At 32.6% G+C, this 72,089-nt stretch overlaps 1 protein-coding gene across 1 annotated transcript; it reads right to left on the reverse strand.

Moving 5' to 3' along the window:
• Positions 1–6,213: 6,213 nt before the first annotated feature.
• LOC132732790 (uncharacterized) lies at positions 6,214–58,630 on the reverse strand. The gene is made up of 10 exons (XM_060719301.1): positions 58,528–58,630; positions 29,371–29,916; positions 26,393–26,611; positions 25,726–26,016; positions 22,576–23,091; positions 17,267–17,476; positions 10,363–10,566; positions 9,249–9,476; positions 6,851–7,063; positions 6,214–6,506 (listed from the first exon to the last, which is right to left on the reverse strand). Exons 2-10 carry the CDS (start codon positions 29,885–29,887, stop codon positions 6,214–6,216), a joined length of 2,691 nt encoding a protein of 896 aa, XP_060575284.1. The 5' UTR covers positions 29,888–29,916; positions 58,528–58,630.
• Positions 58,631–72,089: the final 13,459 nt, after the last annotated feature.

Consider the following 72,089-nt stretch of genomic DNA (forward strand, 5'->3'; position numbering starts at 1 on the left):
GGTCATTTTCGCAATGTGGTGTAACAGTTTATCATCGACAACTAAAAGAAATTCGTTTTCCTTGTACTGATTGTATAGATCGACTCTTCCAACTTCCTTACAAACGATTGATATGAATTCACCTACAACAAACAACGTATTTTCCTTGACTTAAAATCACATTATTTCAAATTCTTAAACAAATATGAAAGTCAAAGTATCAATCTAAAAATTTCTTCACATACTTAATCATTTACAGTCACTGTGTTTAAAATGGGTAACTCAGTGGCTTTAGATGCATTTGAGTAGATCCTATATGTAATGTTTAGAGTTTTGCACTTTTTAATTGAATTGGTCAAAGGAGTAGTTATTTAATTTTTTTGTACACAGTAAACATGATTATATTGTGTTTGTTGAATATTCAGATTGCGCAGATCTAAGTATGGTTCAACTAGATATTTATTTGGATAAAATATATTCCGGTACCAATCTCGCTCTTTTAGTGTAGTTACTGTTTCACTTTCATTTTTAAGTGGAATCTAAGAAAAAACAAAACAAGAGTAATACAGCTTTTTATAACCACTGATCCCCTATCAAATTCAATTTTATTCAGTTTCACCCATTGTTTTCCCGTTTAGGGCGATGATCGCCGCCGTATGGATAAATATTTATAAATTAAAACGTCACCATTACCCGCCTAAATATTAAATTCTGCTTAAGCTGATACTACAGGGCATGGACGGCAGCTTTCAATTACCACTACTGTCCATGAACAGACTTAATCAAACCGAGCCTGCAACATTTTCAATGTTGTTATTTTGGGCGTTCTTAAGATATTCTGTTTTACTCTATGTTTTAAAAGTCATCATATTTGATAATGTATTTATGTTGTTATATCTATATATCAACCTATAACAATGTGTTGATTAATGTGTGTTCAATAAGTTATATTTCACGTTGATGATAGATTGGTATTACAAGTATTCAATTAGGTACATATAACAATGATGATGGCAGAAGCACGATGTAAAAGTGAGAACATGAACTTTTTCTGTATATCATCATGCTGACCTTATAAATTTATAAGGCTAAAAATCTCATTAACCCCAGTAATAAGTTAATTTGATGGCCTTTACATAAAAATGTGCAGTAACTTTGCAAATCAATCAACGATCTACATTCGATATTTCATGTTGAGCATTCGATATTCGTTATTTCGAATATAATTTCAAAATGAATATTGAGCTAGAAAATCAGTAAATCGATAAATTCACAAATCCCGAGCTAGATAATTGACATTCAGCAGTTAACATCCGACATTTGCCAATGTAATTATTTTAACCGTAGTAACCGTCTCTAAGGAAATGCTCGTATCCTCGCTTAAGAAAGATATGGTTATTTCCGTCATTATTCGGCTGCCAAGCAGCCGAGTCTTATATGACTTTGAATAAGACGCATGATTTACTGCGGAATGACACGATTTATTTTGCAAGTGGTTAAGAAATATGCAAGTACATAAAATATTTACATAAATCAGATTTACACTTCATGACCAATTTTAAATTTCTGTCTTTGTTGCAAACATTTTTCTTTACATTTTCTTCAAATAGAAAAACAATGTTTTATTATCTCTGTATATAATGGATTGTGCAATTGTCTGTAGTTTACTAAGATTTGATTTCGTGGAACCAGGCTAAAATAAAATATGCGTAACGATGAGTTGTCTCCAACTTTAGGTGTAATGGTTTATCATAATGCCTTGATCATTGATTAATTTTATCCCGGTAAAACAAACTTTGTCGCGTTTGGAAAAACACATCGATTTAAGAGCTGCTGCATTGCACCGTCTGAATTTTTCAATCTATCTACTTGTTGACTTTTAGAAACCAGGAAACAAGATCGTTTTTGAAGAAATTCAATTTTTATTTCTTTACTTCAATTTTAAGATGATTTGAATAGTGCAGTGCGGACATAGTTCTGATTTCAAAAACTTAAATAACAGCCTTTTATATAGTAAAGCAAAGTCACACATGTGCTGTTTTATTTTGGTTAGATATGGTCTGATGCCTTTAATGTCTTATATACTACGTTAATACTCAAATCTGATGTCATTCCGTCACTCGTCATCATCAGTTTCCGTTAATTATCTAGGCAACACGTTCAACTCAAATTTGACATATAGACATATCATAGGAAAATGCAGGTGAAGTTCGCATTTAGTCATGGTCCGATGATTTTTGACAGAGTGTTGCCCCTTGATACGTCAAAGGAAAGCGCGGATCAAATTTAAATTTTGTCATGGTTCAATTATTTTTGGAAGAGTTGTACCCCTTTTACTTTGAAAATAAATTTCAAAAACAAATTCAGTTTCCGTTCATTATATCCCCAACAATTAAATACATTCAAATCAAATTTAACATATAGATTACGACAAAAGAATGCAAAGGTTAAGTTCGAATTTGGTCATGGTTCGATGATTTTTGACAGAGTTATGCCTCCTTATTTTTTGGAAAAAAAAGAACAAATTTTTAGTTTCAGTTTAATATTGAGTATCTCCCCAACTCATATTTTCATAAAGATATGTCATAGAAATGCGCAGGTCAAGTTCGAATTTGGTCATAGTCTGATGAGTTTTGACATAGTTATGTCCCTTTAACTTTTGAAAAAGAAGAGTTTTCAGTTTCCGTTCATTACCTCCCCAGTTGTACACATTCAACACAAATTTAAGATAACGATATGTCATGGGAATGCACATGTCAAGTTTGAATTTGGTCATGTTTCGATAACTTTAGTTATCCCTTTGAACGATGGAAAAAAATGAAATTATCAGTTTCGTCACTCTTACTTTCGTGGAAATGTTTGTATAAGGTTGAAAGTGCATGTACAGGTATTTAACCAGATTGGTTCAATGATTTTTGACAAGAGTTGTCTTTCTTGAACTTAGGTATCATGCGGAGGGCATTGCTTTACGGCATATTTTTAGCTTGAAACCCCTAACCAGTGTTTCAACAGAGATTGTGCAAAAAGATAGTCTGGAGATTGGCGAATACTTGATAATTTTTAATAGATCCAAATCAAAAATATTTACAAATTTATAAACGATGAGTATGTCATAATAACAGCGGATTTTAGGAACATAAAACATGGCTAAGTATGCATCACTATGATGGCCGGTTGCGGGTTGCGTAGTTTTACTTATTTCTCTTGCATCCTTTAGCAAATAAAAGAATTCAGTGGAGCAGTAAAAATTCGGTTATGGGTATTAAGTGCAACAAATTCCATTCATTGACAAATATGATAAACATGTTCCGACTCCGTGGACACACACTATTGTTTTCAATATACTTTGTTTTTATGAAGTTTTATAGTTGTAAATAGAGGAGTGGATGTCGTGTATGTGCAGGAATGCATATGGAAAACTATTGCACGTGGAGTGTGAGATAAGCTTATAAGAGATTAGACTTTCCAGTACCTCTATATTTTAGCTGCATTTATAAAAATTGCCTTACTCCTCAAATGTTAACATTGCAATATACTAACGTAATATAAATAATCATATATTTTACTTCATTTCTATCAATTTATCTACTTATTTTTCTAAAAAGGTAATAACACCGTAGGGAACGTGTTACAGTATCGCGTTTTTCGGTTACAGTATAGAATTTTCAAGATGGAGGATTATTTATGGGAATAGAGGTAGGTGATTTTTATTCAGGTCCATACTACTAGTAGTTTAGTTTCTAAAAGTTGTTTTTGTGCTTTGTTTGTAAGGAATTTAATCCGGTATCTAGTCATATATTTCTTCAGACCCTGCACCGCAGATTTATCTCTATTATTGTCTCATAAATGTGCAGATTTGACAGTTTAAAAATTTGAATCGAGAGACCAACGCATTTTTCTCCCATTCCGACATTATTTAAGCATGCCTAGATAAAGTAACTCTACAAAACGTTAGTACTTTGTATTTAGAAACGTTTATAAAAGTAAATGACCAGTTGAACCTATTTTCCTGTTGGTAAAATGCGTTTGAAAAAATAAACAATGTTACAGTATAGAGCGAGGTTAATTTTGAAGGGTTACAGCATAGACCTAGCGACTTTGATCCAATTTTGTTACAGTTTATACCCAGATATCGGTAACAGTTTAGATACTTGCCAAATTTTAAAAAAAGTTCGTCATTTTTATGAAATAACTCATACCTTTCTATTTAATACATTCTTGAAAGGTTGTTTTACTTTTTTCCTTCAGCAGAAAAGTTATAGTTTGCTATTTTCCTTACTTTAAGTTTCAGATTGAGACTTTTTGCAGAATAAGTAATGTCCTAAGTAAGTACTGTTTTCACGACAACAAACTTTTATCGAATTGTATTGAGAGAAGAAAGGTTATTGCTTGATTTCATTACACATTATAATAATGCCTATTAGTAATAAAGTAGAGAAAAAAGAATCCTTAACAGAAGTCCAACACGGAAAACATGCAAATGTTGCAGGCTCAGTTTGATTAAACCTGTTCATGGACGATAGTGGTAACTGCAAGCTACCGTCCACGCCTCCTAGCACCGGCTTTAGCAGAATTCACATTAAACGTGAACTGGTACACTTTAGATTTTTTAACATCTGTGGATGTGTTCATATGGCGGTTATCATGGAACCTTCAATGTGACACGTTATTGCCATTCTATGAAAAGCGGCATATTACCCCCAGGTTAAAATTTGCGTGTTCCCTAAACGAGAATACAATGAGTAAAACTAAATAAAATGCAATTTTGAGAGGGGATCGGAGGTTATGAAGCCTGCATACCATAGATAAGCTGTCAAAAGACACAATTAACAAGCAGGTAATACCCTAGGGATGATTAAACAGTATTTAAGTGAACAATACTGCAATCTTAAATTTTATTTTAAGTTGGAATTTCCATCTACCATAATGTATTTTGTAAGTATTTAAAAGGGTTTATTACGTTTGGCTTTCTTGGATTTTAAGTTTCAACGACACTGAGGTCATGTGAAAACATTCCTGCTTTAGTGTAAAGAAAGACCCCAGATACCCTTTGTGAAACATTTCAGACACGAGCGGGCACCTGACTAGAACCACCGACCTTCCGTAAATTAGCTTGATAGATTCCTTACATACAAAGAATCCAGTCATGATTTGATTTCAACTACAGCAGTAAATGAAAGATGATTTGAAGTCGGCGGCCTTATCCCGATTCTGCCACTATTATGTCCCTCCATTAGGCTCACTAAAGAAGATATTGTAATTGTCTGACCTTAATTTATACTCTATAACTTTCAATATTATTTTCTTTTTCAGAAACATGAAAACTGCTATACAGGGTGTCTAAAATAAAAAAAAACGACTTTTAATTTAATAATGACAAAATAATCGTAACTTCAACAAAGAAGCATTCGAAATGACGCCATGATCATGGTTTGATTTGAATGCTTTTGGTTCGAGATAAGAAGGATCTTTCAACATTGCCTTTTTCAAAATCTATGTTTTTGGTTTTCGTATCCCCGGTTGCAACCGAAACCATTTGAACAACTTAATTGGTAGAAAGTTATGTAAATTTCATCACATTTAGTCGAGTAGTTACTAAGCGGATGAGATTGCACACACATGTGTAGGACAGACGGACGAATAGCCATCGAGCCAATAAGCTCACAGAGATTTAAAAGTATACATTTTACTAAGTATATATAGAAAATATCGAAGTCTAAACTGTAACCGAAATCTGGGTATAAACTGTAACAAAATCGGATCAAAGTCGCAAGGTCTATGCTGTAACCCTGCACAAATCAACTCGCTCTATACTGTAACATTGTTGTTTTTTTTTCAAACGCATTTAACGAACAGGAAAATAGGTTCAACTGGTCATTTACTTTTATAAACGTTTCCTAACATAAGGAACTAAAGTTTTGCAGATTTACTTTTTCTAGGCATGCATAAATAATGTCGAAATTGGAGAAAAATGCGTTGGTCTCTCGATTCAAATTTTCAAACTGTCAAATCTGCATTTTTATGAGTGAATTTATCGATGAATCTGCGGTGCAGAGTCTGAAGAAATATATGACTATATACCGGATTCTGTTCCTCACAAGCAAAGCACAAAAACATCTTTTAGAAACTAAACTACTTGTAGTATGGACCGGAATAAAAATCACCTACCTGTCCTCCCAACAAATAATCCTCCATCTTTAAAATTCTATACTGTAACCGGAAAACGCGATACTGTTACACGTTCCCTACGGTGAATAAATAGTTGTGCTTATTGTACACTCTAAAAAAATGCCTTAATAACACGATACCTATATTCGGTACTCCTTGTATATTTTCTATCTCTTTTTGCCAAAGACCTTGTATGAGGAGACTCCTGTTTGCTCGAATACATTCTCTTATCACATCAGTATCACCCCATTGCCGTTTTTCAACAAGACGACTGGATTCGTCCTCGGTAAACTGTGAACTTATGTCACGCAACAATTTTGTCAATTTGGGAAAGACTGGCCCATAGTCAACACTTTCAACTGTATACAATTTAACAAACATATCAATTGAAATGATGTTGCATACAATATCATTCATATATGGAATAATGATAGTTCAAGCGTATTATATAATGATCTCGAAAAAGTAATTTGTATATTGCAGTGCAATCAAATGCTATTTATAGAATGATATCTTCGAGAAACTACCAACATGAGGCTTCGACAATATGTAATTTAAGGAAACAAATATGAGAAAACAAAACGACTAGTATTGTGTTGGCCTTCATTGTTTATCTTAATAAAAAACAAAATTCAGATTCTAGATCATTAATACTTTAAGCATCTTAATAAAATTTGAAATGTTGACTCGAAAGTCTTCTTACCTAGTTTGAATGTAAAATAAGTCATTTTTTGTAGAAGAATATCCTCAGCTTTATTTGACTTGAGGTCTTGAAGCAACATGGTCTCTTTTAACCTTTTCTCTTCATAATTCTTAATCTGTTTAAGCTGTTCGTCTTCGTCTTCCTTCAATTCTGTCCATAACCGCAACAGATCTTTTCTTTTGAGTCGTTCTTGTATTTCAATCAAGAACTTTTCTGAGAAAATGTGAAGAGAAAAAACCCTAAAGATACTATATTTCGCTGAAAATTTGAATACCGAATTAAATGCAGTGCCATTATCTTAGCTAAGTTTAGCGTATTTGTAATTGTAACTATCGAAGTTTAAAACTTAAAAACGATATAAATTGAATAAGAAATAACAAATATCGGTATTGGTATTCTCATAATATATTGCTTGAACAAAAATGTTCATAAAATTCTTAGTGATTTAAACTGGACATATTATTGTTTTTATTCTAGAACGATTTATCATTTTTTATCTTCTATATAAATATATATTTTATACTAACCAATAACTTAAAATTATCCTTGTTTGTGTTCTTGTCACGTATAAAACTAAATGAATAAATCTACATAATTATTTCTTTTATAAAAGACCTTTCATTATGGACTAATTCAATTCAAATGTTAAGATAAATGTTTTACAATAAACAAGGAATAAACGTCACCGAAATATAGGCGTTAAATATACTGATTGTAATGTAAACTTTAATCCAGTAATGTCTTCGAATTCGTACGAAGCGCCCAAATGTATGAACTAAGAGGCGTTAAATTATTCAATTTTCAGATTACAAAACGGCCGTCATCACTGAATGGGTTGTACAGATAAAAAAATTTGAAAACAGAAATATCGAATCTGCTCCCTTGATTTAAGACCATTTTTTGTTTACCTAAAGACGATTGATTTCGGGGATAAACTTGTAGTTTAGTTATACAGTAAAGAAATGTTACGCACGAATATAAAATAGAATATATAGTCAAAGAAAAGAAAGGGATGCAATTGAGAAGCGATGATAACGTTTGCACTGTTTGGGCCACAAAGCAGTCGTTGGTTCCCAGCTTTATTTAATTTAGCTCAATGCTTGTTATGCTTAATGCTATACTGATAATCTTAAAGTTCTATTTTTAGAATTGCAATTAGTACTGCTTCATATCAGAAATGGTGCGGTACTGCTATAGTAATAAATTTCCTTCAAATAGTATAGAAAATATAATGGCTTTTAACCTTTTCTAACATGAAACAACAATGATATTATGATTGCAAGGGATAGGTTTGTAGTAGCATGAAAACAACTGGTTATACCAAACAGCATTTATGAACAGGACATGCAAAACAAAGTTGTAGGAAAGTCGGTAGGACAGCACGCTCGACTTTTCTTAGTGCTTGATAGCAAAAAGAGCATTGATGATGTAAGATTTTCTAAGTCAACAAAAGGCTAGAATTTTTCTTAAAATTAATGTTCAGTTGTAGCCCTTGGACAGAGTCCTATTATGGTCTCAAAGAAGTGTACACAATTTTAACTTGATTTGAAGCCAGATGTCAGTGGAATATAAAAATATCTGAGGTGATATCGAACTTTAACGTAAATTCTAAGTCGTAAAAGGGGCAATATTCTGTATAGATGCTTTATAGAGTTACCTCCTCTTGTCTTCAGATTGGGGATATGACGGTTAACAAGTGTGCAAAGTTTCAATGTCATATGTTAATGACTTTGTAAATATTTGAGGTGTTACAAAAAACTTTAACATAAATTCGAAGTACAAAAGGGACATATTTCTGTCAAAATGCTTGATAGAGTTACCACCCGCTGTGTAGTCATTAGGGGCATGATGGTAAACATTTGTGATCATTTTCAGTGCCACATGTAAATGGACTTTGAAAATATTTTAGGTGGTAGGCAACTTTAATGTAAATTTTAAGTCGAAAAGGGGCATAATTCTGTTAAAATGCTTGAAAGAGTTATCTCCTTATGTTTACAGGTTGATGGCATAATGGTGAACAATTGTGCAAAGTTCCAAAGCCATATGTCAGTGGACTTTGAAAATATTTGAGGTACATTTTTTGTATTACAAAACAATTAACAAAAGTGGTTTCGCCGGCGCCGACACTCGGATGACTAGCATAGCTCTACTTATTCTTATCGAATTGTCGAGCTAAAATTAAACATAGCACATTTAACAGAGAGAAGAATACAATTGTTTTCATCAGTTATCTTCCATAACGCTAACACGCAATCGGCATCTCAAGTGACATAAATTGATACAATTAATTGACAAAATAAATGTTGAAAATGGGTAAAATATGCAGGAATATCATACGTAATATATAACACAATTTCATAGTTAAAATTATACAATACATTAAGTATTAAGTTTTTACCTGGATTTATAAACTTTTCCAAACGTTCCATTTTTTGGAACATCAATCCAGAAATCAGAAGAGACTTGTCTAACTCAATACATTTACTTATTGCATCGACATCCTCTGCGACAAGCATACTTGAAAGCTCCTCACGCTCACTCTCTGTCAGTAACATATACAACCCTTTGAATTTGTGTACAATATTAACTATTGAACTGTGATCCATATTGATCTGCAGAAATGTACCTGTAATAATAAAATGATTATAATTTACAAATTATCATTGTTCTCTTGTAATTGTACATCAGTAAGAAAATTAATGTGAATTTCGCAGATAAAGATATGCTCTGAAATCCCATATTCACATAGGCGAAAGTAAGTCTTTTTACAAGGTAAGTTTTCGATTTTTTCAAAATTTTATGAAATACAAAACTTTATGTTTGTTTGATTTTTAAGAGTTTTTATTTGTTTTGAGGTCATCGGCGACACAGACACAATACTGGTCATATCGCGCCGAACATTCTAATAAGTAAGCCACAAGTGAATAAATTGAATCCTGAATACAAGTTGACTTCCTTTAGTAAACTAAGAATTAATTTATTTATTTGTGCCGACGCTTTTTATGCATACTTATAATACTGTCATACCCATATTAAAAATAAACAAAGGCCGATTAAAATTCCATATGAGGTGAAAGGGTACATAGGTCTATGATGTATAAGTTATCAACATACATGTGATAATGTATCACTCTCGTACAACATCCGATATTTAAGTCTCTTTATTTGAATCATTCTTTAATTCAAATAGATTAGTCGGAAAAAAATTATTAAAAATTTGCCATTCAAACTCTTTTGGCAATTCTATGCAATGATGAACTTTTATACAACATTATAAAATTTAATGTACAAACTACATGATACGATTGCTTAAAAGATTAAGTATAAATTTAAGTCAATTGTGAGAAAAAATCATAACAATTTATTAAACTTTAAAATGCAATGAAAAAACAACTTTTCAGCTTAATTACGCCTTATATATCACTATGTGATATTTTGTCTTTCGTGCTTGTACACAAACTAAACAGTTTGAATGGCTATATGACTTAAATTAGAAACAAAACTCATGCAACCTTCTTTGAATGTAAGCACTTCTGCGAAAATGATGGCTATCTCTTGAGGTGTCTTCAATTTATGCTCAAGATGCCGAATAAGCTGCTTGTGAAAGTCTTTTTTTTCCTGTTGTTTCTTTTCTGCTGCCATCTCTTGTACAATTGTTTTGACCGAACTTAGAAGATCTAAGCCAATCGTTTGTCCACATTGAGCAAGCATGTCATCTAAAACATGTTTAAACTAGACTTAAAATTACACTAAAAGTATCGGAATTAAGATTATAGCTGCTTTCGTACGGTATTATTTCCCGTACAAGATGTGCAATTGCATTTAAAATTTCTGAATGCGAATTAAAATTAATCCTCTTAAAATAGCTATATATATGTTTGCTGATAAATTGCTCTCTTAACACAGATTCATCCAAGAAAAAAGTATAACTCTCATATTGCTTTATTTTTATGGGATTTCCATTTCTTTTGTATCATATTTCAATAAAAAGGGCCAATTTAAAAAAAAAAATTTGCAATTTCAAATTATGTTTATTTTAAAAATGGTTAAAAACAGGGTGGGGGAAACGAGACTGCGGGCGTTTTCTTACAAAAAAATAAACAAATTTCCCCATCCTTTTGAAAGAAAGGGGTATTTGTTTTTTTTTATTAACCCTTTTTTGGGAAAAGACTTTAAAAAACAAATTGGGTTTTTAAAAAGGCTCACCTATTTTTTTTTCGTTCGGTACAAAATTTATCTATCTTGTCAAACCCAAAATTTTTAGCGAAACTTGGGAACCAAGCGGGCCAGAAATTTTTCGGATTTTTTGGGGTTTCGATAATTATTTTTGCCTTTTTTTCCAAATTTTTTTTTATTTTTTTTCTAAAAACCCTTTTTACTTTGTTTCAGAAAATAACCATGAAACCCTTCAAAAAATAATTTTACATCATTTACTTAAATTTCAAATTAAAAGAAAGTTTATTTTTACAGAAAATAATGATTTATACGAAATGATACGACGCAGTTGAAAATTAAATAAGATACGACGCAGTTTTTTACAGGTAAATATCCACCACATGTAAAACATATGTAACACACATGTTTTACATATGGTAGAAACATATGGTTACTCCAAGAAAAGTACCCCGTATGTTTTACACATGGTACAGACACTTGTTTTTCATAATTATGAATATACATGTTTTTTATATGGTAGGAAACAGTGTTTCGTTTATGTTTTTCATTACAATTGTTAAATAAAATGTGTGCCAGAGTTTGGTATGCTTGCGCTTAAGGATTAAGTGTTCAATGGTGATCTCATTTTTTAATGCGTTTATTTAAGGTCGCCACCGAAAAGCCCATATCGGCGACCGTACAGTCAAATCGAACCATCCTAGAGCGTCCCGCCGAGATTTTTCGTCGAGTTTTCCAGCTTTTATTGGTGGAGGAAGAGCCCAGGTGCCCCTCCGGGCATTATTTCAGGCACGAGCGTACACTCAAGTCGGGCCATCTTAGAGCGTCCCGCCGAGGGTTTTCGTCGATTTTTTTTCCAGCTTTTATTGGTGGAGGGAGACCCCAGGTGCCCCTCCGGGTATTATTTCAGGCACGAGCGGGCGCCTGGGTAGAACCAACGACCTTCTGCAAGCCAGCTGGATGGCTTCCTCACATGAAAGATTTCGACCCGAGTGAGGATCGAACCTACAGCGGTGAGGGACATGTGATCTCAAGTCAGCGACCTTAAACACTCGGCCACGGAGGCCCCCTTGTAATCCAGTTACCTCTTTGGCGCGGGTTCGATCCCCGGGAGATGCTTTGGTAGTTTAGCGTGGAGGAATGTAGTCTAGTACTGGTGTAACTCTCCAGGAACGATGATTAGGAAACTACCCGCCTTTATGACTAAAATACTGTTGGAAAAAGGCGTGAAATGAAACAAACAAACAAACAAACAAACATACAGGATCTTTAAACACTAGGTATAAGTTAGAACATTTATCAAGGTCACTCCCTAGAGGACACTTCGTTAACCAAGATTCTTTTAAGAATTTATGTACAATCATGTAGAATCTAATTTAGACTGTTCAAAGTGTAAATCTTGCAGAATATATGATCATAATTTTTCAGCAAACATGTGGTGCATATATTTACCTGTGTAAATACTGCGTCATGAACTTGTCATGTGGAAACTTGCTTATCAGCAAGAACAATGGCAGTTTGAAGTTAATCCGTTAGGTATTTAAACGGATGATGTAAAAGGAGCTATTTTCTTAGTTTGATTTTTAAGAAGTTCAAAGGAGGTACATAATTATTAAGATATAGGTGGTGATGAAATAAACTTTGCTCTATGTGATGTTTATGATAAAAGGGATATTATCTATGTAAATTGTATGTGTATTTTGGTAAAAATATGAAACAATATTTATATGAAGGTGTTGACAGTTCATTTAATATGGAACATATAGATATGAACCTTGGCAGTTTTAATACGCGATTATAATTCAATTTCAAGTTGATAATTAATTCAGTTTTTGAGAATGGATATGTACCTACTCAATGCAAAAGTTATACATTTGTCATTAACCTTATCATTTGTAAAATTGGTTTGAATTGTTTCTTTAAATCAATAACTGGATAAGTATTAAAATACGTACACCTTAGTTATAAGTTACAACGTTTTTAGTTAAAGATGAAGCCATTGGATAATAAAACGATAAACTAAAATATCAACTACACTAAAAGAAATGTTGAAATACGGTCACCGACAAACTAAACCTTATGGCAATTAAATTATTAATAATTTGATGATTTTACTGACTACATAATAGTTAGCTGCAAGAGAAAAAAGAAAAGGGGAATATCGAATATATTTACTGGTACACTTTAAACGAAAATATTAAAAAAGATAATGAGGAAATATTCTTAAGATAGAATTAAACTCAATATTCTTAAAACGCTTCAACGTGTTTCAGTTTAAGGTCATTTTGGAAAATGAAAAAAAAAAATTCTAGAAAAAATTGGGTGATAATCTGGGATCTATAAAAAGGTTCAATGCTGTTAAGTATTCCATTGATGAAGATTTATTGGATTACTCTGTAATAAGTCCAGAAAGACAAGGAAAAGGAACAAAGGGCAATAACTCTATAAATACTGAAGATTGAGTTATTGTGCACTGCACTTCCTCTCATTGCGCTTGACCATTGTATGAAGTTGTATTGAATTTCAACTACTAGTTTTCAAGTTATGCACTGGACAAAAAAGTAACAAAGGCAATAACTGTAATTAGTCCAAATAGAGTTATTGGTCTTGTGCTCTGCACTTCATCTCACTGCCCTTGACCATTGTATAAAGTTTCATTGAATTCCAACCATTAATTTTCAAGTTATGTACTGGACAATAAAAAGTAACAAAGGGCAAAAACTTTTAAATTAGTCAAAAAAGAGTTATGGTTTCTGTGCCCTGCACTTCCTCTCAATATACTTGACCATTGTATGAAACAGTTTTGAATTCCAACTAGTAGTTTTCAAGTTATGCTCTGGACAAGAAAGAAGCAATGGAAAAGTAACAAAGGGCAATAACACTATAATTACTCTGGACAGAGTTTAAGTTCTTGTGCTTGACCATTGTATGAAGTTGTTTTGAATTCCAACCAGTAGTTATGCTCCGGACAAGGAAAAGTAACAAAGAGCAGAAATTCTGTAATTAGTCAAAATGGAGTTATGGTTCTTGTGCACTGCACTTCCTCTTATTGTGCTTGACCATTGTATAAAGTTGTTGTAAATTCCAACCAGTATGTTTTAAGTTATGCTCCGGACAAGGAAAAGTATCAAAGGGCAATAACTCTGTAATTAGTCAAAATGGAGTTATGGCTCTTACGCACTGCACTTCCTTTCAAAGTGCTTGACCATTGTATGAAGTTATATTGAATTCCAACCATTAGTCTTCAAGTTATGCTCCGGACAAGGAAAAGCAATAGAAAAATAACAGAGGGCAATAACTCTGTAATTACTTTAGATACAGTTATGGTTCTTATGCATGGCACTTCCCCTTATTGTGCTTGACCATTTTATGAAGTTGTTTTGAATTCCAACCAGTAGTTTTCAAGTTATGCTCCGGACATGGAAAAGTAACAAAGGACAGTAACTCTGTAATTAGTCAAAATGAAGTTATGGTTCTTGTGCACTGCACTTCCCCTCAATGTGCTTGACCATTGTATGAAGTTATATTGAATTCCAACTATTAGTGTTCAAGTTATAGTCCGGACAAAAGAAAGCAATGGAAAAATAACAAAGGATAATAACTCTGTAATTACTTTAGATAGAGTTATGGTTTTTGTGCACTGCACTTCCCCTTATTGTGCTTGACAATTGTATGAAGTTGTTTCGAGTTTCAACCAGTAGTTTTCAAGTTATGCTCCGGACATGGAAAAGTAACAAAGGGCAATTACTCTGTAATTAGTCAAGATGGAGTTATGGTTCTTGTGCACTGCACTTCCTTTCAATATGCTCCGGACAAAGAAAAGTAACAAAGGGCAATAACTCTGTAATTAGTCAAGATGGAGTTATGGTTCTTGTGCACTGCACTTCCTTTCAATGTTCTTGACCATTGTATGAAGTTACATTGAATTCCAACCATTAGTCTTCAAGTTATGCTCTGGACAAGGAAAATGCAACGGACCGCTGGACCGACCGACCGACCGACCAACCAACCGACCGACCAACCGACCGACCATCGGGTGACTCCTATATACCCCCAAACTTTGTTTTGGGGGGGTATAAAAAATAGCGCTGGACAGTCCTAAAAGTAGCAGAATATAAAGAAAATAGTATTTTAACTTCAATGCAAAACATTACTCACTATAATTATACCAATTACAAACAGAACAACAAGATGCAAAAGATAAAATATGTAAGTAGCAAATGAGTATGTTTTTGGAAACTGTAACAAGATACAAAAACAACAGTGTTTGAGAAATAAGAATGATACTATGTTTAAGGCAGTCCATGCCGTGAAGTTGAAATCGTGAATTCGTGAAATTGAAATCGTGAGTTCGTGAAGTTGAAATCGTGAATTCGTGAAGTTGAAATCGTTAATTCATAAAGTTGAAATCGTGAATTCATGAAGTTGAAATTGTGAATTCGTGAAGTTGAAATCGTGAATTCACGAAGATGAATTCGTGAAGTTTCGTGAAGTTGAAATCGTGAATTCATGAAGTTGAAATCGTGAATTCGTGAAGTTGAAATCGTAAATTCATGAAGTTGAGATCGTAAATTCGTGAAGTTGAAATCGTGAATTCTTGAAGTCCGTATGTTGAAAACGGGAATTCACGAAAGTTAAATTGTGAATTCATGAAGATGAAATGGCCCTACCGGTCTTTCGTACAAATTGGGCCTTTAAAGAACATTACTTGATCAAATAAGACTGAATTAATTTCATGAATACTTTGATCAATAATGTATTGATGTAATTTTGTGTTGATAATATAAAAACATGTAGATATTGCGTGTAAATTAAATATCTTTGACAGCATCGATCAGTGCTTGAATTATTTTAATTGATATCTGTCCACTATTTCAATGCTAGCAGTTTTTTCTCACCCTTACGTGTTCGTTTAACTTCATAGACCTACATAATTCATGCAAACTTTACAAACTTCAAAATTTCGGATTGAAATACACCATGAATAAAAGCAGTATTGAGATAATTTTATACCATATAACTAGGCTGAATAAACACCCTGAAAATTCACTAAGTTTTCGTATTTTTTAAAAATCGTTCAAGATAGTATCTGTCTAAATACATTATATTCTTGCTTAAAGACTGCAAACACAGGTATGGAAAACAGCTTCAACGAATAAATCACGCGAGTACACGCTGATATTGCATATTTTCTTAAAGCCCTGTGACACTAGACTGTGCATTTATAAGTATTATAATTTATCATATATACATATATATTTTTTATTTTATTTATATTTATTTAGAATAATCTGAAATTTAGCGTACAAATAATTTGTATAGACCCTAAAGAAATAGTTAACATCTATAAAAAAATTAATGCTTTAATGTAAAGACTCCTCAGCCGAGTCCCTTTAAAAAACAATCATTTTGCATTCAAATAGTTTGGATTTAATCATAATTACCGTTATCTGAAACTCTTTTTTAGTTATTATGTATAAACATGTTTAAACAATTATATATTTACCTTCAAATATTACAGTAACTATAAACTGATATTATAATATTTTATCCGAATTCGTATATAAGTCTAAATATATTATACATGTCCTGTTTCATTTATGAATTTACCTATTGATCAAAAATTAATTCTTCACAAAATGAATGTGCAGAAAGTTACATTTAACAAATCGGAAGTTGATTTTCTCACCTTTATACGATTTTTTAATCATACGAGTTTAACACCTGTTTCAACAAGTGACATGCTTTAGAGAATTTAAGCGGATGCATAGATCTGAATTGGTATTGACTGTAATATCAGCTGTCTCAATGGTGGGGTAAGATAAATAAAACAATGGACTGGGACTGAAACTGATGATCTTAAAAATGGATAAGTGGGGTGGTCTTAAATGTGGACCATGTTAGCATTAACATAAAGAACAGAAAATTCCGTTTATCTTAATAGAGGGTGGTCTTAATTCCTGGGTGGTCTTAAGTAGGGATTCTACTGAACTGACACCAATTTCTTTATACAAAAATATAACGTAAAGCAGATTTACAGAATCAGACTTCGTACACTTAAACGCAAATATTGAACTTATTATTCTTTCTGGTGCATTAATCTTTTAAGAATCCTTCAAAATTATTCAATATTTCGCCCTTCGGGCTCGGGCTATAAAGCTAAAAAGGTGAATTAGCCTAGTTTTATGTATTTTTCTAGACAATGCTTGTGCTTTGTTTCCGTAATGAGCTTAGTTTGTTTACCAGTATTCATCGGTTTATTTTCCGCTATTGATTCCTTGCAAAGTATACCAATCAATATTAACCCTTCGTCAGCGTCTATGCAGGCATTTACCACGTCATCCTTTGACAATTGATAGACGTCTCTAAGTTTAGCTTTCTGTTCGCTTGAGATTTTTTCCGATGTCTTATGCAGTACTTCAACTAATTCCATTTTCAATACTGAATTGAAACCTGCAAAACATAATATTTTAATAATTAGCATCTCTTTATATAGCAATCACGATTTCATACATGTAATGATATAATTTTGTTAAGCATATGTGAGTGTGTGTGTGTGTGCGCGCGCGCGCGTGTGTGTGCGTGTGTGTGTGTGTGTGTTGGTGAACGTGTGCGTGCGTGTGAGTAAGTTTTGTCTCTTGGTTTATATTTTACATAAACAACGAGTAAATATTTTTTTTCTACAGCGATACACTGAGCTGTAGTTAGAGTGTCATGGTTCAGTGAACTGTTATTTAAGAACTGTTGTTGTGCGCACATTGTATATCTTTGCATTTGTTGATTTTTCTGCTGCATTTGATAAAGTATGGAGAATAGGTTCATGGCAAAAACTAATCAAAACGAATATAAATGGGAAAATATTTAATGTCATTTTTACTATGTATATATTTAATGTCATTTTTACTATGTATCAAAATATAAAATCAGGAATAACGCATTTAGGAGAAAATTCTGATTGTCTCTGTTCAAATACAGGCGTCAGACAGGGTGAAAATTTAAGTCCGGTTTTATGTTCCATCTCTTGAAATAATTTACAAGAACACTCAGAATCACACGGATCAGTAGGGATAGAGTTAACAGATACACTCGACACTGAATATTGGCTTAAACTGCTAGTTTTACTTCAGCCGATGATTCAGTGATTATATCCAATTCAAAAATTGTTTTCCAAAATACAATACTACACTTTAATAAATTCTGCGAACAATGGCATTCTAATTTAACACAAACAAAACAAACGTAGTGATACTCGACGCAAGAAATGTAAGAAATTTCCAATTTCATAGAGGCGAATCAAATTTAGAAATAACGGAAAAATATTTATGCATCGAATTAACTTTCTGTAGTAATGGTTCTTTTTTACAAGCTCTTACACACATCGTCCAACAAGCAAAAAATGGCATATACCTTCTTTTTTTACAAAGGTTAATAATCTAAGTTTACCATTTGATTTAATTCTTAAGCTTTTTGACCATACTGATCTCCCAATTCTTATGTATGGATCAGAAGTTTTTGGCGATAATGAAACACACAACTCCAGTCATCTATAAAGGGTTATACAAAGAAACCCATAGTATTGAAAAATATCAAATACGTTTACCAAAACATAAACGCGAAATAATGTTTAAATTTCGTACAAATAACACGCACTTTCCAGAAGAAATGGGATGCTTGCACGGGACGTCTCTTGAAAATAGGCGATGCGTACTTTGTTCAGAAAACGCTATTGTAAATAGCAAACACTATTTATTACGTTGCGAAAAATTCAAAGAACAAAGACAAACCATTTTACAAAAAATTTCTTCCTTGAAAATATTGATCTTAACTTTAAACGCATTGTATGGTGGCTGATTTGTGCCATTCGTGTTTTCGCCCCACGCCCCGCCAAGCGATAATTCGAACAACTTTGATAAAACACGTTACTAAGCGAGGGCACGGGGAGAAGTTGAATAAATAAAACTTCGTCCCACGGGGGCGCGGAGCAAGATTTAAGAAATAAAACGGCGGGATCGCGGAACGAAAACACGCTTATTAGCGGGACACGGGGCGAATTATAATAAATAAAACTTCGCCGCACGCCCCCGCTAATTAGCGTGTTTTCGTCCCGCGACCCCGCCAAGCGAAAAGTCGAGAATAAACAAGTTAAAGTGGCGGGGGCGCTATTTAGCGTGTTTTCGCTCCGCGCCCCGCCGTTTTATTTCTTAAATCTCCTCCCGCGATCCCGCGGGGCGAAGTTTTATTTATTAAACATCGCCCCGTGCCTTCGCTGATTATCGTGTTTTCGTCCCGCGACCCCGCCGTTTTCACTTGTTAATTCTCGACCTTTCGTTCGGCGGGGTCGCGGGGCGAAAACACGAATGGCACAGATCAGCCATCATAGAATTGTCAATATAGAGTCGGAAAATAACCTTAAAATACTCTGTAAATTCTTATCAATATTGCTCAAGCACGTGCGTGAGTTCCGCAGACATAAACAGTATAGCCATTGAAAACATAAATGCATCTGTTAATATTATAATAATGTTAAAAAAATGATCTTATTGAATTTGTCATTATATATGCATGTCTTGAAATATGCTAGATAAGTTCCACCCGGAGTACGTCGATCTTACATAATCGGTCTTGTTAAAGAATTTCAAATTTCAAAATTAAAGAATTTCGAAGCTGTCCCGTACCCTCGACGGCACTTATGCATTATAAAAATATTCATTCCTGTATAATTGCAGATTACATTATTATATTAACTATTACTTTGTAAAGACAGTACCTTATTGCGTAAATCCTAATAAATCCGGTGTTTATTCCAATTGAATGAGCGGTAAAGACAGTACCTTATTGCGTACATCCTAATAAATCCGGTATTTATTCCAATTGAATGTAAAACATGCGCATTTGTTTATATTTATTGATTAGACCAGGTTACCCACGTGTTGTCTGAACAGAATTACTGCGCAACAAGAACGATTAGCACGAGGCATTCATTCACACACACGAAAAAAAACGTCGTAGTAAAAAAATTACTAGAGCGGGCAAAAAGAATTGTTTATTCCTAGTATTTTTTGGAGAGTTTATCAGACCTCTCTACAGTGTTGAGAATGATTGCTGGCGGCATCCATTTTTTCGTATCAAATTGAAGCTAATGCATCGTATTTTATGACTTTAAACATTAGAATCAGTCTACAAAAATGTTATGCGCATGCTCCGCCTCAAAATACGACTTAACTTTAACGAAAAATAAACATCAAAGTGAACAAATCGGTACATGAAAAATCGGAAAATCATTTACGTTACTTAATTAATACTACGATCACTGGTTCATACCATTTTTAATCCTTTGAACTGTATACATTGATACTTGTTTTATGAATAGCATTTTACTATTTCATGTTCCGAAAATTAGGAACAGTGAACATAATCGCACTATCAAATGACCGAGTGAACGGTGTACCAAAAAGTTGCTGCTACTTTCACTTTTGAACTGGTATGACTAAAATTCGCATCGGAGATTTTTGGCGCAAATGGCGAAAATGACACAACTTTTTCTCAAGTTTGATTTTCTTGCCATATTGTGGTTGGAGGCATGCAACAGTATATATTGTTTATTCCAATCAAATGATATATACATTAAAAATGTAAATCTGGGACTTAAAATTGTTTGATTAACATACTTTATGCCCGTTTTGGAAAATCTCTGGTGTCTTTTATATCTCCAAATATTTTCTAAATTAACAAATCTTCAACAGCTGCAAAAAGACCACTCGCATGCTTCTTTTTAAAGAAGCAAACTTGTGTTATATAAGGTCCTCATATCTCCGCACCTGAACCCCCATTTCTTTCTTTAAAACATTAAAAATGTATATTATATATTTTTTATTTCTGTTTAATAATAACTAAATGACTATTAATACTGCATTTCTTTTCACGACTTTACAACCGGAACATATATATTGTAAAATATTATTTTGTAAACCCCTTATGTATTTTATAAATACCTGAGTGAATAAAGATATTTGAATTGAATATAATATTTCTACACGTAAATGTCAAATTGTTAAGCAAGCATCATGTGAGTTTTGCAGTTTGGGGAAAGCACAATGTTATTGTGTAGCGTTTTATTTAAATTAGAAGATTGTTGATTTGAATGGGGTTTTGTTAATTTGTTGATGTCGGTTGAATCTAATTGTGGTGATCTTTATTGATAAGGATTCATTGGTTGTGGTTGTTGCATATTGTTGTTATATTTTGTTGTTGAGTAACAATATCTAGGTGATATTGATCGAGTTGTATTGAGTGATATTGTCTTGTCTGATGCTTTGTTTTTGAAGATAACTGTAAATATTGGGTGTTTTAGTTTAAGTTGTTTTCTTAAGCTGATTAGATTTGTGAGGTAAATATTTTGGCTGAATGTCTGTGGTTAACTAAGTATCTTAGATTTGTAAAAATATTCATTTTGTGTTCTTCATTTTTGCGCTGACTTTATTGTTATGTTTGATCATTAGTTGTTTAGAGTTTGGGCTCGCCAGTTGTCTAGTAAAAAGACGTATACGTGAAAAGATATTTTGTACAAGTGGTAAATAAATGGTATATGTTTGTCTTGGGTGTAGCTAATGATCAGAGTTCTTTGTTTTGGGTGTAAATAATAATCAGAGTTTGTTGTTTAAAAGAATATATGATTTGAAATAGAAAAGGATCAAACAAAACCTAAAATAAAGTGTAAATTAAAAAATTAAGTCTCCAACTGAGAATATTTCAATATATATTGCAATGCCCAGACTCAACATTTCGGAAATTGGTTCTAGTTTTTATTACGAAATCTTTACTTAAATTAAAAAAAAAAAACAAAAAACAAAAAACATCAAGGCAGTCATTCTCCTGACAATATGTCCACCGAATAATTTTTTCTAAATGAGCAATTTCATTGTTTGATGGTTAAGAAAATAAGCTGTAAAAAACAGTTTTTTGTAAGTATTTGAATGATTGCAAAACGTTCAAAATATTATACCTGAAAATTGAGTGACGCGCTTTCAAAGGACAGATAACATAATTATTGTCCCGTTATATTACTTTTTAGCAAATTTCTTTTCAACAAAAGAAATATAATGAAATTGTTGAAGAAGTAATACAATTGCTTAATTAAAACTGTTCCATCTGCGTATTCATTGAAGGTAGTTGGAACTGCAAGCTACCGTTCACACCAATTTAAGCAGAACACATCAATAAATTTATAACAAGGATATGGCGTAGTTGAATCACAAAAAAAAAAATATAAGCAGACATGTCCATTATGTCGGTGATCATGACTTGTAACACTGAAAATCGAACATGAAAAGTAATTACTTGGATATAAAGTATAAAGAACTTTGATCAAGCGAAAACATTTTCATTTAACATGTAACTGCCAAGAGACACAATGTTACGAAATTAATTAATTGCAGAATACGTAAACCAAATTTTCTTAGATTCTAAGAGATAATTATCAAACTTCCAGAACTTGCAGCGAGTGAAAACCCATATTTAATATAGATATCTGATGACTGTAATATATATAATACCTCTCAGCAACACACTGAAGTATTCAACCAGTACCTCTTTCGCAGTCCTAATACCACTGGCTAAATCATGTTTCAATTCAAATTCAATCAATTTCTTCTTTTCAGTTTTTATACTCCTCTCCTGGTGTTCTAACTCGTTCCGGTTGCGATGACATGCCGCCACAATTTCTGTATTTGCTCTGATTATTCTTTGTATGAGTTCTTTGTCCTGATCTTTATTAGTTGCTTCTGCCATCAATAGCCTAAAGTTTTCAATAGACGATTCTGTTACACCATACTTTGATTGCAACACCGAACATAATGTCGCAAGTTCTGAATTCCCTTTTTCAAGGGATTCTAAAGAGTTCATAGTCGATTCGGCCTTTTTCAGTCGATCTGATACCTCCTCAAGTTCTTTTTGGTAATTCAAATTGATAATCTCCATTTCTTCGAGATCAGTTCTTGTTTTTGCAAGTTGTTTATATACATTCATGAGTTCCTGACATTGCTCACTTACATCTATGACAGCATCTTGCCCTATAGTAAAATATATCTTATTACATTTATGATTGAAACGTGGTTATATTATCGGATTGTTTCAAAAGACAATAACTATGTTCATACATGTACTCTACGCCAACTTGAAGTGAATTTATGCCCATCCAATTATCAATGATGTCTGCACAGGTAAACGTCAAAATGCCCGTACATTTTACCCTGATCATGTTCAATATTATTTCTTACTATGCAAAACTTAACTCGTACATTTTTTTATTAAAGTATATCGGTAACGTTATATTGTTTAAGTGAGGGGACAGACTTTTTATCATAAAGGTCGTTTTTACATGCAATCCTTAACAATTTCATTTTTAATAATATGTCAATCACCATCATACTAGCCAATTGCTCAAAATATATCATAAAATTTTCTACAGCTCAACTAGACAGCAACAAGAATGAGTATTTATTCGATATATTTTACCCGCAGACTGATAATCAAAATGATCAAATCATATTCCTTTCCACGTCCAAAAGAATTGAATTTATCGACCAAAATTAAGCGTTAAAAGTAAGATATTTCGCTTCAGTTCAGATTCGTATTTTAAACATATATTCCTTTTCACTAACAAGGGTCATGTTTTGTATATATCTAATCAATTCCAGCCAGCTGTGATATAACTTATTACTGTGATGCTGCTATTTTGTATTGAAAACAATATCGATGTGTTGATGAGAGGGTGTAGTGGATGATATAGTTGAATAGAGGGCTACATTTATGAGACCAAATGCGTCAGTCGAGCATTAAATGCATATAACAAGGCTTTAACTTTACGAAATCCCGGCAATAAACTTGTTTACGAATTAATATTTTTGCCTTTTTTGATTTACTTTTTAAACTGAACAAAGAAGAAATAAAGGATGCATACATATTTTAGAAAAGTATTATAGATTGATTGCATGTTGATATAATTGTAAACAAGAATTTGTAACAGAGTTGCCAACTTCCCCCGCCTCAGGGAAAATTTATATTAAGCATTAAAGTGTGCTATTTCAAAAGATTTTGGTATGGCTCTCAGTACTTTCAGTACATAATTATGATCACAGCTAGATCTGCCAATGCAACAGAAAATTTATTAAAGAAATAAAATGAAACATGGAATTTAAAAATCTATTATGTTAAGCTTTGACCACTTAGTGTGACTCTGACCTTGGAGGTAGGGTTGCAGGTGTTGTGCATGCCATATCGTCTTATTATTTAAATATTTGTGCCAAGAATTTTCAAAATCCGTTGAACTATGAAGACGTTATAGATTGGACACAAAATAAACCCATTTACAGATAATATTAATCTTTGACCTCTAAGTGTGACCTTGAAGGTAGGGACCCATATTTTCTTTTTATTGTGATTATTTGTGCAAAGTATATTTAAAGTCCGTTAATCTACGAAAAAGTTATGGACTAGAAACAAAATATACTCTATAACAGACTATGTACATATTTGACCTCAAAGTGTGACCTTAGAGGTAGGGACACAGGTGATCATCTTATCATTGTGACTATTTGTGCCAAGTAATTTCAAAATTCCCCAACCTCATTATGGACGGGACACAAAATATACTTTATAACAGACTCTGTTAGACTTGACATCTAAGTGTGACCTTGACCTTGGAGGTAGGGGTGAAGGTGTTGTAATTGACATGTCGTCTTATTACTGTGACTTTCTGTGCCAAGTTATTTTAAAATCTCTTCAACTATGAAGAAGTTCTTGATCAGACACAAAATATACCCTACAACAGACTACGTTAATTTTTGACCTCTAATTGTGACGTTGACCTTGGAGCTAGGGATGCAGGTGATGTGCATGACACATCGTGTTATTATAGAGACTATTTGTGCTAAGTATTTTCAAAATCCTTTGATCTACGAAAAAATCATGGACCGAAAATATACAGAATATGTTAATCTTTGACCTTCAAGTTTCATCTTGACCTTGGAGATAGATGACCGGTTTTTGTGCATGACATATTGTCTCATTATTGTGAACAATTGTGGCATATATTTACAAAATCCCTTCAAGGATAAGAAAGTAAAGGACCGAACACGACATATACTCTCAAAAAGACAATGTTGACCTTGAATAAACAAGTGCAACATCGTCCTTTTATAACAAATACTTGTGCCAAGTTATTTTAAATTCCTTCGATAAATGACAAAGTTATAGACCGGACACGAAAGTGTGAAGGATGGACGTCAGGACGAACGGACGGACGGCCGGACAGAAGGATGGAGCCTATTTTTTATCCCCTTTTTTTCTTCATAAAAGGCGGGGGACAATTAAAATTTTCGAAGCTGTTGCATAGAGCTATATTTACATATTTTCGGTGAGAATTGTATTCTACTGGTCAAATTTAGTTCCCCAAGTCAGTTAATTGATATTAATCTTATTACTCTTCATACCAGGGAACATGTTTATTATTGCTTCCCCCACCCCTGTTTAAAAAAAGAATAAAATCAAAAGAAAATAGAAGACGTGTAAAAAATGTCAAATATTTCCAACTTTACATGATATTTCCTTCTGATGGCTATATTGCCAACAAGTTGTTGAATTATTCATTGGGAAAAATTTATATCGGACACAGTTCATTTTGTGTAGTGTTTGAAAGTCCTAACCTGTAACATCGTATTGTTTGCCATCTATTATGATGATATCCACATCTATGGCTGTAAATCTTCGAAGATTCACTTTCTTCTCTAACATGCTTTGTAGTATGTCGGCATACATTTCAGGCATCGTAAATATGATGATGAAGCTTGATCCTGGCTCAACAGCAGATATCAATATTTCTTCAGGGGGAATACAAGCAATACTAGCCACGACGTTACGTAACAGATCAAGTTGTTCTTTGTTGTAATTTTGAACATCAGCTTTGACGTGGATCTTTATCTCCTTTTCCCCGACATCTAGAAAATATTTTTTTTCTACATATTTTTAAGATATTTAATTTCATTGAAATTTAATATAGCTTATAGGTAGTTCGTATTTGTTGAACGAAAAATAAAGATAACTAGTTATCGATAATTTAAACGTTTTATATATTTATATTTTTGCGAGAAGCAATCGAAGTATTAAAACAAATAACAGACTATATTGTAATTACAACTAAGTTAAGTATTTTTGACTGTTTTCTTACATTTAAGAGTTCAATATGAGTAATATCGAACTATTTTATTCATCTATTTGACATCTATCAAAGCTTAACGCACTTATTTCATAACTTACATTTGGGACTGTTTAGAAATTGAAGTTTCAAAAGAAAAAAATCAAATGATATATTACCAGGTCGTCTGTCAACAGAGTAATAATATATGACGTCGCCTTCCTTCATACAATACTCAACTGTTTTCTGAAGTAAGTCATGTTCTTGCAAAACGTAAAGAATTTTATTCAAATACAAAACATTATCTCTCGATATATACCCTCGTTGCTTCAAGACTGTGAACAATTCAACACACGAGTTACATTTTTCAAGAACTCCTTTACCTATTCCGTTTGGTCCTGGAAGAGAATGTGATATGATCATTTTATTAACCGTCTGCAAGTAAGATATACTTTTGAAGGCATATTATTATTATATAGTTTTCTATAACATCGTTTCAATATACCTTTAGCATGAATTAAAACCCGCTTTATTTAACTTGAACTCACACCTAAACTACAAACACAAATGAGCTGCGTCACCTCAAAACCAACATAATGGGTTTGCGACCAGCATGGATCCAGACCAGCCTGCGCATCCGCGCAGTCTGATCAGGATCCATGCTGTTCGCTTACCGACCCTTTTGCAAGTAGAGAAAATGATAGCAAACAGCATGAATCCTGATCAGACTGTGCAGTTGCACAGGCTGGTCTCGACCCATGCCGGTCGCAAACCCATTATGTTGGTTTTGTCGTGACGCGGCTCAAATTATAAAACGGGTGAAGCAATTTAATCCTAATCATTGATCTAGCATACTAATTAACACGTTGAATAAATATTATGTAGATTTCAGATACTAAACGTTATATTTCACACACTGTAGCAAATAATGTTTAGCTATTCTGCAGCGCCATTGAATGTTTTGATGCTTTATAGAACAATATTTAAAACTATAGAAGATACGACGTTCATGGTGGAACGTTTGCTATTGTTGTATTTTTATCAGGCACTTATTATCATAATTGGCGTGTATTTTGATTTAATAAAAGTGCCTTAACGAAAAAAGACATTTCAAAGAAAAAGAAAACATGTTAAAAAATGGCTTGAACCAACGACCTCATTCAAATACAACATAAATGCCTTATTGTGCTTTTGGCACTTATAGAATTTTGTTTGTGATCGCGTAACTATGATTAAATAGATTGAAATATGATGTCGTTTTCGTTAAACAGACGCAAGAGGTGTGTTCAATAAATACGCGGAGACTTGTCGCCATTTCCCTTTTTTAAGTATTACTAAGCTGAATTAACCTTATACAGTTTTATAGACGTCAAACATATTTAAAGAATTTTCAGCAAAGACTGCTGTTCAGTCATATATCAGTGGTATCATATGTTGGAAACGGTAGCTATGGAAACCACATATAACGATAACCGGCCCACTTTGGTTCTTTTTTTCAGATATTCGCTGTTAAATAATGACGTCGCATTTTAATGTTTATCGTGCCATTATCACCAAACCGTATTTACGCGCAATTCGTTGGCGTAGTGTATTTGACGTCATGTTATTGTGTGACGCCAATGATCCGTTTAACGACCACATTGTATGCTTATGCATTAAATTGGCTGAAGAAGAACATTTTCATAATAATTTTGCGTGTAAAACGGGGTTTTAAAGAAAGACACAATGCTCAAGGAATATGATCAGGCGATTAAGAAAACGGCAATGTACAAGAGTCATACATGATTTCAAGACGTCCAGCAAAGCTTTCATGACGACAAGCGCAATGGAAGTCCCAGGATTGTAACGTCAAATCACGTCATTGGACATTAAAGCTGCTCGACAATTATCGTCTCACAACAATTCGCGGATTATAGTATCGGTACAATATACTGAATTATACACGAAGAGCTGAATATGAGCACATGTGTGACGTTGTTACGACGTTAGGTCGATTTGAATGGAATTACCTTAGAGATACATGTTATTTTTAATTAAGTTTAATCCGTTTTTATTGACATTTTGTGTATACGTAAACTGTACGTTTATTTTCAACATGTAAAGAGAACGTGAAAATCCCATGAGTATTGAAAATAAAACAGCATTTTTCCGCGTGTTTATTGAACACCGATGTATATACCTAGTTAATAATCTTATTCTATGAAACCAACTTTGTTAACAAATGGATTAATGATAAGCAGTTGTGCACCCATACGTAAAATACCTTTCTTTAGTTAAGCAATCGCTATCGTTCGCACTGTGTCATATATGAATAAACGACCTCAGGTGCGTGAATATAATTATAATCATAAAAGTTGATTCACTTACACAGTTCGCAGATGTTTTGGTCAAGGTAATGTTACTGGCTGAACAATTATTAAATTTTATAACATATGCCTTATTAATTGCACCAAAAATCAATAATAAATAGAGAAATAAACGCCCAAAACGGCAAAAATGCAATTTTGTCCATGGATGGAAGTGGTTATTGTAAGCTACCATTCCCTGGCAACATATTTACAGACTTCAAATTTCGGATTTAGAAACATCCGCAGATGTCTTCACAACGGTTATTACGGAACCTTCAATGGGAAACAAAGCATGTAAGTCGACATGAAGACATTGGGCGAACCTATTAAAATGGAATTTTGATAGCAGTTATAAAGTATGCATATAACATACAAGACATCAAATGTCATATATAAAAGATTTTGTGAAAATAAATATATAAGTGGGAGTATTAAATCCAACCAACTTGAAACAGAAAAAAAAGGAACATAACTAGCATAAAACACAACATTAATATCATGCTTAACGATCTTCACGGATTGGAAATAAAATATCTTAGAATGAATTTACGATTCAACTTAGTGACGGGCTCTAAACAGCAAAACATTGAAATGATAATGATATATTACAAAGCTAAATGACAAAAGTGATATGAGCATTTACCCGTCACAGCTTCGGGTTTACTGGAAATTTAAAGAAAATTTGTAGGTAGGTTTAACATGTTTACAAATCACTATGTTTCACCAGTTCGAGTCGACCTAATTCTTGTCATGATGTGTAAATCTATATCGTGATTGCATTCTTATTGAACTTGTCAAAAACATCATACCTGTAAACATTAGTTTTATTCTTTTTAATTTTGTTTCGTCAACATTAGTCGCTATGCAATCAAGAAGTTCATTCAAACGCCAATCCAGTGGTGGATTTGGTGGAAGACAGAGTTCTTTCCGTTGATTATTCATATGTACTTGCCTATCCTGGTTATCATTATTGCCTTCCCGAGATGTTTGTGTTTCTCGTGTTTCAGATGTTTTGATTTCCGTTTCATCCTTTGTATGCGCGATGTCTACATCACCCATATCTTTTACTTTTACTTCTTCCTTATGTTCTACTTGTCTAGTATAAATTTCCTCTAAATCATTTTCTGACTGAGACTGGTTATACCCGTGTTGTCCTGGAGAACAAGTAATATTTCTGGTGTCTGGTGGTAGATAGTTATTTTGCTCCTTTTGATCTTTTATTGGAAAAGAACTCCTGTCTTGAATCGTCTGTGTATGCGAATTTGTTTGGTCTTCTGGTTGCCTTGGTGAAATAGCAAATGCGTCTTTACTTAAATCGTCGTCCATATTAATCTTTAAATCAAACGAAACTGAAGCTAAACAAAGATAAAAAGTTATTAGTATCAGATAGTATCACAAAGACTAATTTAGAATTACGTAGGTGTACAGTATGACATGACATTCTTTATTAAAAATGATTATTAAAACCGCAGCGTCAGGTTAATGTGTTAAATTTTGTTTGCAAATATGCGTTTCGAATTGAGCAACGTAGATCATGTTTTGTTATTCTTGACATATTTGTTGCAGTTGTTAATCTGTATTTAGTGATGTCCTATTCTTCCTTACCTCACCTAAAATTTACTAAATCTATTCGTTTACAAATTATAATTATTTGTATCATAGTTTGGGGACCTTTCTGTTGAAAAAATGTCAGAGTTAAATCGTATACATATACATGCACAGTGCGGTAACTGGAGTGCAGGTATCAGTTACCCGCACTCCAGATAATGCCAGTTGATTGGTTCATTTTTGCTGGGGTTTACATATTGTGACGGCAGAGAAAGGGAAAGGGGCAGAAATGTCATATTCAAATGCTCGTTCATTGGTTCATTTTTTCTGGGGTTTCGTATTATGACAACAGGGAACGTGCTGTCATGTTTGACTATGATACAAAAGAGAAAGAACACCAAAACACACGGCAATCTGATTTATACTCGGGGGCTACGCCCCCTCGTACAAATCAGATAGCCTCGTGTTTCGGTGCTCTTTCTATTACATATTAACCACTGGTACTTAGATCAATCTATAATTCTATATCCATATTTAATGAGCATTATAAAGAACTGTACAATTGAGAACATAGGACTGTTATATGTCTTTATTAAAGGTCACCTGTATGCAACAATTAAACAAAATTTACCGTAGGGTTTATGAGTTATGGAGATATATATATACATATATATCTTATTTGTATCATAGTTTGGAGACCTTTCTGTTGAAAATGTATCGGGGTTAAATCGTATACATATACATGCACAGTGCGTTAACTGGAGTGCGGATATTAGTTACCCGCACTCCAGAGCATGCCCATTGATTGGCTCTTTTTTGCTGGGGTTTACATATTGTGACGGCAGAGAAAGGGAAAGCGACAGAAATGTCATATTCAGATGTTCGTTCATTGGTTCATTTTTGCCGGGGTTTCTTATTGTGACAACAGGGAACGTGCTTTTATGTTTGACTATGATACAAAAGAGAAAGAACACCAAAACACTCGGCAATCTGATTAATACTCGGGGGCTACACCCCCTCGTACAAATCAGATAGCCTCGTGTTTCGGTGCTCTTTCTATTACATATTATACATATATCTAAACCTTTGCTTTAAGAAGGTTTTTTTTTCAGAAATGAAGAAACTATAAATAATCTATAATATCATTATTATGAAAAATGTTTTCCTATTGGATATTGTCAAGAAATAAAATCAGGTAACAAATTATACAAGCAAAATGATTGTTTCTAAACCAAAAATGCTTTTCATATGTATAAAAATGTTACCCTACTCTACCTACTTTAAACACTTATTTGACAATTTTTATATGAAAAGCCTTATTTAAAATATACTTTAAACTAAACACAATAATGGGCATTTATCAAAGTTTGCCTAAGTTTTTATTTGAAGTATATTGATTGATTATGCGAAATATGAAATACTTTTACCGTGTAATTTTTATTTTTTAAACTTTGAAAATATCTGGTATCATATTTGCTGTTAAATTAGGCGTTTTTTAGCAAATTAATACCTACAATAACTATATAATTAAAATTAAGCAATTTTCTCTTCCACAAAGGATCTGAAAAATACATAAATAACGTTTAAAAGAAAAAAAGATGCCCATTCTGGTGTTTGAACCTACGCCCATCAATTCCAATGTAGTTGACAAGTTATTCTAGCCTATTTGAATACTTTTCAAAGTGGAGGTAATGTATTACCCATTGGACTATCTTAATACTAGGCGCATATTTTAATAAGTGACAACCATTCAATTTAACCATCATTTGCACGTTGAGTTACATGTATGATATACCGTTAGAAAGAGTATTGATTTTTCAAACAAACGATCTATTATGGCACGATTTGCACGTGTAATAAAACTTTAGCAGGTCATTTAAATACATGTTGTTTTGTATACTGGTTTGACATGGCTGAGTTGCATCATTGGAACTCGAGAACGGGACCGCAGATTGCGGCGTATATTTTCGATCTTGTAACGGTTTTTAAAAACGTTTCTGCTACATCTAAATATGTAATAGTTACCGTACGAGGAATAGGTCTGCATAGTATTTACAGACCCGGGTGGCGATTTGAAGACCGAGAGAGCGTAGCGATCGAGGTTTTTAAAAGGCCACAGGGTCTGTAAATACTATGCAGACCTATTCCGGGTGCGGTAACTATCTTACCTACATGCTCTTTTGTTTTTCTATCCATACGTCAGTTTTAGCTCAGTATTTATTATTATTACCCCTCACTTTTTTCGTAATGCTAATTTCCCATAGGCCTCTGGGAGTTATTTTTACTGTTAATGCAAGTGTACCACGTGACTAAAAATTTTGTACTGTTACATAGGTAACAGTATTTTTAAGCGGTCACGTGGTCTATTTCCTAAATAAAATGAAATAAAATGGCCGCCATTTTTTTTCTCGATTCATTCTTATTTTCAACGTTTAACCCCGATAGGACATTAATTTCTCCTCTGGAGTCACTATGACACTCATAAAATTTAGTTGTTTGCACCCTGGTGTGCTTTTCGCGTATAAAATATCTTTTTGCTCAATAGTCAAAAAGTGAACATCCGTTTTCAACGGAAGTGATTGCAATGTAAATAATTATGTGTCAAACTGGAACATGCAGAAGATTTAAGCATGCAACAAAGGATTATTTAACAAATTTAATCAGTGAAACGTTACAGATATGGTGGACATAGGATATCATCGTAATTTTGTCAAAAACCATGCTAAGAATATTCTGGAAACAGAAGGATCAGATTTCACAGATCATAACCGTGTAAATGGGTTAGTGTTTTGTTTCCTAAATAAAACCTAGCTTATTGTATGTTTATGGTTTGTAGATATCATCACATGCTTAAAGAATAAAAGAAAAAGAAAACTTCTCAAGTAGGCATACAGTAAAGTACACTTTAAACTTAAAAGGTAAGGACAGTTTAGTTATTGTTACTCTTGGTTTATTTTTGTTACAGTTAGATTTAGTTGACAATTTCAGATCATCTCAGTATTTTTGTTCGGGGTAATAAAATAAATAACACATGGGTTTGTGGGTAACAGTAAAAATATCATCCCTCGTAAAAATACTGTTACCCTCGGCTACGCCTCGGGTAACAGTATTTTTCTCGGGATGATATTTTTACTGTTACCCACAAACCCATGTGTTATTTATATAATATTACTCACAAGAAACATACTACTTATTTACTTTATCATGTTTAAGAAAGCATTCCAAAACCAAGCAAAGATACCATCCGCTATGCCCTTGTAATTTATTCGTTCACAAATCAGTTGTTATTTGAATATTCTCGTGATTTTCGTGGGGTTTCGTTAGGTAATGTACTTGTTGAGTTGAGTCACAGAAAATGAAAACAGAACTTGTCGAGTAGGGAAAGGTAAGATCATTATTTGATATATGAATACATAACATATTCATGATATAAACAAATGCTGAGGAAGATTAAATGTTTTCTAATCATAAAAACGGAACACTTCATCTTTATATATAATAAATTTCATGGTAAATAGATGATCAGGCTATTTCTTATATAATTTAAATATACGATTTTTTCAAAGGAAAGTAAAAGACGGGGTTCTATGAATAAATATTAGTCATACATGTAGTTACACCGTTGTTGTTGTTTTTTATGATGGCTGATTTTAAATGTTCTTCCTTGTTTGGAAGAATTTTCTTTCCGTGTATTCTTAATTAGCATTATCCGTTATAAGACGGCATGTAAGCACGCGGTCTAGAATGGAAGCGCAAGTCGTATTCTTGGTACTGGTATACAAAATCCAAATTGTAATGTAAAAATGACTGGGACAAAATGAGAAAAACGGCCTTATACTTAAGATGAACTATACTCTCACTGAAAGTAATATTTTGGAAAAAAAGAAAGATGCAGAAGTTGACTTTGATTCGATATGCCCCAATAATAAAATCGTCGTATATATCCTATAATGCAGAATTGTTAAAATAATGCAGGATTGTGCAAATTCCGACATAATTGTGGAAATAAATACTGAAAACTAGTATCTTATGAAGCTATATAGTTCGGCAAATGTGTTAAGTATACCAAAAATCAAACTTTAAAGAAAGGCTTAATGTGCGTTGTTATACTCATTAATATCGGCGAAATACAAAACTTCGACGCTAGAACAGTAAGCCAGTTCGTTTTTCTCACTTTAAGTTATGAGGGTACTTACAGCCGTATGCGCTAATTAATTTCGAATAATCTTTAAAATATATATCGACCCTTTCTCCTATTCAAAGTGGTCATTATCCCCCCCCCCCCCACAATTCAGCGTTATTTTACGGTGAATATTGTTGTGTACTGTAATGCACGAGTTTCTCGACTTCACATATTTTCTATTGTATAGAGAACAATAGAACAATAACCGGTCGGTATCTATTTGCAGACCTGTTAACCGGTCGGTAAGTGATTTACTAGACCGCTTTTAACAAAAGAGCCGGTAGGTAACTTTTAGTATTATCCGAGTGTATGGACTCAAAAAATATATTATTAATTGAAAATTGAACCCAATCTGTCTCTTTTAAAACTGGTCAAATTTTACGGTATTATAAAAAAAGACAAGGAGTGACATCCGCCATTTGCCGCAACGTTTTCAGCTTTGGCTACAATTGATTACTATTTTTTTCAGAATTTTGTTCCCGTTATTTTTGTCAACTATCAGGTATCGTCCGGATATAACGTTAACGGTTTATTGTTTACACGTGTTGACATGTATAGGCGGCATTATAACGGGCGTAATCGTGTATTGATTTGTTAAAATGGAGAAAACAGACACTTTAGTAATATGGTCCAACTGATTTTGCCTAACTGAAAAAAAAGAATATTAAAACATGATCCATAGATAAATATTTTAGGCACTCATCTCGTATTCATTACTAGAAAAATTAAAACAAAAATCAAGCATATCAAGGGGGATAACTTACACCGAACGTTTCGGTAAATGGCGGATGCCACTCCTTTACTTTTTTTAATATACCGTAAATTTGACTGATTTGTAAATTAGCAGATTATATTTAATTGAGATTAGATAATTAAAGACCACCCGCTCGCATAATATAAAAAGATATTCAAAGGTCGGAGAAACAATATGTAAAGCCATTTATGCGCCGCAATATGCGGTCCTGTTCCAGCGTTCCTATGAGTTGCATTGCAATTTGAAAGAGGAGCAAAATGCGTATTGCATAATTCGTGAGTTATTGGATAAATGCTAGTCAGAAATGACAACGGATATAGATTTAGTTAATTGAATGAAAAGTCAGTTCCATAATGTACTATTGCCAGGAGGGTTAAATTTGTTATTGCTTTTGAAAAAAAAACTCGACATCTTAGTAATACGCTGAGACACCGGGGATTCTGCCTTTTTTCTTTCCTCCTATTAGTATTTATATAATATTATATATATTATAACAATGGATACAACTCAAAATTGTTCTATTCATGAAAAGTAATCAGAACGCAGTATACGACAGCTTTTCATTTTTTGATTGTTGAACATTCATACAAGAATCGATAATTTAAAAAAAAATGATTCACTTTGATACATGGACAAAATATTATTAAAATTAACATTTCGTGTTTCATTTTACACACGTTCGTAATATTTTGGTTTGTTAAAACAATATCTAATGCAAATGTATGCTCATATAAAAAAAGTTTAATCATTTAATCAGTTAAAAATCAATCATCTACCACAATCAACTCATTAATTTTTGGTACAAATTATTGTAACAATTATTGTTTGTTTTGATCATTTCTATCCTCGGCTTCCATTTTGAATGAGCCCGTATGTTCCATGCATAAACCCTATTTCTCCTAGTGACTGTCAATTTCATTGTCTAATGAATAATAATAATCCGGATAAAGACAGGGTATAGCAGCGACGGTTAGCGGTTTTTTTCATCAGCCAATGAAAATACTTGGAACATAAACACACCTGCATCATGGACGACAGTTTGACACTCAATATAAATATTGAAATGTTAGTTATTTCCTGCAATGTTACAGGTTTTAATGAAGAGTTTGTAGTAGAACTTGGGTATTAACTCTTTCATATATTAACTTCTATAATAACTTTGGTTGAATAGAGGATATATTATACAGTTTACACGTGTGAATGCATTTTACGAAACCGTGCTTGTAATGCGTGGCCACTACTTGTATCACTTGTTTATATTATTAATACATACATGTAGATTAAATAAAATAATAACAGATTTCCCTGTGCGCTGTGATAGGCAAACAAACTGGTCATCGAAGATTTATACCGTATAAGTATTTATTTCTGCTTATTATTCTGCAATTTTGGTTAAAATAAGAGGTTTCAGATTTATGCGTATCTTATTTCAGCGGTGTCATCATTCTCGCATTGATGCGTTTTATCTCTGCGTTTTGATTAAAATATTTGAAATAATTAACCAAAATAACAGACAACTTTTCAAGATTTGTTTAGGTTAGTACATTACTTCCAGTTAAAAATGCAGACGACTAATAATGTGTTTCGTCGTAATCACCATTTACCGATATATACACTTTAATTATCAAAATCCAAAACCAACATCATGCAATGACAACAATTTTAACACTGTATAATGATTGTGTATAAATATGAAGTGAGAAAATTAAACAAAAGCAAACTCACAAATAGACACACGATATTGTACAAAATTAACACAAAATGTAACGTTTATTGCAGGTTTAAATGCAAGGGTCATTTTTTATCGAGCATTTGATAATGATATCGCTGCTTATATTTTAAACGAGAACATTAAAACAGCGGCATTAAAATCGGTATATTTCGGACACAATTTGTATGCTCCCAAACATGTAGCATATAGTCGCCGTTTATCCGTCCGTCCGCTTTTCTTGTCCGGGAAATCACTCTGTAACAACAACTGATTTCAACATGAAACTTTGTAGGTAGATAGATCTAATTGCACAAGAACCGTAACTCTGCCTTGCCTTATTTTGGAGTTATTGTCCTTTGTCCATTTTCATACTGTGAATTTTGTCTCTGACAAAACTCTAAAACTATAAGAGGTATCAACATGAAACCATATCACTGGGAAGTAGTGCAGTGTTCTGCCTTGCCTAATTTTGTAGTTATTATCCTTTGTTTATTTTAACATTTTATACTTTGTTCGGGACATAACCTTAAGAGGTATCAAGATGAAATTATCTTACTTGGTAGTAGTGAAGTGCTCTGCCTGCCTTATTTTGAAGTTATTGTCCTTTGTTCATTTTAATACTTTGAACTTTGTTCGAAACATAACCTTTAAACTAGAAGGGATATCAACATTAAAAAAGGTAGGTAGATATATCTCATTGTGTAGACGTGCCGTGCAAAAGAACAATAACAATGCCTTGCCTTTTTAGAGTAATTGGCCTTTGTCCATTTGTACACTTTGAACATTGTCCAGGACAAAGTTCTGAAAGTATAATAGATATGAACAAAACACTTTGTAGGTAGATAAATCTCATGAGGTAGATGTGCAGTACATGAGAACTGTAACTCTGGCTTGCCTAATTTTGGAGCTATTGCCCTTTGTTCATATTTATATTTTGATCTTTTTTCGGGAAATAACAGACATGAACAAGAAATTGTGTTGGTAGATGAATATTATTGAGTTGATGAGCAGTGAAAAGAATAGTTACTCTGTCTTGCCTATATTTCGAATTATTGCACTTTGAACTTTGTCCGGGACAAAACTCTGAAATTACAAGAGGTATACTTTCTTGCATTTAAAACCTTTTTGGGGAGCATCACTCGGATCAACCAGTTCTTGTTCATTTACCTGCAGTACAGTGCTTAAGAATTCATAACAAAGTCCTTCACTGATCTGTCAGTGTAAGAATATTCCAAGGTTTTTTTTTATTAAATAACAGTTTTATGAATCCTGATGTAACATTGTTGCAATCAGTTCAACTGCCACTAAAGCTCAAGGTGCATGTACATTGTAAGAGCTGTGTTTATAAATAACCTATATTGTAGAAGAAAATGCCTAAATGACAGCTATACCGTTCACAAGGCGACACATCCTAGTCACAGAGTTCTAAACTATTAGAGATATCAACATGAATCATTGTAGGAAGATGTAGATCTCATTGGGTAGAAGTGCAGTGCCAAAAAATCTCATAACTGGAATTATTGCCCTTTGTTCATTTTTACACCTTGAAATTTGTTTGGGACATAATTCTGAAACTATAATATGTACCAACATGAAACTTTGTAGGTATATAAACCCTTATTAAGTAGAGGTGCAGTGCAAAGAAACCCCAAACTCTACCTTTCCAAATTTCGGAGTTATTGCCCTATGGTCATTTTTACACATGGAACTTTGTCTGGGACATTACTCTGAAACTATAAGAAGTATCAACATAGAATTTTGTACAGTGATAAATAATTTTATTTGGTAGAAGTGCAGTGCAAAAGGACCATAACAATGTTCTGTCTTATTTTGAGGTTATTGCCATTTTATCATTGTAGCAATTTAAACTCCCCCGGGACATAACTCTGAAACTACAAGAGATATCAAAATAAATCTTTGTAGGTAGACAAATCCCATTGTGTAGTAGTGCCATCGAAAAGAGCCTTTACTTTGCCTTGCCTTATTTTGGAGTTATTTCCCTTTGTTCATTTTTACTCTTTGAACATTGCCAGAACATAGTTTTGAAAGTATAATAGATATGAACAAGACATTTTGTAGGTGGGTAGATCGCATCGGGTAGATGTGCATAGCATAAGAACTGTAACCCTGCCTTGCCCTAATTTGGAGCTATTGCTCTATGTTCATATTTACATTTTGAACTTTGTCCGGTATATAACTCTGACAAGAGAAACAAGAAACTTTGTAGGTAGATAGATATCATTGGTTAGAGGAGCAGTGTATAGAACAGTAACTCAATATTGCCTAAGTGTGAATAAATGCACTTTGAACTTCGTCCTGGACATAACTCTGGAACTACAAGACTTTTTCTTTTCTGTGTGCACAACATATTCGGGGAGTATCACCCGGTTCAACCGGTTCTTGTAGTATTGTATTGCCATGATAAACACTATTTTATAAACGTTTCCTTCAACTATAGCCGATACAAAACACCGGTGTAGCAACAATATTTTTTTAATGATTGTTTATCAAAAAAATATATCACATAATTTTGATGAGTTTAATCTTAAGAAATTATAATGAAAATATAATCGCCTCAAAACTTCATACTTCCAAAGTAATTTAATAAAAAAACATATTTTAACGTATCTATTATTGCGTCGAAAGTAATAACTCTACCGTAACAAATCGTACGTTGTGTATTGAATTTTATAATTTAGATTTTGTGTAAAACAGATACCGTGCACCCCAAAGCGAACCTTTACACAACAATTTCCCCTTTTAATTCTTCATAAAGTAAAAATTTACAATAAATAAATCTCTCCAGTAAAACACCTCTCAAAGACAACTTACATTGTACGTTGCTTTGCGGAGTGTATTCTTTTAATCTAATATTGTGCGCTACAACTTGTATTTTTGCTTTTTGGTTGAAACCTAGCTGATATAAAAACTAAAGTTATCTCTTTTTATCACACCTGATCACGAAGTGGTCAAGGTGAGGTATAGTGATGGGGCTATGTCCGGCGTCCGTCGTCATGCGTCGTGCGGCGTCAATAATTGGGTTGTTAACAGTCTAGCAGTCACAGTTTTGATTTGATCATTATCAAACTAGGTCAGAATGTTTTACTTAATAAAACACAGATCGAGTCGGAAGATGGTTCACTTAGGGTCAAAGTCAAAACTAGGTCACAGGAGCTAAGAATAGAAAAATCGTGTTAACACTCTAGTGGCTGCAGTTTTGACTTCAATATTCTAGAACTTTGTCAGGAAGGTTGCTGTGATAATTTCTAGGTCAAGTTCGAAAATATGTCATTACAGGCAAAAAAACTAGGTCACAGGGGCTAAAAATAGAAAAAGCTTGTTAACACTCTAGTGGCTGCAGTTTTTATCTAAATATTATGGAAATTTGTCAGGAAGTTTTTTTGATGATTTCTAGGTCAAGTTCGAAGATGGGTCATCTCGGGTAAAACACTAGATCACAGAGGCTAAAAATAGAAAAAGCTTGTTAACACTTTAGTGGCTGCAGTTTTGATTAAAATTTCTTGAAATTTGTCAGAATGGTTGTTTTGATGATTTCTAAGTCAAGCTTGAATATTGGTCATCCCTGGTCAAAAACTAGGTCACAGGAGCTTAAAATTGAAAAAATATTGTTAACAGTCTAGATGCTGCAGTTTTGATCCAAATATTCTGGAAATTTGTCAGGAAGAATGATGTGATGATTACTAGGTCAAGTTTGAATATTGGTCATCTTCGGTCAAAAACTAAGTCAAAGGAGCTAAAAATAGAAAAAAAATCGCTGACACTTAAGTGGCTGCAGTTTGATTCCAATATTCTGGAAATTTGTTAGGAAGGTTGCTTTAATGATTTCTAGGTCAGGAACGAAGATGGGTCATCTTGGATCAAAAACTAGGTCACAGGAGCTAAAAAGAGAAGCTTGTTTAGACTCTAGTGGCGGCAGTTTTGATGCAAATATTTTGGAAATTTGACAGGAAGGTTGTTATGATGATTTGTAGGTCATGTTTGAATATGGGTAATTTCCCTTTAGAAACTAGGTCAAAGGAGCTTAAATAAGATAAATCTTTATAACACTCTAGTGGCTGCAGTTTTGATCTAAGTATTCTGGATATTTTTCAGGAAGGTTGTTTTGATGATTTCTAGGTAAAATTTGAATATGAGTCATCTTCGAGCAAAAACTAGGTCACAGGAGCTAAAAATAGAAAAAAATCGCTTACACTTAAGTGACTGCAGATCTGATTTCAATATTCTGGAAATTTGTCAGGAAGGTTATGTTGATGATTTCTAGGTCAAGAACGAAAATGGGTCATCTCGGATCAAAAACAAGGTCACTGGAGCTAACTGCAGTTTTGATCCAAATGTCCTGGAAATTTGTTTTGATGATTTGTAGGTCAAGTTTGAATATGGGTCATTTTCTTTCAAAATGTAGGTCACAGGAGTTAAAAATAGAGTTAAAAATAGAAAAATCTTTTGAACACTCTAGTGGCTGCAGGTTTTATATAAATATTCTGGATATTTGTCAGGAAGGTTGTTTTGATGATTTCTAGGTCAAGTTTAAATACGGGACATTTTCGGCTAAAGACAAGGTCACAGCAGCAAAAATATAGAAAAATCTCGATAACACTCTAGTGGCTGCAGTTTTAATCCAAATATCCTGAATATTGGTTAAGAAGGTTGTTTTGATGATTTCTAGGTCAAGTTTGAATATGGGTCACCAGGAGTAAAAAGCTAGGTCACGCTGGCCAACTATGGAAATAACTTTGTTAAACCTTGTTTACATACTAGAGTTCACATTTTTGACTTCATTGTCATCAAAAGTTGTCAGGATGCAGACATTGCTTGGATGTGGTTAATGGGCCAAAGGAGCAATCTGGGGCCATCATGGCCCTCTTGTCTTTTTAAAAAACTTTAAATATTTGAATTATATATACTTTAACGTTCCAAGAATATATGATCTTATTATAATAAGAGTTCCAAGAAAATATTCTGTTATTCTTATTCTAGGAAAAGCATTCAGAATTTAAAAAATTGTTTTTCATTGTATAGATGTCAATAAATTATTTCTATTAAATAAGAATGGAACAAGAAAGGATTTTAGCTATGTCTACATTCAATATGAAATAAATATTTGTCACGTGAATATAATGTAACAATTATATCTTATATATTACACTTTGGATAAGATGTATAATTTAATATAAACCATGTTCAAATTTCATATTAGAGTTTATTGATAACTGATACACAGTCTTTTTGTAAATAACATATCTTTATAACATAAAGATATGTTGACTTCACACTAAGTAAATATGTTGTGTTTAGAAATCTATGAGCTTAGGGTGTTCACAATATAAATATATAGTGTCATTCAAAACACTAGCGCTCTTTTAAAGAAAAGACCAACTTTATTTCAACTGTAAAATGGAATGGAGCTTCCCATATATAGTTTGTTTATTTTTCTATTCAAATGAGACATAATCAGTAAGAATTTCATAGATTGCGATTAATTTGTGTAATTAAAGTATTTTACTCAAGGACGAACATAGTATATCTTTTAGTAATAATCACGGAACTTATTATTTCTTGCCTACATATTGATTTCAATTAGATCGTATTATATCTCTATAGATAAGAAATAAATAAATGTACCATAAATAAGTTATAATTTTGTTATTGTGTTTGTTTCTATATTATAGTATTAATAAGTAGGTGATATGTTCATTATGTTTGGGTTTTTTTTCCTTTTATACATAAAAATACAAATATATTTACATCATCAATGTAGGAAGTGTAATAAATCTGGGGGAAAATGAAATCTCGAGTGAAAAGTGAAAATTGCAGGCTCGGTTTGATTAAGAGAAATAAATAAATGTAAAGTGCAAACTATCTAACGACCCCTAGTAACAGCAATCGTAATACCGTATTGAATTTTCAACACTGTTTAGTATTCCATTTAAGAATCATGAAGGATTAGAATTGAAAAAAAGAACATAAAGTTTATTAAAGCCGTACAATTAATAATGCCAGCAGGAAAATTATTATAAATAAAAAAACAAGAACAGTGTGGAAAGAAAATTAAAAAATTTCAAACTGTGATTATCGTAAAAAGAATGACAGATAGACTTAATATGTGAATGTTTGATTGATCAAATAAATGTAGTGACACAAATTCATCATTTTGTAAACAAACTATTCATTCGTTTTTAGCAGACACAATTCTCATAGCAACCATTTCAAATGTGACCCAAATAATAGAGTTGTCCCCGGGATGCGCACGAGCATTTAACTACACATAATAGTGATAATTTAGTAAAGGCGTAGCAACCTTCATGGACAAATTGTCTCGTGATCGAATACAATGCTTTTTCAGGGGTCTAGGCATACTCTTATGTGTTTGTGTATTTAAGTTTATTTATACTCGCCACCGGTTGCCCATATGGGCTTGCCCTCCAGAAAAATATTAGTTATTTTATATTTTGGAGGATAGTGGATACTCTTACAGCGTTCGTTGCAGAGTGGTTAAAGGCGTCGATCCACCCTAGAAATATTAGAGGGAGATATAAATGGCACATGCTTGACAGGAGTGTGACATCACGTTGGCGGCAGTACTACGCTTACGACGGTTCTTTACTAAGCTGGTGGAAAGCAACAATATTGACAATATTGAAGTACAATGGCGGAGCTCTACAGTACAATGCTGACACTTTTACACTTTAATTTACTGTCACCATCGTATCGTCGTTATTCGCCATCTTACTATCACACTATTACCATAATACCGTCGCGTTTAGCAGCCGTACTTTTGTACTGTCGTACTTTCGTGCTTCTCAGGACGAATATATTTATTTTATTGTAACTGTCAACTCAATCAGTTATTTAGTATTACACGGACAAATTATTTAAAACAAACTCCCTACCTGCTGACGTCTGCGTTCAATTATCCGTCATACCACACAAATAAGTATTATGTAAGCGTCCTTTCATTACAAATATAAAAAAAATTCTTTTTAGATGCTCAAAGAGTACAATGTTTGCCATGATTAGTAACACATTAATGTACTACTTTGTCTTATAACGTTTGAATAGATATTTAATCAGTATTAATGTTGGCAAAACACACATTTGATGATTACAATAGGGGTAATTTATTTTTTTTATAACCAACAGTTTTTGTAATGTCACATATCACATTACAAATATCGCGTGATTTTCAAATAAAGAATCGTTATAAATCTTATTTTTTTACAGTATTGATTGATAATGTTTTAATATCTTAAAATGATTCTCTTTGTTTTAAGTTAAGGTTTAATCATGACATCCCTATACTTATTCAATTTAATTCAATACCCATTTAAAGTAACGAGACATAATACATTGTAATATCTGTTAAATCAGCACGGTATCAGTTAAATGTTAGTTATTTTTTAATGCGTATTAAACGTCAAATTTGAAGTACACTGAATTTCGTAATATACAATCTTGTACTTATGTAAATGTCCCCTATTGATATAACAAAACTTTGTACGAGGATTGTTCAAATATGAATGCATCTAAGCACGTAAATTTTGATTATTTAAAAGTAACACTGAATTATTTTAATGTATTCCCTCAAAGTATCCACATCTAACAAATATACAAAGTATCAGTCTCATAATCCAAGTTTTGAAGCGCTTTTAAAGTATGTTTAGTCAAACTATGAAGGCAATAGAATATTTCAGGACCAATGTGTTTGTGCTGAACAAATATTTGATCTGAAATGTATACGTTTAGCTTTAGAAACAAAAACGTTACACTGGACAGGTCAGGTAATGGAAAAAGAGATGCTAACGATACTTGCTATTTGCATAGGTTTATATCTTTTATCGATATCTACTATTTCTGTCACTTATACAACTATTATTACAGACGTTGTATACAAAAAAAATAATAAAGAAATGATTTATTCCCTTTATGCTGCATATAATTAAAAAAGCAATCAAAGAAATCTGAAAAAAATAACATTGTTGTTCAGGATTCGAATTTGTAACTTCGCGATTGCTATGTTATTATACTTACCACTAGGCCATCGGGACGTTAGTAAAAAAATAAAGTATCGACAACTTTTAAAAATCAATGAATTAATCGTAATACATTACGGAAACTAACGAAAAGCTTCCGAAAATTAATGAGTCTCCGGTCAATTTTGCCAAACAATATATATATGTATACTCGATCACATTCATTTTCTCATGTTTATCGCACTTTTGAACAATTTTACGTTCTAGATATTTGAACACTCCTCGTATGCTTACTACTTTTTTGTGCTACTACAAAAATTTTAGATTCATATATATCAGAATTGTCCACAATCTACACCTTTTATACACAATTTTAAACACCAGTTTAAGTTTAGTGTCTGCACAATAAATACATTTTCTGAACTCAATATAAAAGCACAGTACTCATTCTCACGCACACCAAACAATTTTGACATTTTAAACATACACACGTTTATTTATTTTTTATTCAGAATCAATTTAAGAGATAAAACTTCTCGATGTATATATTCCTTTATAAATGTATCCTTTTTAAAACAGTTTTTTTTATTATAAAACAGTACTGATTCAGAAATAATATATTCCATATCCAGTATTTCAAAAACAAATTGACAAATCAAATAAAAAGTAGAAAGTGTGCATATAATACATACGTTTGTAACGAAAACGAGGCTCGAAAAGATGGCGCATTTTTCAGATAGTGAAATTCGAAATATGAAAAATGAATTGTTACGAAAAAAAAATTGAAAATATTTGGATATATTGATTTGAAACAATATTGGTAGTATTTAGTGATTCTATGGAGAAAAAAAAACTCGATTTTGTTGGTAAAAGTCGTAATAATTTGGATATAATTGTGAAACTGTGAAAAATCATGGCTACTAAAGACACTTAAGATACTGGTATGAAAACTTGCGGACAAATCAAAAACAAAGGTAACCATTCTATAAACTCTGCAGCTCGCCTGGGCCAGATGAGCCCCCCCCCCCCCCAAGAAAAACAAACAAACAAAAAAAACAAAAAAAACAGTGCATCATTCATTCCACTATACAGCGGACTACAATATCCGTTTCTGCCACACTTCCACATTCCAGGAAGACCTGTGTTTGCGACAACATCAAGTCCTTCTCAAACATACAATTATTGCAATACAAATTCAAATGAAACATTATATGATCTAATGCGACAAATGTCCAACAGTATGCAGTCTATTGACAGTCGCTTGAAATCTATTGAGCAAAATGTAGAATAGCTCACACTGAAAACTGCTCAAATAAAAGTGGTATTTCTGATGATCTGCTTATGTCAAAAAGTGAGAACGAAGAATCTGTGAGGCATTTAAAGGTAACCAACAAAACTCTTCAGTCACAAATCGATGAACTCGAACACAAAAACAATTATTTAAAAAGTAAACATATAGATATATGACACACAATGCGATGTCCTGAAAAATAACTTTAAACAAGGTATGGAGGCTATTCGTTGCCAAAAATCTAGCCTTTGAAACTTGACAATGCATACTTCGGTTCAACAAAACAGATTAGTAAACATCTAAGTGTCGATCCGAGAGTTACATACTGCACTGGTTTTAAGCGTTTTGATGATCTCGATTTGATAAAATGGAAGCTGATTACATGCAACTTAGGTAATTTGCAAACTGTATTAAGAAATGTATAACTTCAAATTTGCATCATGTAGAAATGTTAACAATAGAACGTACACAACACGTTTAATGCTGTGCATCATGACGTTTCAAGAGTGTAACTGCACCAGTTAACACTCTCAGGTTGACAACACCACACTTTCCTTAAAATTACATTCTAACGCGATTAACATTTGTAAACGATTTTGCAACTTCCATATATGGAATTATCACGGAAATAGACGAAAATTAATAGGCGGAGCCAATTTTCACGAAAGCAGAATATAAAGAGAGGTAACTCTTGCTGGTACAAAAATATTACAAATTATATAAAACTGTTATAAATTTCACATACATCAACTGCATTACAGTTGGCTTTGAATATCGTCTGATTTTGTTAAAACGTATTCTAGCACAGGATATTATAGTAATGCAAAATTGGTTAATATATATTGTAACAATGTAACAACGTTTATACTGATAATGAGCTTATTAATAAGCAAAAACTAAAGTTGGTGAATTAACATGGAAGTCACTTTTGGCAACACGAATAAAGTGAACTGAACAGTAAGCCTGTGCCTTCTATCTTTAAAGGACTATATTGGGTTGTATAGCTATGGCACTATTCAAAGGTTACTATCGATAATTCAGTTGTATAACCAAAAACTTGTGAATTTGTCCCATTTTATTGTTGAAGTGTATCCTAGAATCTCTGTTTACCTCCATTAGGAGATATTTTGAGTCATAGGATGTGAATTAGCCTTTAATTATTAAATACATGTAAGCTGACGTAGGTTAAGGTCTTCTTTTATGCATTTTCCTGAATCAATGACAGCTCTAAGATACATTGTATGTGTATACATGCTGTCAATAGCTGTTACCTAACCTTGCTGTCTTTCTGATCAAAAGCAGAGAACTATTTTTATGTACATTAAGTACTACACAGAATATTTATTAAGTTTTGTAAGTGATGACTTTCTAAGAGATAAAAAAACAAGGTATACATAAATTGAAAATAACATACATACCTCTAGACTCATTTAAAGGAACTCCACTTAGGTTCAAAAATCTAAAATCATAAAATTTATTTGTTTACACAGTTCAGCTGGGGCACGTTATACAGGAAGACATGCAAAAAATAATACAGAAATATACTAAAAATGAACTGAAAAGCGTATGTATTTTGTGCAATTTTTGATACGATTTGAGTTAAAAGCGTTTAAACGCTTTTCTATTTCGGGTCATTTTTCACAATTTGAATAATTATCCTGGATAAATCGCAAGAGCGAATGATCTAAAATTTTGCACACAAGTTACTGATCTAGACCTACATCAAACTGAGCATTAATCTTGAAACATTATTGCCAGTTTCGTCTTGTCAAAAAACCGCAGTGGAGTCCCTTTAAATATTATTATTGAAAAAAAAATTGGTAAAAATGGGAAAATATACCTATACAGTATGGTAAAAATAAAAAGTTATGTACGAAAGGATACATACAACTTTGGTTTTAATTTTAATATTCTTAAAAGTTTTTTCTTGTCAAGTTATACGGTAGAATTAAGGTTACTAGTAAATGTTACTACTAGGAAAGACAACAGCCAGAATTTGGTCTGTATTAGTATTTAGTCGTATCCAAATCTCTAACAGATGTTGACTTGAAAATTTGAACGTGGTAAGGTAGCAGCATAACTGTCAATGTTACTTATTCCTATTCAAATTGGAAAACCCTCAGTAAAATTTATTTGTCGTTCAATATAGTGTTATCAAAAGTTATTACTTCCTTGATTCAGACAGTATGTAACCTGGTGAGGAGGGTTTTTTCTTCTTTTTTTCTAGGAAATGTGATATCTACAACGTTTCAAAACTTATAATGCCTATAATCAATTAAAGCCCGCTGATGTTGACTGAATAAAGGCATATATAATTGCAATCATGCAAGTGAATTATTGTTGGTGAATAACTAAACACCTAAAAGGTGCGGTAAACGGAAACTACGCCGGCGCGAGTTCTTGTTTCCTTCTTGTCGCTGGCGGTAAATACCGAAAATGAGCGGATAAATACGTTTATTTACGATGATGAAATGGGCGGAGCTTATTTTATCTCCTATTGAAAAACGTGTAAAGCTGGATTATGCTGATCCGAATCATAATGGTTTTGCAATGTACAGCTAAGAAAGTAACTTCTGTTTTGTCGGCGTATACACGAACAATGAGTATTCCGCATGTTATGATGAACACTTGGTATTGCTACTATCAGAAAAACAGTTAATGTTTTGTCGTTTAACAAAATGTATTTTGTTGAAATACATGTTTACAATGTTAAATCGGCAAACTCAATCCAAGAATGCAACATTGGAGTTTACATACAGAGAAATACCAATGTATTTTGTCCGTTAACAAACTGATCAACTCAGATCAACAAGGCTGGATTTTTGACAACGAATAGCCTCCATACAAGGAGGCCCCAATTGACGTAGACTACATGAAATTCTCACAAGTAAAAAGGATTGGTGATCCGGTAAAATCAGCTGTGTCGCATCGCCCTAGACCAATAGTGGTATCATTTAAATTATTTAGTGAGAAAGTGTACGAAAAGCAGGCATACTATTTACTAAAAGCCAGAAACAGATTAAAATTCATAAATATTTTCCCAGATAAGTAGAAGATCGGAGAAAAAATGTATTATCCTGCTCGAAAACTATCAGAACAAGATGAAAATATGTTCTGCTTGTTAAGGATCGTCTTAATGTCAATAGTAAACTGTTTGACCCTTAAACGTACAAATATACGGACAAATTCTGTAACACTAAATTTCTAGCAAAGAGTACAGCGCATATAGTAACAGTTACAAACAATCACCACATACAAACATCTCAGAAAGACCAACACATTTGCCTATCAAGGGATACGCTCATACACAAGACAACATTGGTTTTAAAAACACACATGGTTATGAACCGTGCATACAAAACCGGACGCGTTTGGATTCTTCAAGGCTTACGGATTTCACCACACCAAACCGATATCAATCAATTGCGAATTAGACCGCACCGATCAACAAAAACGGAATTTCAAAGTCTGTTCCCTAGTAAATATAAAGTTATCAACAAAGCGTCTAGATGACAGTTTTTCCTCAAGCTCCCAAGCAACAACAATTCATTGAAACCTTTCGGGAAAGAAATTTCTCTAGTTTCTTTAGTAAATGACGAAACTGATGACAAATTTTGTTAGTGAGCATTTGTCAGTTTTTACGCCGCCGCGCTTCAAATCGTGTAGGACGAATGTGGAGAGTCACGTTAGTGATCAATTCAGTGACCTAGAAAACTATTAATCAAACGACAGTGTCAGTTTTGCTACACAGTAGATAGTATATGTGAAATGCTTGAATACACGTGTAAATCTATTATGTAAACGCCTGTTTAATTTTGTGTTGCACTTTTTATGGTATGATCTGCAATATACATCATGAAATGAAAAAATGAAATGTAAAAAATGACATACTATCATGTATTAAAATTTTAAGCAAAAGGTAACACGTCTAAATATGAAAACCCAACAATGTTATTGTATGAAATTATAACTTGTTCCCAATCGAATGGACCCGGACACATACTGTTTCTTATTCTTATTTTTTAATGCAATTCTACATTCTATAATGGATTGTCGATGTCTTTTCTGTAACAGACATTGTTAAAAAGCTCAGTATCAATTATTGACTGTCATTCAATACATGCTTTATGTTATTACTTATCTAAAATTGTGTTGCGCATTTTACCGGACATATGCACTGTTATTGTTCTTTTACACTAATTTAAAGTTAACAGATTATCTCATGTATTTTTGTTATAACCACATATATTATAATAGGACAAGAAGTAAATTCAATCTTCATATCACCATCCTGTATGTTACAACTGTTGAACATAATGATAATTTTACAACATTCTGTTTTTATGTGTTTGACTTTCTGTAGCGTAATAAACAATATTATTATTATATTCATAATCAGTTAATTGCCACCCATTATTATAAACTGTATTTTTTATCTGAGGTTACGGCATTACACTTTGCTGTGTTCTTAATTAACGGCTACAATACTTTTAGAGCAAAAATAGAATGATATTCTTGCTTTGAATTTTTGACACCTTTCCTTATAAATAATGTAAGAACAGTGCCATTTGAGAAAGAAGACTTAGATTGTTTTGTTAATAATAGATCTAACTGCCATACGATATATGTTTGTAAATATGCAAAATTAAATGTAAACTTGAATCATAATTTATTGTAAATGTCATATTTTTTGTACGAATGTATGTGCATGTATATTTGCTCATTTATTCATCTGCATCAACATTAATATTATACTTTGTTAGAATTATTTGATTTTTACAATGTTCTAGTATTCTTTTATTTAATTGTGTATCTATAGCAGTAATGTTTTTAAAAAGCCCAACTAGAAGATTTTATAGATACCAATAAAAACAACGTAAACGTACTCAATAATAACATAAATAATAATAATAATAATAATAATAATAATAATAATAATAATAAATATAATAGTAATAATAAAAATAATCAATGTGATGATAACAATTCTTTCGCTTAATGTGGGTTGAAATCAAAGATAAAATGTCTTGAATTTGATATGCTCAACCGATATGAAGTAATTTGATTACAAGAAACAAAACTTAATGATCTGGATCATTTCTAAAACTCTGCTTAAAAAATCATATTCAGTAAACGTGCCTCAGGCTTACAGATGTGCATTGTCGAAATATATAACTGAAATATAATCAAAATCTAATCTTGTTTTTTGGTTCTCTCTATCGAAAAAAACTTTGACTTTGCAAAACTGAATAAGATATTTTATGTTGTTTGGTTTACATAATACCTGAAAGATCAGATTACTCGGTCGAAGACCCGTTTTTAGAGATTCAGCTAGAACTGAACAGTTTCTCAGATACACATTTCATTCATTATTCGGTTATTATAACGCTAGGACTAAAACTAAACGATTACATAGTGTTAGACACCGACTTACTAAACATGCAAAAACTTAATGAAATATGTGATGATTATAACGCAGAAATGGAAAAGTTTGATAATGCAGGAATTCCTAAAATAATGACTCCGATTCCAACGATACTTCTGACATAAGATTATGGGATTACTATAAAATAAATGAATTCTTACATAATGTACATCTAAATGAAGAAATTATGTTGAATATCAGATAACGTAGATAATCAGAATATCAAAGACAATTTAAACCAAAAAAAAAAACGTTTGAATATATCATGTCAGAAATAGCTTCTTTATTTCTTTGATCCGCAAAGACATATTTTGACTTTGTGTGAAAAATAAAAACGTAAATAATGAAAACTCGTCCGATTCACCGACGTGCGTGGTTTTGGCATAAATGTAGAACTGCGCGTAAACAATTTCACAAGGCTATATATCTTAATAAACTACGAAAATCAGAGACAAATAAAGAACACCTTAAAAGAAAATGTAAAATGTATAAAGAAACCATTACATTTTCATAATAAATTTAAAAATTCAATCATATAAAAATTAAGGAAATTAAAACATTCTCACCCTAGAAAAAACCGTATTGGAAAATTTTGAAAAGTAACAACAACGAAAAAGTAGAGTGTGATATTAATGAAATGTATTCCCTTTTCAAAGAAAATAATTTTGCAAATAATATAAGCCACCCAGAGGTTCACATTCAAACGCAAAATTCAGAAATAAATGAAACTATTAAACAGTCCAATAACTGAAGAAGAAATATCAAAATAAGTCAAATCTCTTAACAAATAACAAAGCATGTGGAATTGATAATATTGTAAATAAATAAATAAAAGACTCGTATCATATCTTTTAAAACGTTGACCTTAAATGGTTCAATTTGATTTTAGACAATGGCGCAATCCCGGAATTATGGACCATTTGACTCGTAAATCAAAATTATAGAAATAAAGGTGACATATCGAAACCAGAAAATGGCAGGTCCATAACTATGCTCAGATGTTTTGGCAAACTATATGCATTATCAATAATAGATCGCCAAATTACGTTGGATCAAATGATACTTTACATAATTCTCAAGCTGGTTTTCTTAAAGTTTTTTTTTTAACTCGAGACAATATTATATGTTCATTCTTCAACATTTAATAATAACTTTACCACAAAATATATGTTAGTGTGTGTGGGGGGTGGTAATGGACTTGTTTTGTTGCGTCGGTCGGATCGTCTCCATTATCGTGTCCGCTCTATAAGTCCTATACAAATTGAAGGATTTTTTTTTTCAAACTTGACTCAAATGTTCAGCTCAACAAGGGGATGTGCAGAACATATGTTGCTCATGTGTCAGCTCAAGGTCAAGGTCACAATTGAAGGTCAACTTATATCAAACAATCAAATATTAGACAGTTTGTCGTGTCCGCTCTATAAGTCCTACACTAATGGAAGAATTTTCTTTAAACTTTACTCAAATGTTCACCTAAACAAGGTTATGTGCACACCAATGTTACCTTTGTGCCGGCTTAAGGTCAAGGTCACACTTGAAGGTCAAACTTTGACTTAGAAGATGTTCTTAAATTTATACATGTACTTAATTATTTCTGAAACTAGTACAGGTATTTGCTTGAAACTTAAACTATATATGAGTTGTCACAAGTAAGATATGCAGGTCAAGTTTTATAATGTATTGCATTTTGACAATGTTATGCCCCTTTTTAAGTCTTTAAATTTACATACAATCAATACTAGACAATATGTCGTGTCCGCTCTATACATTCTATACTAATGGAAGGATTTTCAAGGCCACACTAGAAGGTCAAAAATTGACTCAGAAAATGTTCTGAAATTTTAACATGTACTTGAATATTTCTTAAACTAGAACAGATAATCATTTGAAACTTCAAATATATACGAAGTATCGCAAGTAAGATATGCAGGTCAAGTTTCATAACTAAAAATAGTTGGGGATAACTTTGTATTGTATTTTGATAAAGTTAAATCCATTCTAAATCTTTTTAAATTCATTTACTATTATTTTTCTTAAACCAGAACAGATGTTAACTTGAAACATAAAATTTATATGAATCTTTACAAGCAAGCTCAGATGACGAAAATTCTACAATTCCATTGAATAATAACACAAGTTATGCCCCTTTAGGCTTAGAAAATGTTCTGATATAACCATTAATACATAAATGTTTCCAAAACTAGAACATATATTCACTTGAAACTATATGATATATGAAGGGTCACAAGTAAGCTCATATAACACAAGTTATGCCCCATTTAGACTTAGAAAATGTTCTGATATAACCATTAATACTTAAATGTTTCTGATTCTAGAACATGTATTCATTTGAAACTACATGATATATGAAGGGTCACAAGTAAGCTCAGAATGTAAAGTTTTTCCACTCGTAAAAACTTTTTGACATAATTATGCTATTTTCTTAACTTCACTGATTTTGTTTGTTTTAGTACATTTGGAAAATGAAAGGTTATTTGTAACTGTTTCGAACATGATTTGACAATATATATTTATACTATTACCTGTACAATTTGTCTTTTTGTTCACCAGAGATAATTTCTCTTTATGTATATAAACCCTTAACCACCTTTCTAAGTCTTCTTCTGTCAAGGACTGGTGGGGTATGAATCGCATTCAGCGATAGTTCTAGTTCAATATAATAATAATAACAACAGAAAGTAATTATTTTGCGCGTTTATTGACCTTAAACAAGCTTTTGATACTGTTTGGCGAGATGGTCTTTGAATAAATTAGGTAATTAAAATATCAATGAAAAATGCTTTAACTTTATCAAAAAACATGTATAATAATATTTATTCATGTGTACAATCAAATTCAACTGTATCAAGTGTCTTTCCATGTAATATTGGTGTAAGACAAGGCGAAAATCTTTCGCCGTTAATGTCTTTTCTTAATCTAAATGCTTTGCAAACTTTTCTTGACAATCACATTAATATAAATGGAATACTTATACCTGAGAGTGAAAATAGAGATGATATACAGAGTGACTCTTTTAAATTATTTATCTTAATTTATGCAGATAATAATGTTACTTTTAGCTAACAGTGAAGGTGGATTACAAAACTCTCTTGATTTATATTAAGAATAATGTGATACTTGAAAGTTAACCGTTAACATAGAAAAAACAAAACTTTTAATTTTCATAAAACCTTATAACCAAATATAATCAAAACATCAGAATTAATGAATCCTAATCATAAACAAGATCGTCTGAAATTAAGTACATTTTTAAAGTGTATAATAAGTAGAATTTAAGTCATTGACCAATATGTAATTATCAAAATAGATTTTTCTTTTTTTCGAATATCAGAAGTGTTGCTAAGTTTCTGTTTCGCTTTGGGAGACCTAGTGGGCCGAAGAGGCACATATTTATAGTATACCGCATTTAAATTAGACCACATACTTTCATTTTTCTGAAGGAAATGTCAGAAGACACTGGTTAGGTCCTTATAATCTCCACTTCCGTATCTCAAATCAAATGCAATTTTTCACAATATAAAATGTGTCATTTCTATCCACAGTATACAAAATAAATATTTTTTCTTCTTTCGGCCTATGATACCGCCATTCGCCAATTAAATTATATAAGATCGTGGGAACTGTGACCTCCGACACCTTTGTAAAGGGCTCATCGTGACTCCCGACCACCACTTTTTTGCTATTGTTAAAATAATTTAATATATTATACAACAGTTTTGGCTCTCCACGTACTTGATACTTGAAGGTATACAAATGTAACATTTAATATCAAACTTTTTACCCTTATATTTTCTTTAGTATGTTAATTAACTGCTATTTGAGCCTCATGGTATGATGTCATGTTTATCAACTCATTATGTCATGTTTGTACATGAAATGAAAAAAAAAATTAATGGTTTTTTTTTTTACTTGACTTGACTTACATCAAGAAAATAAACAAAATGTTAAGAAATTTTTCATTCCGGCCAAAATTTTTTAATATTATAATATAAAGTATTCTATTATAACCATGTTTAACATATGTACATGTATTTCATATTACATATTTGTACACAGTGCTATATTTAGTATAATATACAATATGGTAAAGATCTTTTATTTACCATTATGTTTTTATCATTTTGCAGTTGGTACATTTTAAGATCTTAGTTAACAAATAGAATACAATCTATTATATATTCTTGTTTTGTTACCAATGAAGCAAACATTTGGCTTAAGTCCAAGATATTTTGTCCTGATACCAACAAAAGAAGAATACAATTTGACATTACCTTTAGTATTCATTACAATGACAAACATTGAAGTTTGAGGACATATAATAGCTATATTCAGTAATTAATCACCTGAAATTGTTCATTTTAAATATATTCATAATAATTAAAGATTGGATGTTTTGTTTCATTTTACGGTGCACGAACACAAGTAAGGTTATATGTTAGTAGCATACGCTTATAAAAAGAAATAAACACTTTAAACAGCTAAAAAAGGAGCAACATAGAAGAGACTGTAGCTGTTAAAAGACTACTTAAATTCTTAAAAGTCTATGCCCTACATTTTCGTCGTATTTGAAAATGGACTGGTTACTTTGCATAAAACTTTGTTTAACCGTTTATTCATGTTTACGTTGCGTCCGTCTAAACATTCACGCACACGAGTTTAATCTCATTACTGAGTCATAAATCTGTCCGAACTTACGAGACTACCGACAACTTACACGATCCCGTATAATCATGCACATGGAAATATAAAAAAAACACAACATACAAGTAACAGAAGTGCAGAAAAAGATCCAACACCTAAACAAAATTTAAACAATAACCTAAACAATAATAATTAAATTTAAACCTAACCTAAACAATATCTGCACATACCAATGTACAAAGATTTCAAAAAGTATTACCGATTTTGCATTCAATGCCATTGTTACCAATTCACCTCAATGTGCTTCGGCCCCAGTCAAGCACCAAGGGCATTTACGAAGGTCATAACAGTTATAACAGCTTATTTAAGGAAGCAAAATATTCGTCTGGCCTCTTACCTGGACGACTTGTTACTAGTGAATGTTCTAAGGTCTCAACTCCTCTTAGATCGAGACCAAACACTTTTGATTCTAATGCAACTAGGTTTTACCATTAATGCAAAGAAATCATCCCTAATACCCAATCAAACGAAAGGTATGAAAGGTATTGAAGATTTTACAAAAATATCCATTTGAACCATTAACAAAATATGATAAACAAGATCACCAAGGAAAGGCGGCGTTCAATGAACACAGCATCACATCACTTAAGAACATTTCTATCATACAAAACTGTTTTTCTTGTAGCAATTACGACATTCAGAAGGTGATCAGACATACAATCGTTAAAACTGGGTGATGGGAATGTTGATGTACATGAAGATGGTATTTTATTCCTCAGGCAAGGATTGTCTAAGCAGAACAGACCTGGACATTCAGGAAGTAGAATTTGGGTTCCAGCATTTGTTGACGATAAAAAATCAGATCCCAAAAGAGCAATAGCAATTTATTTGAGAAGAACATAACAGTTTAGATCAAGAGGTAATGATGATCAAACTAGATTATTTTTATTTTTCATAGAGCCGCATAAACCAATATCGAAACAGACTATAGCTAATTGGATTGTGAACAAAATTTAAGGTGGCCTATAAGGAACACATAACAGGTAATGCTCATTCAACTCGTGCAATTTGTCTATCTTGGGCTTTATTTAAAGGTGCGGCATCAATATTGGAAGCAGCTGACTGAGCCGTGATTCCACTTTCAAAAATGTTTTTTTTTGAGAACTGGTTCGGCAAAAGTATTGTCGAAGTAATATTTCGGCGTGCTGCATGTGTACATATTATTAACCACCCGTATATAGAGGTTTGTAAATGGCGATACCAAATTGTGTACATTTGATTGAATGCTAAGCAGATTTATGTAGGTTAACATAAAGATGATTCACTTGGACTACGATGTACATGTATATATTGTGGTTTTGATACAGATGTTATTTTTGGATAGAGGAAAATACTACCACAGCCTTAAGGTATGTGATGCTTTGTAATCTATCCTAATGTATTTTTCGCATGGTAAGTTAATAATTAAGTGCAATGAAATTTAAAAATTTGTTATCAAATTATAATTTTATGAATGAGATTACTAACTTACCATACCTACTACCACCCACCGTCCCTAGTATTTTCTATAAGGTGTCGCTTTGACGCCTGTATTAACTTAAGTTATTGAGCGTCTATCAAGTAGAGACTTGTTTGTTACGCTTTACTGATTTTCTGGGCGTGTTCGATTCGTTTTAACCGGAGTATATCTTAATTTTCCGTATAATAGTAAGTAAATAATCTCATTCATGAAATTATAATGTGATAACAATTTTTTTAAATTCGAATAGAATAAATCGAGAGAAAAATTGCAACTATAAACAGGTTTACCTCGGCTAAGTATTTTCTTATAAAAAGCCACTTTGTAACATGTTTGAATAACGAATATTGATCAATATGTATGAATTATGGCAGCTCATTTAAATGTCGGATCTTATGACTACTTCTATAATAGTTTCGCTATTGAACATTTTATCTAATAGCTGTCAAATTGCTTTCAAAAAAATTGTAATAATTATACCATATATGTTAGTATAACTTAGGTATAAGATATAATAGTTTACAATCAAGAAGCAAATCTGACACAATTTAATTGATATTTCATTGTCAATGTAAAATACTGACGGTAATTATTTATTTTAATCATTCTGTTTCTTATTCGAGCACATGCATTTTGTTTTATTTAAAAATCTTTGTTTTTGTATGTACATTTTACTCTAAGTTACTATAAGTTGTACTTAATCATCATGAAATCGGGAGACGTTTATTTTATAGTGACAGTTTGTGTCTGTCTTTTTCTCTCTATTTGTTAAAAAAACAAAAACACAATTATATATACAACTTTGAATTAATAAACAAAACAATATTTTACATGTTTAAAAGAAAATAATACTAAAATATGTCATTTTATATTTAAACTAACCTTCGAAACTAGTACATCCCCAAACATGTAAAATGACGAATAACTTAAAATATTACTTCAAATCTTACTTCAGTCGTAAAGAATCACGTCTTTGTATTTGAGACCGATACAACAATACAATATAATAATTTATAATAGGCTGTATTTCAAATACGCATTAAAGGTTGTCCATTGTAAACTGTTCTATAACGAAAAATATTTGATAGATAAGAGTTAATGTCATCCAACTTTGGTTTTGATCGATATTGATATACTGCTTTATACTTAACATAGTAAAGAATGTAAGAGGGGTGATATAGAAGTATCCAGAAAGACGGCTTACAATCTGATAATTTATATATTTTTTTCTTAATTAAATTTATACGTGCGCAAAATTTGATGTTTCCTCATTAAATTGCACATTTTGATTGATTTAATGGCATACAGATCCCTTTCATTCTGCTTTAAACAACCAACTCAAAAACTCGACGTAAGAATTTTGCCGGAGGTTGGTGTTAAAACAAGAATGGTAAACGTACTTTTGTTGGAAATGGTAAACATGTACAAAGAGGATATTTAAGTGAAGCACTTCAAAAACTACAATCATGGAATAAATTTATCTAATAAATTCATTTTATTGTAAATACAATATAATGTAAAAAAATAAAGGACTTACGCATGCTATATATTCAAGTCCATCTCGTCTTTTAAAGTAAAACAAACCTTGTGCTTGAAAGAACATAACTGATATAATTCAACAAACATTGTGCATACAAATGTATTAAAGTTCATTAGGCTAGAGCCTTTCAAATTATACAAACTCTAATAAGGGTTTAAATGTATGCGTGGGACTAACATAAAGACCTATAGCAGATTGAAATCTACATGTTAATAGAATTTATTCAAACTTTGCCTGATTTTAGAATATGGTCACAGAAACATTTTTGACGAATATATTTCGAAATTTTGTGTTATCTGCCATTAAGTTGAATATTTTGTTATCACTTTTATGGGAGATAACTTAAACATAAGTCTGCTTTGGTAACAATACAGCATTTTAAGGAATTCCATCGAACATTTTTTATTCAGTTTAGATACAAAACTGAATAAACTTTAACAATAGGATGGTTTTGAGATATTTCAAAACTTAAACACACGATAACGATGATATTCAATCAAAACCTACGTATTTAAAAATTGACCAATTATTATAGTGATCAATTATTTTTTTAGTGATTTGAAAATTACAATGTCACGTAAGTTTAACATTTTTTATTCATAAACATGCAGATCGATAAACATTTGGCTAGACTGTATTTTTTATAGATAATCGTCTCTTTAAAACGTAGTAGTTTGAATATAACATGATACAATAAATTTGTAACAGACAATAGTTCTTTAATAAATTCACCGAGGCATGTGCGATTTATTATGTTATCAACTATAAATTCAGCTCATTGCAAATAATATGTCACCTTTATACAAAGTGATTGTTTAAAAGCCACACGCTTAAATGATAGATACTTATGATGTCAGTTAAATATGAATACCATCACTATTATAATAATGAATAATAACAAATACAATGTTAATGACATATTTATCTAACAAATCTATTTTGTAAAATTGATACTTCCAATCTAAGTATGAAAATATTATGTTAATAAATATAGTATTTACACTTTACTAAAGTTTAAGCAAAGAAGCAAGTATTCCTTAAAAACTATATTTTATTTTATGCTCCTGGAAGGGAGAGTATAAAGTCACCGCTTTATCCGTCCCTCCGGATGTCCGTCCGTCCCCTTTTTTGTCCGGACATTTATCTTAAACTACAAGAGGTATCAACAAGAAACTTTGAAGGTAGATACATCTCATTAAGAAAAGGTGCAGTGCAAAGGAACCGTAACTCTGCATTGTCTAATTTAAGAGTTATTGCCCATCATGGATTTTTAAACTGTGAACTTTGTACGGAACATACCTCCAAAACTATATCATATGTCAGCAAGAAATTTGTAGGTAGATAGATCTCATTGGGTAAATGCGCAGTGCAAAATAACTGTGGTTCTGCATTGCCTAATTTTGAGTTAGTGCCCCTCGTTCGTTCTTACACTTTGAACTTTGTCCGAAACATAACTCTATAACCATATGAGGTATCTACTTTGTATGTAGATAGAACTCATTGAGTAAAAGTGCAGTATAAATGAATGAAGTTATTGCCTTTTTCAATTTATAATGTGAACTATGTCTATGACATATTTCTGCAAATACAAGGGGCAATACAAGTATCAATAATTAATTTCGGTAGGTAGATAAATCTCATCGAGTAGAAGTGCAGGGAAAAAGAGTCATCACTGTCTTGTCTAATTTTTGAGTTGTTATCTTTTTTTTTTAATTTTACACTTAAAGGCCGGTTGTTGGGCGCAGGGCGATATTAAGTTGGTGTAAAGAGCGTACACTACGAATTTCTATAAATAAAATCTTTCAAGTGAAAAAAAAAAACATACTAAAATGTGAAGCCAGAGAAATATGATACTACATTAATTTATTTCACCTATAACTAGGTCTGTCAATTACATGTATTACCAATTTTAGTCCGTACACCGAGTGAGCAGCATTACGTTCGTTTTGTTCATAGACAAACAAACAAAACTTAACAGATATTTCTGTTACCTTAAAGATATACTATCCTCATTTTTGAGTAAAGTAATTTTATCACAGAAATTTATTAAAATCTATGAACTTCTTACTGAATATGTCTAATTTGAATAAAATAATGTACACACTATGTATGTGAAGCTGCATTTCCTAATACAGGTTAAGTAAAGCTGTTTATTTCTTTAAAAAATGCCAGTTTAAACACTATATATGTTAATATTGTGGCCAATATGGTATGTAGAGTTTAAAACATAAAAAAGATACTTTGTGTGAAGTGAAAACATGGTAATTTTATATTTTTAAAGAAGTAGTGTAGCAATTTACAGTATTTTCAAATATCAAATTTGAGCATAATATATCTTTAATTTTTTCTTAAACCAAGATTTATTCTGACAATATGCATTGTTTGATTACAAAGTTAAACAGTTCTATTAACACTTTGTGAGAAAAATAACAAATTAAACAACAATGCTAGATTAGGAAGTATCTTGAAACATAAATGAAACACGTGTTATATGCTTTTTGCTCCACTCCTTCCCCTGTGCCCCTTTACTTTGAGGACCTATTAATCAGTCATTTATTTTTTTTCTTTATTTTCCTTGTGGGTTTCTATATTTTTTTTATGTTTCATTTTATAAATAGTAATTTGCCAGTCTGTGCTCCGCTTGCGCCCTGTCCTGTTTTTGTTTGGGGTCCTTCTGGGCTCCTGGCCGCTGGTCCTTGTTGCTTGGTCGCGTGAAGGCTGCGTTTATTGAACGTCGCCTTTCCTTGTTGAACTTGTTTATCATATTTTATATCCTTAGAACGACTGACACTTTGTCAACCATTTTTATGGAGATTCCCCACCTTAAAAAAGTATTTTTCATGAAAACGTATCATATTTGTGTTTGACTTGAACGTGTACGTTAAAGCCATTAATTACAGAATGTCATAGTGAAATGATCTATTTAATATGTCCCGTGCATTGCATAACTTTGTCTCTTTTCTGCACCTTGAATACCTAACTTTTCGAAAAACACAACATTTTGGCGGGAACAAATGCTCAGAAACATTTGTTCGCGGTAGAACTGATGATATTCGATTTTGTCAAATTTGCACGGACACACGTTTTTAAATGTAAATAACCGTGTCTAAAATTATGATTGACCTCGAATAAGTGGCATCCTTTATTACGCCATGGATATGATTCAATGATCTTGCCTCATCCAAATTTGTAACATGAATAATGGAATATATACAGCAGCCACAGGTGACACCTTCGCGATTACATTTATTAAGCTATAGTCGTTGAAAGGATATCATGCTTTATTAGTTGTCTTTAAAGGGTATATACATCTCGGTCTTAACATTTGAACATGTCTATTTCAACTTATATTTAATATATAGAAATTCAAAGACTACGCTCCTCCTTATACGCCAAATTAATATCGCCTTGCGCTCTACATCGAACCTTTCGCTCCATCTCTTGCCCTTTGGCTCCACAACTTTCGAAAAATATCGATTTACAAATTTAAGAAGTCCTTCAAGCGTAATTTTTGTTCCACGAAAGACAAGTTCTCATTACGGGTTGGTCAAACCGAGCCGGCAACATTTTAAATTTTGCCGTGTTGGGCTTTCTTTTAGGATTCTGTTTTTCTCTATTTTTTGATATCTCTCTAAAACACTTTTTAAAAAAAAACCGAAGGAAATAGCATTTAAATAATTGGGAAGTTCAATATTCTACAAATCGTCGTTCACTTCGAAAAGGAAAAAAGTTCTCCTGGGTTTATATATATTTTTCGAAAAGTTAGGTATTCAAGGTGCAGGACAGAGACAAAGTTATGCAATGCACGGGCCATATTAAATAGATCATTTCACTATGACATTCTGTAATTAATGGCTTTAACGTACACGTTCAGGTCAAACACAAATATGCTACGTTTTCATGAAAAAGACTTTTTTAAGGTGGGGAATCTCCATAAAAATGGTTGACAAAGTGTCAGTCGTTCTAAGGATATAAAATAATTATGATAAACAAGATCAACAAGGAAAGGCGACGTTCAATGAACGCAACCTTCACGCGACCCAGCAACAAGGATCAGCGGCCAGGAGCCAAGGAGGACCCATACAAAAACAGGACAGGGCGCGAGCGAAGCACAGACAGGCCAATTACTAATTATAAAATGAAACATAACTACAAATGATAGAAACCGACAAGGAAAATAAAGAAAAAAATAAATGACTGATTAAAAGGTCCTCAAAGTAAATTGGCACAGGGGAAGGGGGTTGAGCAAAAAGCATTTAACACGTGTTTCATTTATGTTTTAAAATACTTCCTTCTCTAGCATTGTTTTTTAATGTGTTATTTTTCTCACAAAGTGTAAATAGAACTGTTTATTTTATAATCAAACAATGCTTATTGTCAGAACAAATCTTGGTTTAAGAAAAAATTAAAGATAGATTATGCTCAAATTTTATATTTGAAAATACTGAAAGTTGCCATGTTTTCACTTCACACAAAGTATCTTTTTTATGTTTTAAACTCTACATACTATACTTGGCCACAATATGAACATATATAGTGTGAAAACTGGCATTTTTTAAAGAAATGATCAGCTTTACGTAACCTGTATTAGGAAATGGAGCTTCACATACATAGTGGGAACATTATTTTATTCAAATTAGACATATTCAGTAAGAATTTAATAGATTTCAATAAATTTCTGTGATAAAATTACTTTACTCAAAAATGAGGAAAGTATATCTTTCATGTAACAGAAATATCTGTTAAGTTTTCTGTGTTTGTCTATGAACAAAACGAACGTAATGAAAAAGGCAGTGCTCACTCGGTGTACGGACTAATGTTAATAATAATTGATTGACTTAGTTATAGGTGAAATAAATTAATGTAGTATCGTATTTCTCTGGCTTCACATTTAAGTACGTTTTTTAACTATTTATGCATTCATCCATACACAGTTTACTCTTACACGCATACATTTTAATTTCGTACTCTACATACATGACATATTACTCATGCGGCAGCATAATTAGATGGTAGTCATGATATTCAATATTCAAAGAACTTTAAATAGTCAAAAAGGATTCCAAAGAACATTAAACAAATTGTAAACATTTAAACTGATCCCTTTAAGTACATCGCTTATTGAAACACATTACATGCAATATGTATTTTGTAATGTAAACAAGATCTTATAGTTCTACAAACTATCTTGAGTTGATGACATCATACTTGATTTTCATAGATGTCAAATGTTACTAAGGTGTGAACATTTGGACATATACCTCCTATCAATAGGTCATTTCCATATATAATTCAATTTTTTTCAAGCAACCTTAAATATAATTTCAAATTTTTAGTTTATGACTTAATTCAATGTCCATAATTTGCTTTTAAATTTTAAAAGTTATTTCACTTTGATAGAAAAATAAATGCTGCATGTTTACTCATTGATGCTTAGCAATTGGCTTGATAAAACGTATAAAACGTTTTAAAGTACGAATAATAATTGATAATAAATTTATAAATATGAATAAATTGAAATACGAAAGATACTAATGTATAGCAAATAAGTGTCATTCCATGAAAAGCGACGTATGTCCCCAAAATACTAGAAAGCGTGTGCCCTTCACGAGAAAGCAATGGGCGGAACTTAACAACATGGGACTTTGAGAGGGGATTTAAGGTTTTGAAGCCTGTATTTCACTAATAAGACGTCAAAAGACAAAGTAAAAAACAGGCTACATATCATAAGGGTGATTCAACATTATTCAAGTAGGAATATTGGAACCACCCAAACTAAAAAAAACTTTAGAACTAAAAAAGCAAGAATAAAGATGAACAAGGTAAAGGCAACGTTCACAAAACGCAGCCCCCGACACACCCAAGTAGGGCACCCAGAAGACACCAAACAAAAAACTGGAGTGGACATAAGGGCGGCAAAAGGAGAGGGACGTGTAATGTGTGAAATAATATAAACTAAAACGGGCCCATATGGAAATTAAAGGGATAAGGGTGAAAAGGGGAAGGGTTAAAAATGGCGGGCGTGAGAAAATACCTAACGTAAACGACAGTCCAACAAGGCAGGCACCAACCTAACTTCCAGGGACGGAAAACTCAAATAAAAGGACGGTACCCAAATTGATCTCAAGCTTTTCTTGAAAGGATAAAAACGTGTAAAATATGTAGACATAGGTCACATGTGCACATTACTGATAATAAAATAAAATAAATAAAACCGCAATTGTGCCGTAGTTTTCTGAAATATTGTCTGAAAATCTTTTGTTTTGTCTAAATTTTCTTATATCTCTAAACGTAGTTACTTTGTGTGATGTAATTACATTTGTAAACATACAAAAGTATTTAACTTTCAGACAAAAACTTTAGAGAAAAGTGACGACAATTGAAAAGCCCCTAAAAGATTCTATCTAACAATCTTCGAATTAAATCTACAGGGAATTAAATATTTGTGCTTTCGGCAATGGTGTTTCATTAGGGACATATATTATGAATGAAGAAATTGAAACACGAAAGAACGAAGGCGAAATCCGTAAGAACAATGATGAAGATGCGAAGACATGATGACGAAAATGAGACTTGAATTTGTCAAATTTTCGTGATTTCGTCATCGTATTTTGCAATACCCTATTTAAACAAATCATAGGAATTCCTATAGGTACTTATTGTGCATCCTTGTCGCCGATTTGCTTTTATATTGCTATGAAAGAGACTTTTTGTTGAGAGACTTGATGCTGAGTCTCTCTGAAAATACATTACAAGAGGTAAAATTAGCATTTAATATCACTTCCAGATACCTTGAAGACATTTTAAATTTAAAACTCTATTCGAAATTTATGATAAAAGAAATGACTTTGATATTCGTATAGTAAATTATCCACATTTGGATAGAGACGTACCGCATGCAACATCTTATGGGATTTATATATCTCAGATAATTAGATTCGCTAGAACTTGTAGCAACGTTAAAGATTTTAACGAGAGAAATATTTTCATTACATGCAAGCTGCTCAAACAGGTATACCGCTATAATCAACTATAAATTACATAAATATTTTAGAAAATTTCACAATCGAAAGTTTTGATTTAATTGTGATCTAAATAACACATCTGCGACAAGGGATTAGCCAGTCTGATTTTTACGGGGATGTTTTTTACAAACTTCTCAAGATCTTGGGTCATTGTAATTTTTCTGTTGTCTTTACATAATTAAAAGTTTTATTAGCTCGACTTTTCTTTTGAAAAAAAATAAATAAATAAAAATAGAGGTATTGCTATAGTCGCGGCGGCGTTGCCGTTGCCTTTGCCTTTGCGGTCTGCAAATTTGTACCTGGATCATAATTTTTTTATTTCTTGGTGTATTGTCTTCATACTTTGCCACAACAACCCTTGGGACAAGACCCTTCAGTAGACTACACTAACCTTGACCCTCATCCATTAATGACATTGACCTTCAAGATTTAAAGTCCAAATTTTGCTTGTTCATGCTGTTATTGGCCGTAACTTTGTTATTTTTGAATGGATTGTCTTCAAACTTGAACTTTATAATCTTCAAGGATATCCCTTAAATATACTCTGAAGACCTTGACATTCACTCTTAATGACCTTGACTTTAAATGTCAAATAATTGTAATTTTCATGTTTTTTGGCTATTGTTTGCTGTAACTTTGTTATTTTTGAATGGATTGTCTTCAAACTTGAACATAATAATCTTCTAGGACAACCCTTAACAAGAGCCACCGCCGGGCGGGGGCAACGCTCGACTTTTTACTTTTTCTAAACGCAAACATAGAAAGGTTTGAACATATCTTAACGTTTCCTTTTTATAAATTTGGTTGGTCTGTCTTGTCACATTAGTTTTGTTTATCTATTTTGTATATATATATATGAATAGAAACACGCAATTCTATAAATAGAAACACGCAATTTCTAAAAATGGAAACATTACGCAATTTCTAAAAATAGAAACATTACGCAATTTCTAAAAATAGAAACATTACGCAATTTCTAAAAAAGAAACATTACGCAATTTCTAAAAATAGAAACATTACGCAATTTCTAAAAATAGAAACATTATGCAATTTCTAAAAATAGCAACATTACGCAATTTCCAAAAATAGAAACATTACGCAATTTCTAAAAATAGAAACATTACGCAATTTCTAAAAATAGAAACATTACGCAATTTCTAAAAATAGAAACATTACGCAATTTCTAAAAATAGAAACATTACGCAATTTCTAAAAATAGAAACATCAATTTCTAAAAATAGAAACATTACGCAATTTCTAAAAATAATAACATTACGCTATTTCTAAAAATAGAAACATTACGCAATTTCTAAAAATAGAAACATTACGCAATTACTAAAAATAGAAACATTACGCAATTTCTAAAAATAGAATCATTACGCAATTTCTAAAAATACAAACATCAATTTCTAAAAAAGAAACATTACGCAATTTCTAAAAATAGAAAAATTACGCAATTTCTAAAAATAGAAACATTACGCAATTACTAAAAATAGAAATATAACGCAATTTCTAAAAATAGAAACATTACGCAATTTCTAAAAATAGAAACATTACGCAATTTTTAAAATAGAAACATTACGCAATTTCTAAAAATAGAAACATTACGCAATTTCCATAAATAGAAACATTACGCAATTTCCATAAATAGAAACATTACGCAATTTCCATAAATAGAAACATTACGCAATTTCCATAAATAAAAACATTACTCAATTTCCATAAATAGAAACATTACACAATTTCTATTAATAGAAACATTACGCAATTCTATAAATGGAAACATTTCGCAATTCTATAAATATGTTGTTGTTGATGATGATGATGATGATGATGATGAGGATGGATCTGTTCTGTTATAATATGAAGTTGATCCCTTCAATAATAGCAAAGTTACAGTCAGTTACCGCCAAAACAATGAAAATTTCAATAATTTGACCTTCAAAGACAATGTCATTAATGAGTGTAGGTCAAGGTCTTTCGGTATATTTTTAACAGTTATCTTTGAAGATTATTATGTTCAAGTTTCAAGACAATCCATTCAAAAATAACAAGGTTAAAGCCAATGATAGCCAAAAAAATGAATATTTCAATAATTTGACCTTCAAAGTCAAGGTCACTTATAAGTGAACGTCAAGGTCCGTCTAGTTATTTTTAAGGGATATCCCTGAAGATAATCATGTTCAAGTTTGAAGACAATCCATTCAAAAATAACAAAGTTACAGCCAATAATAGCCAAAAAATGAAAATTTCAATAATTTGACCATCAAAGTCAAGGTCATTTATGAGTGAAGGTCAAGGTCTGGCTGGTTATTTTTAAGGGATATCCTTGAAAATTATCATGTTCAAGTTTGAAGACAATCCATTCAAAAATAACAAAGTTACAGCCAATAACAGCACGAACAAGCAAAAATTGGACTTTTAACCTTGAAGGTCAAGGTCATTTATGGATGAAGGTCAAGGTTAGTGTGGTCTACTAAGGTCTTGTCCCAAGGGTTGTTGTGGCCAAGTATGAAGACAATACACCAAGAAATAAAAAAGTTATGATCCAGGTACAAGTTTGCGAACGGGAACGGGAACGGCAACGGCAACGGCATCGGCAACGGCAACGGCAACGGCAACGCCGACCCGACTATAACAATACCTCTACTTTTTTTCAAAAAAAAAGTCGAGCTAAAAATAACCTGACAGACCTTGACATTGACTTTGAAGTTCAAATTATTGAAATTTTCATTGATTTGGCTAAAACTGGCTGTATTTTTGCTATTATTGAATGGATCAACTTCACATACTTAAGGACAAGACCTTGTTGTTTATGGTGACTGCACCACGTGACACCACCACGTGACTTTACTACGTGACTCCACCTCGTGAGTCCAGCACCTGACTCCACCTCGTGACTCCACCACGTGTTTCCACCACGTGACTCCGCCTCGTGACTCCACCACGTGAACCTGACTCCACCACGTGTCTCCACAACGGGACAACACTACGTGTCACCAAGTGACTTCAACACGTGTATCTATTTATAGAATTTTCTACTTATAGAATTGTGTGTTTCTATTTATAGAATTTTCTATTTATAGAATTGTGTGTTTCTATTTATATATATATATAAATTAGTATATTATATATACAAAATGTATAGACAAAAATAATTTGACATAACAGACCGATTAATTTTAATATAAAAAGAAAACGTTAAGATTTTGTTCAAATATTTCTTTGTTTGCTTTAAGAGAAAGCAAAAAGTCGAGCGTTGCCCCCGCCCGGCGGTGGCTCTTGTTAAAAGGGGTTATGACTCTACTATTTTAAGACATACCGCCATCTTAGTGTTACAAGATGCTAAAGAAACACAAAACTTTGCTGCTCAGAAAGTGCAATAATGCTTGAGCACAATATCAAAGGAAATACACAAGGAAATAAACAAACGGTTGAACATATACATGTCCGAAAAATTCAGATACATATTTAGACTGAAATAAAGGATTGACAAGGATTTCTACAATCATGTACAAACAAGATTAGTATACACGTTACTTGTATAAGTGTATGTTATGTCATTCTTAAGCAAAATATGCCTCACCTTGTGTTTTATAGCTGGTTATGTCACCAAACATGTTTGTCAAGAATTAATGAAATATGCCTAATCCCAAAGTGCACAGGTTGGTAAGTATACATAACATAAACTTGTAGAACTCTACAACACCCCCTTGTTTCAATGGCTAAACTCCTGTTGCAATACCAATAAATTGACTTGAACTATATCGAGACTTGTAAAATAACACTTGTCATAATGAACTTGTTCACAATATTAAAAGTCCTGATAAAAAATTTAACAGTTCGTTTCTTCACATAACTTGAGAAAACGTCTTCATTAATGATTTTGTTCTTAGAATGACCCTTATCCTACCCTCTCGATGCCTTACAACCTTGACTAGCATCAAGTTGGCCCGCTTAAGGTTTTCGGACGATTTATCCGCACACTGCCCTAACCATTGAATGGCTGCACGTGGACTCGGCAAAGCGAGCGGTACATAGAAATTATTCTGATGACAATTTCAACAAAACAACATGTTCTTAGATAGCCTAATGTTCTTCTTCACTTCTTCCTCTTTACCTGGTGAATGATACTCTTTAACGGCTCTCTCCTTTTACTAGTGTCAATTTTCCCTTACCCGCTATTCTTCTGTTCCACTACCGCATTCTCCTTTGTTGTTATTGATCTCTTCGTCAACATCTATTGATGTTTCTTCTCTAGAACTTGACGCTATTGTTCGCTCCATTTTCGTCAATTTCGTCTCGATCCTTTCGAGAAGATCCATCATCCTCAATGAGGCCTTCTCTGAGCATCGTCCAGCGCGAGTCTGGTCATCCAATGCCTTGCAGATCAATTTCGCGGCTTCCATTATGGCCTCAGCTGTGGTCAACTCATTCTACGGTTGGAACTTTATGTTCAACGGGTGCTCCTCTTTGATGCTTTAAGGCACTTTGCATGACTGCGTCACTCTTTCTTTTGTGGTTTCTCTTTCAACTGTAGCTGTACAACTCTGGTTGTTCAGATCAAAGGCTTCCTGGTATAAAAGGTCGAACACATCAGTCACTAGAATCTGAAGATCATCTTGCACCGGGGTTCCTCATGATGACTTTGCTGACGTATTTGGCGTGAACAGAAGCTTGCCAGTACTGATCACAACATTTTGAACCGTCTCTTACTTTTGGCGACTCGCACTTTCACCTACAGCTGGGTATGACAGGCTGGTAGTTATACCAGTGGAACCCTTCGCCTCATTTAAATTGACAATTGGGCACTTCAAGTCCTCAGTTAGGTCAGGAAGCTGAGATATTCCCTTTGCCGTCTTAGACTGTTCTGCAGATCTCTGTGTCAATAGAAGCTTGGCCTTTTGTGCAACATACCCCTGGTTATTTGATGTAATAAGGTCTCGGTTTGAACCCATACTAACGTCTGGAAGATGCAGTACCCTAGAAGGAAAAGTGGAGGCAATTGTGGAATAGATACCGGTTTTACCACAAGTGACTAAAGGGAAACCAGCAGACACTTTGCGTTGACTAAGCTCTTACTGCATTAAAGCTGATGGGAGACCTGAACCGAAAAGCTGTGTCCGTGGATACGACGGCAACTATGCTGCTAGAGTACGAGCCTGTCCCACACATGACATGTTACCGGTCATTCTCTTTGGCGCTCCAGCAAAGTTGTGGTTTTCGTCATTGACCAGCCACCGTGTAAAAGTTCTACCGTCTGCAACGACTACATCTTCATTGTCTTCGTAGAGGCCCTCGCTGTCGTCTTGGTTACCCTCGGGTGTCCCCTTACTCTGCCGCTCATACCACCGTGCTGACTCTTCCTGACCGAGTTGTGCCATATATTCGTCTCCTACTCAATAGGGTTCTGAGGCCTTCACCAAAACCTCAGTGTTATCTGGTGTTTCCATCAGTTTCTCCTCTTTGTACATCGAGTAACTATGAGGTGGTTCTGAAGTGACTACCCCTCTGTACATCTGAAGAGCATAAAGTGCAATGGTTTGGTGCCCTAGCAAGTGGCACATGGTCCTTGAGGATGTGTGAAATTATACGCCCTCTCCTATCGATATTGAAGCAATGCTTGCACTGATATGCCCATCCATTCGGCTGACACCCCTACTCTCACGGTCACTGTTTAGCCTGGACGTGTATTTCCCTCTAAGTAACATGTTTATTAACGGTAAAGCTCGCTGCTATGGTAGGTATATACTAAATCGAATACTGTAACTTCTATCTACTCAATGCGATTTCATAAAAAACACAATGTCGCGCCTGTTGTTACTAAAATAACAAGAACAAAGATCAACAAGGCGAAGGCAACGTTCACAGGACGCTGC

The sequence above is a fragment of the Ruditapes philippinarum genome, unplaced genomic scaffold, assembly GCF_026571515.1.
Source record: "Ruditapes philippinarum isolate M1 unplaced genomic scaffold, ASM2657151v2 ctg963_1_1_1_1, whole genome shotgun sequence".
In the NCBI taxonomy this organism is placed as follows: domain Eukaryota; kingdom Metazoa; phylum Mollusca; class Bivalvia; order Venerida; family Veneridae; genus Ruditapes; species Ruditapes philippinarum.

What these genes read in the sequence shown, in the direction of transcription:
- LOC132732790 (XM_060719301.1), bottom strand. Translation starts at nt 29,887, where the DNA reads ATGGACGACGATTTAAGTAAAGACGCATTTGCTATTTCACCAAGGCAA. An exon ending in AGTGCTTACATTCAAAGAAG is followed by an intron (nt 9,477 to 10,362) that starts GTTGCATGAGTT and finishes TTATTATTACAG; the next exon opens with GTACATTTCTGCAGATCAAT. An exon ending in TTATTTTACATTCAAACTAG is followed by an intron (nt 6,507 to 6,850) that starts GTAAGAAGACTT and finishes AATTGTATACAG; the next exon opens with TTGAAAGTGTTGACTATGGG.